Genomic DNA, 71,707 nt, shown 5'->3' on the forward strand with positions numbered 1-71,707 from the left:
TTGTCTCCAGAGCTTTAAGATCATTGCATGAAAATTATACACAGACACGTATATACACACACATACGCACACATGTGCACACATGGATCTAGTTTATATTATTGTAAATGAATTTTCAATTTCGGAACAGCTATAATAGCCTGAAGTTGGCAGTTAACAGCATATTATAGTGTGCAATTTTCGTGATGCCTAAGTAGGGTATTCTCAATGTTGGTCTGGTATTTTGTTCTCTTAGGGAAGTAGTTTCTTGATAAATATCTGAATTGTAGCTTGCCCAAACCTGCCGGGGAGGTTTTGGATATACCTTGAAAGGGAGTGTCCCATGCGGGGATAGGCGGGGTGGGTTGGGGCAGAGCTTGGCTTCTTTTCAGTCTGTAAAAGAAGGGGAAAACTAGAATTACTTGATTTGGTTCTTGTTATTCAGTAGACTTAATGCCACAGGAATATTTTTCTGCTGGAAGGGATATCAGATTCAAATCCCAATTCTCCCCACATTTGATGAAAAGTATCTTTAAAGCTTGTAGTGTTGCTGATTCTAGCAGTCTTTTACATGGCACGTTTCACCGTGACTTATATTAAGACACCAGTATGTTTGCTGTCTGATAATTTTACCATTCTAACTCCTCATCTATATAGCACAAGTGTATCCTTATAAAGAATTAATTCATCTAAGTGTGTCAAAATTTCTATCTAAACTACCTTAATCTATTGTCAGCTAATGTGGGATTGTCCGTTTCTTTGCTAGCTTCATCCATTCAGAGGAGAAGCCTGGGAATCATGAATTTCCAGGTGAAGAAGACAAATTGCAGATAAGAATTTGTGAATGGTATATGTTAAATTTCATTTTGATTTTAAAGTAATAGTAGCTGAGATTCAGGGAGTATTTGGTCAAAATGCCTCTTGGATTTTCAGACATGCTTATATGAAATGCTTTATTTTCCTATGCATAAAAAAATTATTGCTGGAATAGGGTCTCAGAATGCTTTATTTTATTTCTAGGAGATGAGAGCTAAAGCAGAAGCTCCAAGATTGGCATAAAACTGTGGAGGTAATCAGGAACGCGCTGTTAGTCAAACAGGGGAAGCTGGAGTGCTCTCTGCCACATATAATGTACTGCATGTGTGTGTGTGTGTTGGGGGGGAGATTTGAAAACTGGAAATGTGATTCCAATAATGCACAAAGTAAATTTTGTGCATAGAAAATATGGGAATTCCTGGTAGCTTAAAGCTTCAGGGGTTAACTGCAGTGTATGAACACCTAGTGTGTTAGAATTGCAGTGCATACTTGTTTAAATATAATATTCCTTGTAAGTGACAACCAAAATATGTTGTGGCTGGTGCCAATATTTTTTGTTAATGAAATGTTCAATGTTTCACTACAGTCTGATCAGAACTCTTGGTGTTATAAGCCAGGCCTAAAGCTATTTTATAGCTATTGGCCTAATTGTGTAACTTTTTTCTTTCAAAATGTTTTATTATAATACTTCTGTCATTTCTTTCACTTAATATATGTCAATTGTCATAATAAAAAATTTAAATAATTTGATGTAGTTAGCATCATGTGTTTGCAAACTTAGTTTATTTCAAACTTCATGGCACAGAGAAGGCTAAGAATTTTCAGCAATAGTTGATGAAGCCTGAAAATTTTGTCATCTAAGGGGAAAATGAATTGTTCTCTACTGTCTAGAAAGTAAATTTGTGGTGGCACCTGGGTGGCTCAGTGGGTTAAGCCTCTGCTTTCAACTCAGGTCATGATCTCAGGGTCCTGGGATCGAGCCCCGCATCAGGCTCCCTGCTGAGCAGAGAACCTGCTTCCCGCTCTCTCTGCCTGCCTCTCTGCCTACTTGTGATCTGTCAAATAAATGAAGTCTTTAAAAAAAAAAAAAAAAAAGTAAGTAAATTTGCAAGTGTATCGATTTGCCCAAAGTTACTTTTAAGGCTGTATGCCAGCTAGGTGAATTATAGGTATTAGAAGTCTATCTGTTGAAAGATTTCTTTTAAGCTTCTAGAGAACCGACTCATTAAAGAGGCCTTGGACTTGTTTGTTCGGTGTGGGCCTGTGGGAGCACAGAACTAGACCAGAGGGCACACAAGCTGTAAGGCAAAAGCTTTTATTTATTCTATAGGAAACTTTTTCACAGAGTTCTGTAATAACAACTTTGGAAGTGAATTCTCACCAATAGGGGTTGTTTAGGTTTAGGCTGAACCGCTACTTGGCAGGAATGTAACAGATCAATACATTCGAAAAGTGATTGGACCAGATGACATTAAGGGGCACTTGCAAAAATCCTGAGTATGATTCTCATCTACAAATGCTTATATATTCTGGGGTATAGTAAGATTGACAGTGAGCTCACTCTCTCTCTCTTTTTAATGAACAAATTAGTGGAATTCATCAGTATTTGCAATTCTGATTTAAAACACTGATTAACTGCAATGCCTGGGTGGCTCAGTTGGGTTGGGTGACCGACTCTTGTTTTTTGCCTCAGATGATTTCAGGGTCGTAAGAGCCAGCCCCGCAAGGGGCTTCGTGCTCAGTGGGGCGACTGCTTGAGATTCTCTCTCCCCGAATCCCTCTGCCCCTCCCCCTGCTCATGCTCGTGTGCTCTCTTTCTCTCTAAAATAAATAAATTGGAGCGCCTGGCTGGCCCAGCATCTGATTCTTGATTTCAGCTCAGGGCATGATCTCAGGGTCGTGAGATCGAGGTGAGGTTGAGCCCCACGTGTCAGGCATCTGCTTCTCTCCTTCTCCTACCTTGCCCCCCCCCCACCCCTCCCTCTCTTTCTCTCAAGTAAATAAATAAATAAAATATTTTAAGAAAATACTGATTAACTGGGGCATCTGGCTGGCTCAGCAGGTGGAGCATGCAACTCTTTGATCTCAGGGTCATGAATTTGAGACCCACATTGGGCACAGAGATTACTTATAAAAATACTGATTAACTATTTAGGCAAAGTACTTCTTAAAGCAGAATTTCACTTAATGGACTGAAAGCTGATCTGTGCTGGTAAGAAACGACCAGCTACATTTTCTCAGTGGTTTATTTATCTTAAACAGAATGAGTTAAGTGGAGGTGACATTGCTGTGGCAGCCTTGAGTTTAAAAGAGTCTTTTCTGGAACTGAGTGAGTCCACAGAATGGCTGTCGTCCACATCTCTTTCAGATTATGAGACCAGAGGATGTAGAAGAATTCTTTTAAAAACTGAATTGGTGTACTATATGGGACCATGAGAAGAGCACAATTATAAAATCGGTTGGCTCAGTCAGTTAAGCATCTGCCTTTGGCTCAGGTCATGATCTCAGTGTCCTGGGATTGAGCCACATGTCAGGCCCTCTGCTCAGGAGGGATTCTGCTTCTCCCTCTTCCTCTGCCCCTCCCCCGTCCCCCACTGCTTTTGCTTGCTCTCTCTCTCTCTCTCAGATAAAATAAAATCTTTTGGAAAAAACTAACGAAAATATTCTACTGAAACTAAATTAAATGTTGGGTGAAATGAATGACTGTATCATTTTGACCCTTCAATGACTTTGCATGAGTTCCTTAAGGTCCTAAAAGTCTTCTTGTCCATTTCAGAGCTACTTTATCCACACTGGAGCACTCATCCTTCTCTCCAGCCTGTCTCCAAGAATGAGGTATCTCCTGTGTTTGTCACATCCCTTCTGTGTCCCCAATCTGGCCCCTTCCCCCTTGCCTCCTATACGTCTTCACATCTCAGTGATCTCATTTCGCTCTCTACCCCTCTATACTCTACTCCTTTCTGTACAAACCTCTATCCTGGAAAACAAAGTGTCACCCTGTCCTCCATTCAATCTGTCTCTCACATATTTCTTTTTTTTTTTTTTTTTAAAGATTTTATTTGTTCATGAGAGACAGCGAGAGAGAGAGGGGCAGGCTCCCCATGGAATAGGGAGCCCAATGCGGGACTCGATCCCAGCACCCTGGGACCATAATCCAAGGTGAAGGCAGACACTTAACAACTGAGCCACCCAGGCGCCCCTAAACAAGGAGGAATTTTGATACTAACTAGGGCTTAAGAGAAGCAAGCTGGCTCAATTTTGGAAAACTGGAAAGTTGGCTTCAGATTCAGACTGATCCAGAAGGCAGGGCTGGAGTTTTAACTGGGAGATGTTGTACGAAGAATCAGGACAGTGCCAAAGAGGCAAAAACCCACAACCAGAAAAGGCATATGAAAGGGGAAGAGAGGGCTAGGAAGCAGTCTTTGTGATGATTTTCCTCTCTGAGACACAGCCACTTCTAATAATCTAGATGTGCTTGCACAGTGGTTTCCAAAACAAAAGTTCTGATAAATTTCATTTAAAAACCTTCCTTCTTGGTTTTTAAATTGAGATATAATTCAGGTACCATAAAAGTCACCATTTAAAGATGTACAATTTAAAGGTCCTTAGTATATTCACAAGGTTGTCATCATCCCCAAAAGAAACCCAATATTATTGGCAGTCACTCACCATTGTCCCCTTCCCCTCAGACCCTGGCAACCATTAATCTACTTTCTGTCTATAAGGACTTGCCCATTCTGGACATTTTACATAAATGGAATCATACAAAATGTGGCTTTTTGTGTCTGACTTCTTTCATTTAGCATGTTTTCATGACTTCATGTTTTAGCATGAATCAGTACTGCAGTCCTTTTTATGGATGAATAATATTCTACTATGTTGTTTATTCATTCATTGGTTGGTGGATATTTGGATTATTTCCACTGTGGGGCTATTATGAATAAACATTTGAGTACAGGTTTTGCGTGGAAATATTTTAACCCACTGAGCCACCCAGGCACCCGAAATATTTTAAATTTTCTTAGGTACAAACCTAGGAATGGAATCGCTAGATCACATGGTAACTCTTGTTGCACATTTTCAGGAACTGCTAAACTGGTTTACGCAGCATCTGCGTTATTTTTACATTCCAACTGGCAATGCACGAGGGTTCCAATTTCTCCACATCAGTAATCCTTACTATTGTTGGTCTCTTTTTATTATAGCCATCCTAGTGGATATGAAGTGGTTTCTCATTGTGGTTTGACTTGCATTTCCCTGGAGATTAATGATATTGAGCATCTTCTCATGTGCTTATTGGCCCATTGTTTAACTTATTTTCAGAAACACATGTTCAGATCCTTTGCCCACTTTTTAATAGGATTATCTGTATTTTTATTGTTGAGTTACAAGTCCTTTATTTATTATGGATGCCAATACTTAACAAATATATAACTTGACTTGCAAATATTTTCTCCAATTCTTCAGATTTTCTTTTCACTTTTTTTTTTAAGATTTTATTTATTTATTAGACAGAGATCACAAGTAGGCAGAGAGGCAGGCAGAGAGAGAGGAAGGGAAGCAGGCTCCCTGCTGAGCAGAGAGCCCGATGCGGGGCTCAATTCCAGGACCCCGGGATCATGACCTGAGCCGAAGGCAGAGGCTTTAACCCACTGAGCCACCCAGGTGCCCCTCTTTTCGCTTTCTTGATGATGTCCTTTGACACAAAGAAGTTTTTAATTTTGATGAAGTCCAATTTGTTTTTTTTTTTTTCTGTTTGCTCTTGCTTTAGATGTCATCCCTACGAAACTGTTGCCTAATGCAATGTCACAAAGATTTATGTTTTATGATTTTTTCTAGGAGTTTTATAGGTTTAGCTCTTAAGTTTAGGTGACTGATTCATGCTAAGCTATTTTTGTGTATGGTGCAGGGAGAGGTCCAAATTCATTCTTTTCTGTGTGGTTATCTGGTTATAACAGCACCATTTATTGAAAAACTGTTCTTTCCCTCACTGAATTATCTTGGCATCTTTGCCAAAAATCAGTATACCAGAAATGTATGGGTTTACTTCTGGACTCTTAATTTTATTCCACTGATCTATGTATCTATCCTTATGCCAGTACTACACAATCTTGATTACCGTAGCTCTGTATTAAGTTTTGAAATCAGGAAGTGAGCCCTCCAATCTCTTTTTCTTTCTTTACAACATTATTTTGACAATTCGGGGTACCTTGAATCTCATATCAATTTCAGGTTCAGTTTGTCAATTTCTGTAAAAAAGAATTGGAATTTTATTTAAAAATAAAATTAAAAATAAATAAATAAAGTTCAGGGCGCCTGCGTGGTTCAGTGGGTTAAATGTCTGCCTTCGGCTCAGGTCATGATCTCACAGTCTGGGAATCGAGCTTCCTGCTTACTGGGAGTCTGCTTCTCCCTCTCCCTCTGCCTCTCTCCCTGGCTTATGCTTTCTCTCTCAAATAAATAAGTAAATCTTAATAGATAAATAAATAAATAAATAAATAAAGGTCTAGAATAGACTAATCTACAGTGATAAAAAGATTAGTGGTTGATTCTGGGAGGAATAATTGCCCGGAAGAAAATGTGTTTTATGTATCAATAGGGTTGTATGTGTATTTGTCAAAACCGTACATTTAAGGACCATGCATCTCAGCATATAAAATAAACTTCATTAGCGATTTTTTTTTCAATGTGGGACTTGAATTCTCAATTCTGAGATCAAGACCTGAGCTGAAATCAAGAGTTGGACGCTTAACTGACTGAGAACCCAGACACCCCACTTCATCAGAAAATTCTTCAAAAAATCGAATCCTTATACAAATTTATGTTACAGCATTTCAGTTCATCATACACAACATACGCCTATTTCTTTTCACCTGGCTAATTCTAAATGATAATTATTTAAGATGCCACTCAGTTACCACCTCTTCCAAGAAGTCTGTCCTCACCCTTCAGATTGAATTAGGTGCTCCTGTATGATGCCGCATATTCTATGTTATACTGCTTAATGAACTATACTGTAATTGTTTTTCCAGCTACTCTTTCATAGGCAAGGGCTATCTGCTCTCAATCCTCAATCTCTAGCAAAATGCCTTACATTTAAGTCATTTAAAAATAATAACAAATCTCACTTGTCACTCACCTAATCACAGGAAGTAAGCATTATTGTTCCCATTTTACAGAGAGAAAACTGAGCCTCATAGATTAAGTATTTTTCTAAGACTCTAAGTCAGTATTCTTTCTACTACGCTTCTTTTAATTCAGAGGTAGAGGTAATAACCAAACTCAGTTTACATGCTAAGTAAGCACTCAGCCTCACTGTTTTGTGGGTCATTCCAATGAGCCATTTCAGGCTTCTGTCTGAACACCATAACAGCAGAGAAGGCCAATTCTCTTAAGTCCTAGAGTTTCTCCTATTATTAGTCCTTTTTTTTTTTTTTAAGATTTATTTATTTGAGAGAGAGAGAGCATGAGCAGGGGGAAGGGCAGAGGGAGAAGCAGGTTCCCTGCTGAGCAGAGAGTACGTGGGGCTTGATCTCAGGACCCCAGGATCATGAACTGAGTTGAAGGGGGACACTTAAACAACTGTTGCCCAGGTGCCCTATTATTAGCCTTTTTAAATAGAGTTTTTCTTTATTGATAAATTTATATATGCTTATTATAGTAAACAGACAGTAAGAAAAATTAGTCACATCCCCACCACTCAGAAATAACCAGTCAATATGTTAATGCATTTCCCTTTAGTACTTTTTATTTGCAGATTAAAAAACTAGATCTTTCTGAACAAAGATCCTTCATAATAAAATTGACAGTTTATATAACCAAACAACGCATTCCATTATCTGTAAAAACCAGATGACCCAGGCTGCAGGAAGCTTTGAGAGCGAAGAGCATATTCTTTGCTCCTGGGTCAGCAGCAGCCCTGAGGGGACTTGGGAGGTTTTCAACAGAGAAAGGCAGTGGCAGCTGAGGAGGCAGCAGGAGGAGAGTCAGTATTTTCCTGGCCCTAGACCCTGAGAGGTTAGGCTTTGAAACTTCTTATTTCCTAAATTTCTACTTCTGGTCACGGGATCTCTGCTGCCGTATGTTGTTACACAAGCTGCTTTCTTCAGTTTAGGTCACTTGCTCATTCAGACTCTGAAAGAATCAGTGTCTGCTGATGTGGTGACATTCTGCCCTCTGTGATTTCTACTAGTTATACATTTAAGAGGGACCTCAGTGGTTTGTTAAAATAAGGGTATTGCTGTCTGAACTCACCTTCTGGGCCTATTTCAAGATTCACCATCTTCCCTGATAATCCTTGCTCTGCAATTCAAGGACGAAGGAGGAACCTGAAATGACCCTCACAACCTTAATGTTAACCTTCTCCTGAAAACCTTGTACACAGTGGGGGACTATGCTGGCTGGCACCTGGTGTGCAAGCAGTAAGAGCTCTGAAACATCAAGTGGATTAATCTCTCAAATCCATATGCTTGAAAAATCAACAGGTTAGGAGCAATTCCTTTTAAAGTTAAAACCCAATGATAGGTGTCACATCAAATGTAAAGACCTAGACTAGCACAGAATACAAAATCACGATTTTATTTTCTCACTTCATGATTGTTATTTTTTCTGTATTCTTTCCTCCTGATTCATGCTTTTCCATCTATTTTATTTCACTTGTTTATTCATATGCATCACGCATTACCTTATAAAAGTTAACTTTTGCTCACACTGTCCAGGTATGTTAACAGAGACCTCAAATCCTTAAATTCAGGAACATCACCATAGCATACATGGTACCCACTCCTCCAACCACTCCCTCTCCACAAGAAAAGAAACAACACAGTCTAGTTTTTTGTGCCTTTTTTTTTTTTTTTTTTTTTGAGAGAAAGAGTGAGCACTTGCATGCAATGGGAGGGGTAGTTGGTGGGGAGAAGTGGAGAAAGATGGAGAGAATCTTAAGCAGGTTCCACATTCAGCATGGAGGCCAACATGGAATCATGACGTGAGCCAAAATCTAGAGTCAGACACTTAACCAACTGAACCACCAAGGTGCCCCTTGCGAACTATGGTTTCGTGACAGTGGAAATGTACCTCAAGTCATGGTAAGAGGCAGAAAAGCTGCTAAGTTGAGTTCAAGGGCAGGGCAGTTGGCCAGGCTTATTCATCACTGCACCATTATTTTAGCAAAATGCTACAGATTTGAGGGATAATTTGTGGCAAGTCATTCACCAAGGGCTTGCTATATACATGGCCCCTCCCAGACCATCTTGGCCTACTTTCCAGCCCCATCATGCTGTCATATGCCACAGATTCTTGCAATTCCTCAAACACTGTGTGGTCCTTCCTATCTCTGTGCAACAAAATGGAATTACCTCCACTTGTACTTTTATCTTTAAACTCCTCATCCTCAAGTCCCAGCTCAAATGTCACATTCTCCTAGTTCTCTAGGTTCTCATGCAGAGCAATCCCTTGGCACTTGGAGCGGCCTTCAATACAGCATTTACCAAATATTATAATTCTTGTACCTCTTCCCCAAAGACAATGAGGTCTCTGAGTTCAGTGAACCAAGACCGGTTTGGAGGCTCTTAGAGTGGTTTAATAGACAGAGGACCTGAGTGGGCAACAGTGGAGGAGTGAGGAGTCAGATTCATGAGACGGTAGTTAAGAAGTGATGGGACCTGGTTGACCGGAGGCAGTAGAATATAGTGGTTAAAGGGTGTAGGCTTTGCTGCCCAACAGCACAGATTCTACATCAAGCTCTGCCACTGAGTAGGTATGGACCTTGGGCAAGTTACTTCGTCCTGATTTTTTTTTTTTTTTTAATCTGTAAAACAGGAATCATGACAGCATTTATTTCCTAGGGTTGCTATGAAGATTGATACACATAAAATGCTTAGAACAGTGAGTGCCTAGCATATAGTAAGCCCTCCATAAATGTTAGTTGTTTTTTTAATTATTATTATTACTGAATATGAAGAGTGAGGGAGAAGAAGGAAATAATAAATTCCAGGTTTCTGACTTGAGCAACTAAACAGAGGTGGTATTTTTCCATAGAATGGGCACTGAAGAAATAGCAGAATTGAGTGAGAAGATGGCAAATTCAGATTTTTATTAAGACTATTTCTCAGAGTAGTTTTAAGTTCACAGCAAAACTGAGGGGATGATACACAGATCTCCCATATACTCCTGCCCCCAGTCATGCACAGCCTCCCTCGTTATCAACATTCCCCACCAGAGCTGTACATTTGTTGCAACCAATGAACCTACCTTGAGACACATCATTATCACCCAAAGTCCACGGTTTACAAGTTCAATTTTTGATAAGCTGAATGAGAAGTGTCTGTGGAACTGCCAAGTACAGAAGTCTAGCAGGCTGCTGGATGTAAAAGTCTGTAGTTCACAAGAGAGTTCTGGGATGGAGATACAAATCTGGGAGTCCCTGCACAGCATTATTGAAATTATGGGCATGGACAAACTTGCCAAGTCAAGCGTATAAGGAGAAGCACAATGACTCAACACTATTCAAGGCTCACTTCTCTTTAGCTAATTGGTTGTTGCTAGGTTTACCCCAAAACTTAGTGACTTAAAATAACAAATATTATCTCACAGTTTCTGTGGATCACAAATCTGGGCCATTTAGCTGGTACATCTGTCTCAAATTCTCTCCCAAACCTGTAGTGAGTCAAGGAGGCAGCCAGGGCTGTAGGCATTTCATTGCATATAATGCTACAAGGCTCATTAAAAAAGAAAAAGAAAAATCCAGGAGATCCTATTTGTGGCCACACTCTGTAACTTCCAAGGCGAGGTTAGAAGAGCAGCTTCTATCAGTCTCTCTTTTGGGATGCTCACCTTTAAAACCCAGCTGCCAGGGCGCCTGGGTGGCTGTTATTAAGCATCTTCTTTCCGCTCAGGTCATGATCCCAGGGTCATGTGGGATGTGGGACTGAGCCCCACATCAGGTTCCCTGATCAGTAGGAAACCTGATTCCCCCCTCTCCCACTCCCCCTGTTTGTGTTCCCTCTCTTGCTGTCTGTCAAATCAAGTCTTTAAAAAAAACACACATACATACATGCACACAAACAAAAAACACAGCTACTAAGCTGTGTGGAAGCTCAGGCTACAAAGAGAGGCCATGGAAAGGTATTCCAGCTAATAGCTCCCACTGAGGTCCTCGTTGTCAGCCACAGCGTATTAGATGTCAGTAAGGAAGACTGGGAATCTCAGGGTGTATCTAGTCCTGATACAAAGTTTTCACCAGTCTTCTTCTTTCAACTCTAATCACTCATCTTCAAGAGTCTTAAGAGGACTATTAAAAGTATGATCCTAGTAAGAACGGACGTACAGGAAGTTTAATTCTTACTATCACCAAAAGGCAGGAACATCCTTATACCTCTCTGCTAACTAGTTGTAAAGGTGGTGGTTTATAGTGAAAACACTGAACTTGACATAAAAAGGAAGGAATTTAATTTCTAAAGTACTAGTAATGTAGCCTGCAGGAAATCACCTACTTTCTCTGATCTTCAGTTTTCTTATCTGTACAGTGGGCATAATAACAGCCCCCATGCCTACCTTACAGAATTATTACAAAGATCAAAGGAGACAATGGATGAGAAAAATTCTTTTGAAAAGTAAAACACTATACATAAGTGAGACCTGTTAGGCCTAGTGCTTCTGTTACTCATTACGATATATACAGGAGGCAAAGGAACAAATCCTGCCCTGCTTTAAATTCTTACTGATACGCCTGTTTGCTTTGACATACATTTGCTTAAATGCCTCCTCTGAGCCTGTCACTGTAACAGGTGAAGAGCTCTTTGTCATAGCTATCTCTTTTCTTCAGTTATAAACTTGAATAAAATGTTTCACCATTAGACTAGCACTTTTTTTCAAAGACACTATGAAAACTATGTCAAATTGATATGAAATTATCATACAGGTCTTAGCCAATTTTCTCTCTGCATGATTTAGGGGATTCCATTTCTGAACAAAGCATTGACTGCTTTTCTAAATAGCCAACCACATGTAGCTGTCCCATGGAATCCTGAAACTCTCCATTTCCTGTATTAGATTGTTAGCTCCTCTCAAAGCTTACTCCTCCTCCTGAATTCTCCATCTTGGAGATATGAGCCAGCATCCACGCAATCACTTTGCCTGGGAATCATCCTTGACTTCTCTCTCTTCATCCATCCTCATGTGCATTTTCACTACTTTCTTTCTCTCAGTCTCTCTCCAGATTTTGAGGATTTTACCTTTGTAATAGCTCCAGACTCTTCTGTTTCCATTCTCACTGCCACTGTCTCACCTATACTGTGGCAACAACTTTCTAATACTCTCCCAGCTCAGCGTGCCCTTCCTCCAGTATCGCTACCAACAAACGAAGTCTAGTTAAAAAAACAAAAAACAAAACCAAACCACCTAAGACTCCTCTTTTCAGTAGATAGAAATGCAGCTATTCCACATGTCCAGTCATCAGCCTCAACAATGCTGGTATAGGCATGAGTATACTGATTTCACAGGCTAGAAAATTTGGCCTAGAAACTGACTGACTTGAATTCCACTAGGTCTCTCCCGGCTAAACCCTCGCTCTTCAGTTTAATGCCTCAGGCTTTCCATCTGTAAAACTGGATCAATAATAGCTTTCTCATATAATTGGCATAAAGAGGAAATGAGGGCCTGGAACAGTGCCTGACACAGAACACTCAGTTACCATTACCAATTATTTCCTGATGAAAGTTTTCATTGCTCATATTACTTCGTTCTTCAGTGCCCAACGAAGAAATAACGCAAGGGTTCCGAATCTGACGGAATAATTCTTTTCCTTTCAGGGCGCCATGTCCTCCCTGACATAGCCAACTCTTCACCCAGAGTTCATTACCTCTTTGGGCTTGTTTGCCCGCCTAAGACGAGGGGATACGCGGCTCCCGCACTGGGGCAGCGTCACAACCTAGACTGATGGCGGAAGCACGGCCGTTAAGCTGAGATGTGGACGGGCCAGGCTAAGGCCCGCGGAGGCGAAAAGAGCCGTGAACCCTTATTTAGACCTCCGATCTCTAGATGAGCGCGGACTTTGATTCCTGTCCAAGGCTCAGGCCTCTGTTTCCTCTTTTGTAGAAAAAAGAGTTTATCATTCCTTGTGCTTCCTCTCTCAGAGGGTTGCTGTGACGACGCAGGACTAGGACGTCAGACAGAAAGTTCAGCTTTTCAAGCGCAGAGCATTAGAAACCGCGACGGGGCAGAGGCCCGGAGAAGGGCGTCACGTGATCCACGCGGCCGGGTCCTCTCAAGCCTCCGGGAGCCCGCCCCCGAACGACTCGTCTCTATGGTGGATGGGGCTCAAATTCCGGGGCGGACTAAGTTGCTCTTCCGGGGTGATTGCCACTATTTCCGGGGCGGGGCGGGGCGGGGCGGGGCGGGGCGGGGCGAGGCTTGCCCCTAGAGCCGACGTGCTTCAGCTCCCTCCTGGTTCGTGTCTCCCTCCACGCTCCCTTCTGCAATGAGCTTCCTCAGTAGTTTCCCGCCGCCTGGCTCGGCTGAGGGGCTTCGGCAGCAGCAGCCAGAGACCGAGGCTGTGCTGAACGGCAAGGGCCTCGGCACCGGCACACTGTACATCGCTGAGAGGTAGGCAGGGTCCCTGTTCCCCTGTGCCGGTTTCCTGCGCGCCGCCTTCCTTCTGCTGGCGCGGGCTGAGTGGCGGGGCGGGGGCGAGACCGCGACCTCGCGGGTTGCTGAGAGGTGGAGCGCGCGAGCTCCGGGTCGCCTCAGGGGGGCCTCTGCCGGGGCGAAGACTCGATTGTTCCGGTGTCCCTTTCTCTCGAGTCTTCCTCTTTCTCACACGGAGTTCTCTCATTGATTATGCTTTTTACCTGTTTTCCAGACGTCTGCTGAGTGCGTCGCTCTTTTTTCAGGGTTTCGTTTTAAGGTTTTGAGTTTCCAGCCCCTGAGTTGAGAATCATCCTTGTGCCTGTCTTTCCTGTAAAAAGGTGCGGAAGGTGTTGCCCTGCGCAAAATATCTAAGTTTAGAGCAGATTGTGGAGGATTTTAAAAGTTTGGTTAAGAAGTACGGCTTTTCTTCTGTAGGTGTGGATGGGGAGAGGAACATCCTCAACCCCCCGCAAGCTGAGATCAGATCCAAGAGAGACTGAGACTCCCATTTCTCGTTTCCCATTTCTGACTCCCATTTCCATTCCTAGGAGGAATTACCTTTTTATTTGGCCTCCTGGAGCACTGTACTTTTGCCGTGAGACAGATGTGTTTCCAATATCGTAGTTGTAGGACTGAGGTCCCTATTTCCATGTTACGTGGTTTCAGTCATCCTCAAGCCAGCAGTGACACATTGAATCCTTCCCATCCTTGAAATTTGTCTGACTTCTACTGATGCATCACTTTTGTCTACAGCCAGGGAGATTTCTCTCCTTATTAAGAGCTCATGTGATTCCGGGGCGCCTGGGTTGCTCAGTGGGTTAAACCTCTGCCTTCGGCTCAGGTCATGGTCTCAAGGTCCTGGAATCGAGCCCCGCATCGATTCAGCGGGGAGCCTGCTTTCCCCCAGTCTCTCTGCCTGCTTGTGATCTAGGTCAAATAAATAAACAAAATCTTAAAAAAAAAAAAAAAAGCTCATGTGATTCCGTTGGACCCACACAGAATATCCAGGATGATCTCTCCATTCTGTTGTTAACTGATTAGTAACCTTAATTGCATATACAGGTTTTCTCTTGCCATGTGACAATATATTCATAGGCTTGACACTGGGGGATTGAAAGTCCTGGGGGAAACAAATTTTTGCCTACCACAGAGGACACAAGAAAATGTAAAGAACCGTTGGTTTGAGGGAAGTCTAAAGCATTGAGGATAGCTTAGGAATTTTGACCAATCATTGAGAGAGGAAATACAGATGGGAGGAAAAGCAAGTTGGGGGTGAGGTGCAAATAATGAGTTTGGTCTGGACATGTGTGATTAGTTGGACACAAGAGTGTGTGTGTTGGGAGAGTATTAACCATAGAGATTAGGAAATCATTAGTGTAAAGGTTAGCGTATACTCATGGGGGATAGGTTAGATACCCCAGAAGAGAAGAGGGCCAAGGCATATCTGTAGTAAGATAGGTATGGAAGAAGAGACTTGAGAACAGACAATAGGGAGAAGCAGTCAAAATCTGAAAAGCATCTGTTGGGTAATGACAAGGAGATCTTTAATGATCTTGGGAGAGCAATTCTAAACGGCAGAGAGTACAGCACAGATAGATTGTTAGTCCCTACACCATCCCTTTTTCTCCATGGCTTCTCTGTATATTGACTCTTTCTATGATACAACTACTGCTTGGGGGAAGGAAGACAAGGCCCTATGCTTGTCTTTTCATTTTGAAAAACTTCAAACCTAAAGAAAAATCTCAAGTGTTGTTTATTAATACACATAGACAAACATTCATCAGTTGTTAACATTTTACCACACTTATCTTTTTTCTGAGCTGCTTGAGAGTTGCAGGCATGTTGTCCATTCGTCTGTAAATACTTCAGCAAAAATCTCCTAAGAACAAGGACATTGTCCTGTATAATCACAATATAGTTATCACACTGAAGAAATAGAAACTTCTTTTAAGGTCATATGTTTAAAAAATTTTCATATCCGCTTTTCACTGAGAAATCTCTTACCTTCTTTAAGAAAATATTTTTGTAAAATATACAAAAAGGAATATACATTATATATGGGTGATTTAAAGAATTATAATTAAACCAACCCCTGTATGTCCACTATCTAGGTTAAGAATAGAATATTCTGGGGGCACCTGGGTGGCTCAGTGGGTTGAGCCTTTGCCTTTGGCTCAGGTCATGATCTCAGGGTCCTGGGATCGAGCCCTGCATGGGGCTCTCAGCTTAGCGGGGAGCCTGCTTCCCCTTCTCTCTCTCTGCCTGCCTCTCTGCTTACTTGTGATCGCTGCTTGTCAAATAAATAAATAAAATCTTTAAAAAAAGGAAAAGAAGAATAGAATATTCTGAGTACCATGGACAGCTATATTCATCACTCTTTACTCTTTGTTAGCATTACCTTCTTGGTCTCTTTCCACTTTTCTTCCCCCCAGGCATTTCCAGGTCTTGATAGAATCAAGGCCTCAACAAACAGAGATTTCCTAGAGGATATGACAAATGAGGATTAACAGCCAGGTGAATGAGGTGGGGCAAAGGGGTAACGTTCTATTTAGAAGAGACAGGATGCTCAGAGGCAAGGGTGAGAATATTTAGTGTGTGCCAGAGTATATAATACACTGAGGGAATGAAGGGAAAAGAGTGGACAAATAATAAAGCTGAAGAAGGAGCATGTTCTATGAGTTTGGCTTATTGCCCAAAAGCTTTGAGAAAATTATTTTAGGATTTTCGGTAAAGAGGGATAGGATCTGATTTAATTTTAGGTGGTTTCTCAGATGTATGTTGAGAGATACAGAACTCTTGGGCTTATTTTCAAAGTTGAGTTTTCATAGGAAATTGACTTTTTTACCCAGGTGGGGAACGGATCAGAGGCATGAATTATTCAAAATAGAGCATTTGAAATGGATAAATAAAGTAGGTAGTTAAAATATATCTTAAGCCAAAGTAAATTTTAAAACAAATAGTTAAGCCAACCCAAAATCAAAACCTCTTATCTCTTTCCTGTTTTTCACCTCATGCCAGGAATAAGGTATAATGATCATACTTGTTCAGAAGCATTAGAAATTAGCAAAATGTTCCTCTGTATTACTATCTAATTGTTTTTTCCCTTTTGTGACTCATGGCTTCTTTGGGTTGGGTGTAGTTAATTAGATATTTTGGTTTGGGAGGGCTTTTCTTCTAGAATATGTGGAAAAATGAAGAAGAACATGGCGATCTGAGTAAATGTTGCTTTTGAGTGGAATTTGCTTCTGTTCTGTAGAGTGCATATCCATGTCCATGTATAAGGAACTACAAAGCAGTTATGTGCTTTTTTTTTTTTTAAAGATTTTATTTATTTATTTGACAGAGATCACAAGTAGACAGAGAGGCAGGCAGAGAGAGAGAGACAGAGGAGGAAGCAGGCTCCCCACCGAGCACAGAGCCCGATGTGGGGCTCGATCACAGGACCCTGGGATCATGACCTGAGCTGAAGGCAGAGGCTTTAACCCACTGAGCCACCCAGGTGCCCCAGTTATGTGCTTTTTAAAGTAAAGACCATAGGGGCGCCTTGGTGGCTCAGTTGGTTAAGTGCCAGACTCTTGGTTTGACTTTGGCTTAGGTCATGATCTTGGGGTTGTAAGAGCAAGCCTGGTGGGGCTTAGTGGAGAGTCTGCTCGGGAGTCTCTTTCTGCCCACTTCCTCTCCTCTAGCTCTCTCAAATAAATAAATCTTTTTTTTTTTTTTTTTAAGATTTTATTTATTTATTTGACAGAGAACACAAGTAGGCAGAGAGGCAGGCAGAGAGGCAGGCAGAGAGAGAGGAGGAAGCAGGCTCCCCGCTGAGCAGAGAGCCCGATGCGGGGCTCGATCCCAGGACCCTGAGATCATGACCTGAGCCGAAGGCAGTGGCTTGAACCCACTGAGCCACCCAGGTGCCCCTCAAATAAATAAATCTTAAAAAAAAAATGAAGACCATAATTTGATAGGCAGTGAGTCCACTTTATATTTCAGTTTTTCCATCTTCTAATTGAGTTATTAAAGTTTTATGGCTCTGGATATTTGAAATGATTTTGGATACCCAAATTTGGACTATCACTTTTGAGTTGTGATGATACTGGGGCATTTTTGAGGTGAGAAAAGGCAGTTTATTTGCTTAAAATAATAGAGTTCTAGTAAAGGACTAGCATTACTTCTTTGATATGTGGGCACTATTTCATTTCCCCATTAAGAAGAAAGCAGTGGGGGGCGCCTGGGTGGCTCAGTGGGTTAAAGCCTCTGCCTTCGGCTCGGGTCATGGTCTCAGGGTCCTGGGATTGAGCCCCTCATTGGGCTCTCTGCTCGGCAGGGAGCCTGCTTCCTCCTCTCTCTGCCTGCCTCTCTGCCTACTTGTGATTTTTCTCTGTCAAATAAATAAATAAAATCTTTAAAAAAAAAAAAGAAGAAGAAAGCAGTGGACAGGAGAGATATGTATGTATACCACACACAATCCAATTGCAATAATAAAATGTATTTCTTTGAAACTAATGGAATGAATCATTCTGGAAAATCATTTCTTGAGCTTACCTCTTTAAGCTTCTTAAGATTTATCATTTTAAGCCTCCCAGGTTTTCTTTTTCTTTTTTTAATAAATATGTTGAATGGAAATCCTTGCAAATGACAGTGCATCTTTTCCTACTTTTGCTTTTTTTAGTGTACAAGTCATTGCATTTTCATCTGCTTACAGAGTTGTACACATTTTCACACCATCTAATTCTGTTTTTGCTTTTGATAAGTGAGGGTCATGTATTATATACACTTAATTGTGTTCTCAGACATGGATTTCCTTTAGGGGGACTAAGGTGTCAAGTTCATCCTCCCCTTACATGGAATGTGAGTGGTCTCAGACTGCTGGGCTGTCATTGTTCTTGCCCAAGGGAGTCCTAGGTTCATCACTGTATTTGTTTTTGCTTGATTAGAAATTAGACAACCAGGCTTGTTAAAATTATATAAAAAGTAGAATGATATGAGGGTGTTACTGTCTTAATTTCTTTTTTTAATAAAAGCTTTATTGAGATAATTCACATAGTATACAATTCAGTGGTTGTTAGTCTACTCACAGAGTTGTGCAACCATCACAATTGATTTTAGAATATTTTCATCACCCCAGAAGAAACTGGCACTTATTAGCAGTCAGTCTCCATTTGTCTCCATTCCTGTGCAGCCACTATATTTCATTAACTTTTACCCCATTAACATTTTTGTTGTGTGGTCTCTTAAGGATCTTTTTGCTACTTTTTTCCCTACTAAGGTAAAATATGGGAAGTATTGCCAAAAAATTAGCCAGCCTTTACTCAAAACTCAACATACTGATTTTGGTGATATACTTCCTTCATTATACCAATAAAATATTTGCATTTGGCCACTTTTGAGGGAAAACTAGACTTTTCTTATTTGTGGCTTTCTTTCAAAGCTGCAGAATAACTGAAAGGCTTCAAATCTTTCAATGGGATAAGTATTACCTAGCTTGTGGTAAGTATGATTACAGTCATTTCATGTATATGTCATTTAATGTCTTAGTTGTGGAGAAATTAAGTGACTCCCAAGAGTTTATTGCATACTTATATGCTGAGCACTAATGCTAGTGGTTTTGAAGAACATCAAATAAAGGAATATGACAGGTTCCGTCAAGTACCTCATATTCTGTCAGGGTACATCTGAGATTCGTTACCACAGAGTTAATTGTTAAATGCCTTATTACTGGGCATAAGTGCAATTCAGAAAAAGAAGACATCATTATGTACTGGAGTAATTGGAGGGAGGACTCAAGGAGGAGCTGGGACTTAACCAGTTGAGGAGGAATTGCAAAAGCAAGGCATCTGAAGACATTCCAGATAAGAACCAGGATGAAAGGCATAGAAACACATGTGACTTAAGAAATTGCATTTCAAGTTTGTTTTTTTAAATTTTTAGCTAGAGGAGAAGAGAACAGAATTTTTTTTTTAAAGATTTTATTTATTTATTTGACAGACAGAGATCACAAGTAGGCAGAGAGGCAGGCAGAGAGAGAGGAGGAAGCAGGCTCCCCGCTGAGCAGAAAGCCTGATGCTGGCTCGAACCCACGACCCTGGGATCACGACCTGAGCTGAAGACAGAGGCTTTAACCCACTGAGCCACCCAGGCGCCCCAACAGAATTGGTTTTAAAGAAAGTCAATTCCTGCTGCTGAATTTCATTATTTTAGAAATATTTCTAGGGGTGCCTGGGTGGCTCAGTTGTTGGGCATCTGCCTTCAGCTTGGGTTGTGGTCCCAGGGTCCTGGGAGGGGATGGAGCCCCGCATGAGGCTCCATGCTCAGCAGATAGCCTGCTTCACCCTTTTCCACTTCCTCTGCTTGTGTTCCCTCTCTTGCTGTGTCTCTCTGTTAAATAAATTTTTTAAAAAAATCTTTAGGGCGAAAAAAGGGAGTATTTCTAAACACTAAGCTTGAATTTATTCGCATGCATAAAACTGTCCAAGCTGAATCTTTATAAACTTTAGGGCTAAATTAGGATTTAATTTCTTAAAATAATCGACTTTACACCTGTTTTTCAGCCGCCTGTCTTGGTTAGATGGCTCTGGATTAGGATTCTCACTGGAATATCCTACCATTAGCTTGCATGCGGTGTCCAGGGACCTAAATGCCTATCCACGAGAGCATTTGTATGTTATGGTGAATGCCAAATTTGGAGGTATGTATGGTGTAATCTAATCTTGAGCTTCCTTTGGTGGAATATTAAATATCGTATATTAAAAAAAAGGTCTTGATCATTAATATTCAAGCCATTGACCCATTTTGGGTAATAGATTATTAAGCAAAATTTTAACTCAGTAAAATAATTTGGACAGTACTTTTTATTTTCTATGTATTTGCACTTAGAATTTTTCATTTATTGTGGATTTATATTTCTACTTTTTCCTCTTACATTGAATTGTTTATTCTTTCTCTTTGTAAAGGCATTTATATTTAGCACCCTTAGAAGCATAGATCAGTATACTTTGTGCTTCCAAGAATTTAGTGTAGAACCTGGTTTTTTGTTTCGTTTTATTAGAGAAGTGGTTCTCAGTGAGGGGACAGTGTTGTGCCCCCCCCCCTTTAGGCAATGACATTTGGATTGTCATGATTGGAAGGGGAGTAGAGTGCTACTGACATCTATTAGTTAGAGACCAGAGATGCTACTTAGCACCCACAAGGCACAGGATAGCCTCCCACAATCAGGAATTAACCCAGTCCAAATGTCAGTAGTGCCCAAGTTGAGAAACCCTATAGTACAAGATTCCCAAATTTTGCTATTGAAATAATTAGATTCATTAAAATCTAGTGAAAGTGATGAAAGAAGGGGTAAGAAAGAGAAAAAATCCATTTGTGGGATTGTTGACAATGGGTTGTAAGAATTCCAAATGAGAAACAAGTTAGGCACAAAATTAAAACTTGTGTTTAATTTTTTAAGTGTAACTAAGTGAGAAGTTATTGTTATGTTGTGTCAGTTTAGTATGCTCAACTTTTGTAGAAATGCAGAGCTTTGTGACTGAAAGGACAATTTGTTACACTTTTACTGAACTTGTGCTTTTAAAATAATGGGGTGTGGGGCACCTGGGTGGCTCATTTGGTTAAGGATCTGCCTTCAGCTCAGGTCATGCCCAGTGTCCTGGGATCAAGCCCCACTTTTTCGGCTTCTTCCTCTCCCTCCCTGCTCCCGCCCTTGCCTATGCTCTCTCTTTCTCTGTGTCAAATAAATAAATAAAACCTTAAAAAATAAATAAAATAATAAAACTAATAAAATGTTGCCTTTCTTTCGAAATAGTGTATAAGAGACAGTCCCGTGAGTTTGCCTGTTAAGCGATTTCTCCTTTAATTTAGGATTTTAATATCATTTCAGATATAAGATGGTGACTTATAATTAGTGTGACATTAAATTATCTAATAACTTTTAGGGCTTTTGGCAACCCTGTCTCGTCAGTCCTGCCTGATTCAGCTATCTGAAAATATTTTTGCTAAAAGATTTTGAACACTTGCCATTGGAAAAAGTGCAAAGATAGATAAAAATCTAGTGAAGTTTGAAAGAGAGGGTAAGGAAAAGAAAAAGTTGTTGACCTTGGGTTGCAGTAAGACTTCCAAATGAGGAGGTTTGGGGCAAAAAGTTCACTTTCCAAATAAGTACAACTATGATTTCATAAACAAGATTATTTCATACTTAGTGTAAGCCATTCATTCATAGAATTGCAAAACTTAGAGGTGACCTTGCTAGTCATTTCCAGATCGTGGTGTGAAATGCCCATAAATAGTGGAGAGTATTAGCTTTGGGCAAAGATGTATGTTAGAAAATTAGGTTAGAGAGGTAGAGTTCAAGGTTAGAGAGGTAGCTAAAGAGAAAAAAACACTGAATAAGACTGTCATTAACTTGGTAAGCAAGTTATTTTCGTCTCTCTGAGCCTAAGTTTCATCCAGAAAAATGAGGGGTTTGTAGTATTTAGTTCTTTTTTTTTTTTTAATTTTTTTTTTTAAAGATTTTATTTATTTATCTGACAGACAGAGATCACAGGTAGGCAGAGAGGCAGGCAGAGAGAGAGGAGGAAGCAGGCTCGGAGCAGAGAGCCCGATGCAGGGCTGGATCCCAGGACCATGGTATCATGACCTGAGCCGAACGCAGAGGCTTTAACCCACTGAGCCACCCAGGTGCCCCTGTAGTATTTAGTTCTTAAACCTGGCTGCACTGTAGAAACACCTGGGGAGCATTAAAAATCAAATACCAGGAGTCCCAGACTAGGCAGTAAGGATTCAGTAGGTTTGGGATAGGTATTTTAAATGTTTGCTCTATATGATTATATTCTTGAAATTGATGGGACTATGATTAATCTTTCTTACCAAACTAAGTTGGATTTCACTATTGTACTAAAAAGTAGAATCCTCCTGGGTCACATTTACGTAGTAGTTCTCCAGTTCCAGTTTTTTTGTTTTGTTTTGTTTTTAGATTTTGTTTATTTATTTGACAGAGATCACAATTAGGCAGAGAGGCAGGCAGAGAGAGAGGGGTGGAAGCAGGCTCCCCATTGAGCAAAGAGCCCAATGTGGGGCTCCATCCCAGAACCCTGAGATTCATGACCTGAGCCGAAGGCAGAGGCTTAACCCACTGAACCACCCAGGCACCCCTCCAGTTCCATTTATGTGGGATTCAACTCTTCTCATAAGTTCACGTGCTTGGATCCTGTTTTCCCAGCCTTTGTTCCTCTCCTAATTCTCCAGGCTCCAGATGTTTTTTTCTCTTTGGATTACCTCCATAAACCTTATTAAAGTAGACTTTCAACTTATAATTGAGGATACTAGATTATTTTTAAAATAACTGAAAACTTAATTGCACTGTTAAAAATTTAGAAAAGTTTAGAGACTGGAAATATGGCAGATACTGTGATCTAGCATGAGATGATGAGTGTTGGTCATAGTTGTGTATTTTTCTTAATTGCAAAGATACTGTATTTCATTTATATTTCTTGCCTCAAGGTAGATTCCTGAGGATATAAAAAAAAATTGTTATAAATGTTACTTCTAGGGAGAGGAACTAGGGTGGTAGGGACTTACTTTTTCCTTGGACTACATCACACTCTTTCAATTATTTTTATACCAGCATGTATTACTTTTATAATATAAAAGTGATGTTCATTCAGTTATAGAATAATAGTTATAATAGTTAAATACATTTTTTAATAAATGTTTTTTAATAAAAAAACACTGAAAAAGTTTGGTACTACCATAATGTATTAAATTCAACTGTTTACAGTTGTTTAGAATTCTCCAATTTTTTTTTTTATTATTTCACTTGTTTACAGAGGACAGTATAACAATATAACTATATAACAGCAATAGGACAGAAAAATGTCCTATGAAATCTGTTATTTAAAATTGTTAATAGTGGGCATTTAAAATTTTTTCCTTTTTTGCTCATATAAGCGAAGTATATATACATATATATAAGATATATGTATATATACTTTGCTTATAAGTATATATATAAAAATAAAGATTTTTTCATTCTACATTCAGCTTGCATGGCTTGGAAAAATAAAAGTAAAAAAAAAAAAATAAAAAAAGCATTTTGATACCCCCTATAGTTGATTCCTAGGAGTAGAATTGCTGCTTTTAAGGTACTATTTTTAAAGCTCTTAATATATATTGTCAGATTGCTTTCCAAAAATTGTGTATCAGTTTACACTTTTGGTAGTAGTATAAGAATCTTTCTATTTTGTTTTCATCTGCATAGAGAAATAAAATGTTTTTTAAATGGTAACTTTAATATGCTAAACAGCATTTAATTTACATTTTTATGTGTTATTTTTTATTTAAATTCAGTTTAGTTAACCTGTAGTATATTATTAGTTTCAGGGGTAGAATTTAGTGATTCATCAGTTGCATGTAACACCTTTAATTCGTATTAGTTTGAGCATGTTTTGAGAGTCTATTTAAGTATTTTGTTGACCTGGTTTTGTAAATTTTTTATATTATTTATTTTTTAAAGTTTTTTTTTCTTTAAGATTTTATTTTTAAGCAGTCAGTACACCCAAGAACTTGTACTTAGAACTCAGATAGCAGGAGTCTCATTCTCTACTGACTGAGCCAGCCAGGCACCCCTGAAGATTTTTTTTTTTAAGATTTTATTTATTTATTTGACAAACAGAGATTGCAAGTAGGCAGAGAGGCAGACAGAGAGAGAGTGGGAAAGCAAGCTCCCTGCCGAGCAGAGAGCCCGATGCGGGGCTTGATCCCAGGACCCTGGGACCATGACCTGAGCCGAAGGCAGAGGCTTTAACCCACTGAGCCACCCAGGCGCCCCTGAAGATTTTATTTTTAAGTAATCTCTGCATCCAGTGTGGGGCTCGAACTTAAAATCCTGAGATCAAGAGTCAATGTGCTCTACCAACTGAGTCAGCCAGAAAAAAGCCAACTCTGTAGATACCTTCAGAGTTTAATTTTATAATAAAAACTGTTCAATGCCCCGACCTGGTTTTTTTAAATTATGAAACAGTTCAAACATGGAAAAGTACAGAGAGTAATAAAAAGTTTTCATTATTCTTTATCTAAAATAAATTCTGACCTTTTTTTCATATTAGTCTTTTTTTTTTTTTTTAAGATTTTATTACTTATTTATTTGTCAGAGAGAGATCGAGTGTGCACAAGCAGGCAGAGTGGCAGGCAAAGGCAAAGAGAGAAGCAGACTCTCCGCTGAGCAAGGAGCCCGATGTGGGACTCGATCCCAGGACCCTGGGATCATGACCTGAGCCAAAGGCAGTGGCTTAACTGACTGAGCCACCCACTCGTCCCTCATATTAGTCTTTTAAAGAAATAAAACTGGGAGTGTCTGGGAGGCTCAGTCAGTTAAGTGTCTGACTCTTGATTTCTCTCAGGTCCTAAGATGGAACTGAGTGTCTGGCTTTATGCTTAGCGGGGAGTCTGCTTGAGATTTTTTCTGTCGCTATCCCTTTCCCCCTCTTCCCCAATTGCACTCTCTCTCTCTCTTTCTAAAATGAACAAATCTTTAGGCAGATCTGCATGGCTTAGTAAGTTAAGCATCTGTGATAAGCTTTTAACTAAGTTAAGCTTTCTGTGTGTATAAAATAAATAATTAAAAAATCCTTTAAAAAATAAAGTAAAATAAAATGAATAAATCTTTAAAAAAATATAAAGAGCTAAAACTGTATTGGTACCATTGAAATCCTTTTCATACCTTTTCCATTTTGTTCCATACTCTGTCTCCCAAATTAAACATTGTCCTAAAGGTGGTATGTGTCCTTCCCATCTAAGCTTTTAGATTTTTTACTGAATATTTATAAAATCCATAAGCAATATAATGGTTTTGTTTTGTGTTTAAACTTTTAATAAGTAAATGGTATTATTTATACCATTTATACCATTATTATATTCTGCAGTTGGTTTTTTCACTTGGTTACATTTTTTAATCTAGGAGTTTTGATACATAAAAATATTCATTCCTTTTTAACTGCTGTCTATAAAATATAACATGACCGGGTTACAATACATGTTTGTTTGTTTTTTTAAGTAGCATTTATTTTTAAAATTTTCACAAGTGCATACAGTACTTCAGTAAACATTTATGTATAAACTCCTTCTGTACATAATGTATACATAGATGAGGAATTGCTGGGTAATAGGCTATACATACCTCCAGAATAGTTGTAGCAGTTCCTGCTTCCATCAGCAGCCTGTGCTAGTTCTCTTTATTGAACATTTGTATTTTTTTCTTGCCTACAGACTTCAGTAATTTATCTGTTTGGTTTGCTAACTTTTATGGGCCTTAGTTTTCTCATCTGTAAATTATTGGTGATAAATCACATTAGTGGTTTACAAACTGCTACTGAATCCTTTGTTTCATGGTGAAAGGTAGGAGAGGCAGATGACAGTGGAACTATACTTGTTAGAGGCCTGTTTGGGTTTCCTCACCCCTACCATGACTTCAAAGGGAGCTTGGGATCCTTAGAATTCAGTAAGGCACAGTGTGACTAGACCAGGGAGGGTGCCTACGGTCTTTTTTAGCTCTAAAATAACCATGTTATGAAGTAAAAACTGTATTGCAGTGTTTAGATACATCAGTAAGCATCCTTTATGAAATTATTTTAGGGTTCTTTTTTTCCAAAACAAAAAACATCATTTAAAAAGTTATTTTTATTCCCTTCCTAGAAGAATCAAAGGAATCTGTTACTGAAGAAGAAGAAGACAGTGATGATGATGCTGAACCTATTGCTGAATTCAGATTTGTGCCTAGTGATAAATCAGCATGTGAGTATTCTATAGAATTGATTCTTTTCCCTTTACATACCAAGCATCCCACCCCTCATACACATACACTTTTACCCTTAGCCTCATTACCTCTGTTCCGTTGCTTTTTCTTCATCCTAACATCTAATGTATCATTGAGGACCAGATACCTATTGATATCAAAGATTGTCAGTGTAGTGAGGGTATAGGAGACACCATGTTATTTGGTGTGTTTTATAAATGGAGAGATCTGGTTATTTTTATTGACTTGATGCTATTGACTTTGAATCTTGCCAGATAGAGGGCAAGGGTCTTGGTAGTTCCAAAGTGGAAGATGCCAGGATAGCTGGAAAAGAGCCCTATGAACTGAAAGGGGCTTAACCCTGATACCAGCAGTCTGATCAAGACACTGCCTCTTTTTCTCAGAAAACCCAGCCAGGCATGAAGAAGTCTCAACATTATCTTAAAATGAACTATTATTTTGTGACTTGTCCATTTCCATCAGGTACTTTTCAAGATTGATTCTCCTTGGAATTTAGCAGGTTTTATAAATAGTGAGACTCTGGTATATTTCTTGTCTACCCATTGAATTAATTTACACTGTTGGTTATATTATTAAATTTTTACTCTACACTGGCCAGAAAAGAATGTTCATTACAATTTCCTTGTTCAGTGGAGGCAATGTTCACTGCAATGTGTGAATGCCAGGCTTTACATCCTGATCCTGAGGATGAAGACTCAGATGATTATGATGGAGAAGAATATGATGTGGAAGCACATGGTTAGTGAAACGGATTTTCTTAAATGTGTGTTTATTTCATTTTAACCAGTTATTTGTACTAAGGGTATGGGATTATAGTTTTTTATATTTCTATTAAATACTCATATAGTGTGGTTATTAATAAAAGTGAATGGTGCAGTTCATGTCTAAGCCAAACTGGAAAAATGGATGGATTTTGCAAGCTTGCGGGTAAAAAGTAGGTATGATTGGGAGCAGAAAATGAATAGAGATAAATGGAGGGGAAGAAAACAATAGATGAGAAAGCGGGTGGTTGGGAGAATCTTTTAAGTTGATGCACCTGCTCCCAGAGAACAAGCCTTCTCCCTCCACCACTTGAAAACTTTATCACCTACAGCTTTACTTAACATAATCCTTCAAACAACTCACTATCAAAGTCATTTTTCTCCCCCGAGAACCATACGTCATTTATCTAAGATTATTTCTCTTTTCCAGACCAGAATACCATCATAGTCTGGTAGTCTTATAACGTGAGGTGCCTGCTGTTCTCTTTTCTTTTTCCCACTGCTTTCATGTCCACTGATCTGGCTGTCCAAAGTCCTTTCTTCCATATGTACCTACTTCCTGGCCTGAGACAAATTCGGTTCTAGAGTTTTCCTTCTATGAGAAGGTGATACATTTAGAGAATACAGGAGGAGGTACAATTAGAGAATGTATCTAAACACATTCTCATTTTCAATGAGCTTTTTGAATGATTTTATTTTTTATCCTTTTTATATTTTCCAGAATTTCTCAGTTTTTAAAAGGAGCATGTGTTTTAATCCAAAAAACCTATCAGTACAAATTAGTATCATATTAATTTGCACTCACCTATAAAATTCCCTCTAGTTCATGGACATTTGATTTTTTGAGAATTGCTGTTTACTGGCTCATTATCTTTTGGAATCCCTTCTCCTTCTAGAGGGTAGAGACATTTTCTTTGTGTCTTTATTTTCAATAGATGACCTACATCTGTGTGTTAAATAAATATTGAAAAATATTTCCCTGGAAGCCTTTTTAAACTGTACTTTATCTTCAGTAAATGCATTATTGATTATCCATGTTTTTCTAATTTCTTTATAATAGCTTAAAAGCATTTTATTTATTTAGAACAAGGGCAGGGAGACATCCCTACATTTTATACCTATGAAGAAGGATTATCCCATTTAACAGCAGAAGGCCAAGCCACATTGGAGAGATTAGAAGGAATGCTTTCTCAGTCTGTGAGCAGCCAATATAACATGGCTGGAGTCCGGACAGAAGACTCAATAAGAGATTATGAAGGTGAGTATCCTTTCTTTCACTGTGAGCAGTTAGATGGTCCTTGGGCAGCAGGGGAAGGTACGGAGAGATATATATGTTTTTTTAGAAACTCTTTATCTATGTGTATATGTGTATATATATATATCTCTTACATATAAATATTTATTAATTTGACAGAGATCGCAAGTAGGCAGAGAGAGAGAGGGAAGCGGGCTCCCCGCTGAGCAGAGAGCCTGATGTGGGGCTTGATCCCAGGACCCTGGGATCATGACCTGAGCCGAAGGCAGAGGCTTTAATCCACTGAGCCACCCAGGCGCCCCTAGAAACTCAAGAGAGAGAAATCGCAGAATTAATCTTACCATGTAGGAAGCAAATGTAGAATTACATAGAATGGGAATTCTCATGAAACTTTGTTGGTTTTTTTTTTTTTTACTTTTCCCCTGAACTACAAAAATAGTCTTTTGACAGTCAAAAATCTTAAATGGACACAGGCAAAGAAGAAATGAAAAATCAAGTGTAATTATGATTGAAAGACCTCTATTAATTTTTCTTTTGCATATCTTTCCAGTCTTTTTGTTTGTTTGCTTATGTGTATGTGTATCTATGCTGCTGTTTTTATTTTTAAAACTAATTCCTACATGATTATATGCAAAACTAGGATAATCTATTGATTAAAAGGGCTAGATAGCATTCAAGAAACTTGGGTTCTTATTCTGTGACAAACTTCTGGACCTTAGACAAATGGCTTTCAAATTTGCTTCTGTTATCTCCACTTTGTAGATTTTTTGGTAAATATTTCCCCTATAAGACTGGTTTGCTTTTCTGAGTATCCTATTTCAGTCAGAATGTTGAAGTATTCTTCTGACTCAGCCTTTACTTCTTATTTCTTGCTCCAGTGCAATACTGGGGCCCATGGATTTTTTCATTTAAATGACTTTAACATTTCCTTGCTATTACTGCTGCTATCCTTCAACCCTAGGCCCTTGTCCGACTGGATTTACAATAGTAAAATTTTTTGTGTCGATCATTCCTGCCTCCAGCTCACTGTACCATCTTAATCTGAGAACACTCTGTGGTCACCCCTATATAGGGATATTCCCTCAGTGATTGCCTGATAATCACCATATAAAGTTCTAACTCTGAAGAGACAACCTCGCCTTTGCCCCACATATCTCTGATTTTGTTCCTGCTACTCTCAGTAGAACATTCAGATACTGCTCTTATGTGCCAGACCCTGATTTAAGCACATTGCACATACTCATTTAATCCTTCAAAGAATGTTCTGTGGTAAATGTTACTGTGATCCCTACTTTACAGATGAAGAAACTGAAGCACAGAAAGACCACATAACTTGCTTGAGGTCAAATAGCTAATAAGTGGTGAGAGGATTAAATGAGCTAATATGCAAAAAGAATACATTAGGACCTGTTATAAGCACTTCTTGCATCTTACATGTCTTACATGTATTTAATATGTACTAGTATTTTAATGTTGTTAAAGAGTCTTACCACTTTTAATTTTTAGAGATGCAGATACTCTTAAAGAGGGTTACTGTAGTTTTTCTTTTTTTAAATAAAGATTTAATTGATTAATTTATTTGAAAGAGAGCATCCAAGCATGGGGAAGGACAGAAGGAGAGACGGAGAAAATCTCAAGGAGATTCTGCAGAGTGTGGAGCTCAATATGGGGCTCAATCTCAGGACACTGAAATCATGACCTGAGCCAAAACCAAGAGTTGAACCCTTAACTGACTGAGCCACCCAGAAATCCCTCGTTTTTCTTTTATTGGGCAATACAAGTTTCTGTCATAATGCTGTAATCAATATCATCATTCACATATAGCATGTTGACCTGGGGGTTCTGAAGTCCTGGGTTTGTTTTTTTTTTTTTTTTTTAAGATTTTATTTATTTATTTGAGTGAGAGCATGTGTGTGCATGCACGCATGCACAAGTAAGAGGAGGGACAGAGGTAGAGGGAGAGATTTCAAGCAGATGCCCCGCTGAGCAGAGAGCCCAAGCAGGACTCAATTCCAGGACCCTGAGATCATGACCTGAGCCGAAGGCAGAGGCTTAACCAACTGAGCCACCCAGATGTCACAGTCCTGGGATATTTTAATTTGGAAACGTTTAGGCTTTGGTTCACACTGTTATTCCTTGTGTATTCTCTCCATTTTAAGTCCTAGTTGGTGAGCCTCTAACATAGGCTATGGGCTGAGATGGTTCAGATGATTTCTAGTGTACTACCAAACTCTTAGCTGAAAGAATTCAAGATGGTACCTTTTTTTTATTACAGTGATTAACAGGGGAGTGTCCTTGGACATTGAAAAGCTTTTCTTCACTGAAGGCTTTTTTTTTTTTAATTGTAAAATTCCTTGTTTAATGCTTTATAGTAAATGATTTTAAGATCACAAACACTTTTTGCTAAGTGATATTTTGGACTTTTATTCCTAAGCCTTATTAGGATATTGAGAGTTGCCTATATATGAAACTTTTTCAGCCTGTACCATTCCCCATCTCCTCAAGTCCTAAGTACCCATGTCACTCTTTTTGCCATTGATTTATTTATTTTGTTTGACCTTTGCAATTTTTAAAATTTGATTTATTTTTAAAAAAATTTAAATGGCTAAAAATTATATATGTTTTCGTATACATAGTGAAATAATTACAACAGTCAAGTTAATTAACATCCATTGCTTCACATAGTTACCCATTTTTTGTGGTGAGAACACCTAAGATCTGCTGCTTTGGTAAATTTCAACCTTTTTGCTGTTTAAATACAGCCTATCGCAGTTCTCTCTGCCTGAGTCCTGCTCCCCATGCTTTAATAAAACCATCTTTTTCACACTGAGAAACAAACACCCTGTCTCTTTGTGGTATTTCAGTACTTCGTGTGCTTATTTTCATAAGAAGTGTTTATTGAGCTACTATGCCAGGTACAGAGAATAAGCAGTGCCCAAGTAAAATGAGATTACTGTCTTCATGTCAATGGCATTCGTGTGTAGACAAAAATAATTTAACTCATTAGGCAGTTATAGTACATTGTGATACAGCATTGAGTTATAGGGGAAGCTTGAGAAGCTATGGAATCAAGAGGTTGGACTCTTCACTCAGCCTGGATAGTCAAGAGAGAGATTCAAGCTTCATGGAGTAAGTGACATCTAAACCAAGATCAGAAAGTGGAGTAAAGTGACCTGGGTGAAGGGGGATTGCGTACAGGTTGGGGAGAGATGCAAGTAACTGGATCAGCCATGTGCAGAAGTTCAAGAGACCATTCAACTTTGGGGGACTGTAAGTATTTCATTATGTCTGGAACTCTGTGTATGAAGGGTGGTTATTACAGCAACAGATAAAGGTGGGGTAGTGAACTGGGTTATACATTAATGGAATTTGAAAGCTTTTTTAAAGAATTTTAGTGTTCTGCCTAGGTCAATGAGAATGTGAAGTGAAGAACTTTTAGTTTGATTGTTGTTTCAGAAGATGACCCTGGCTGTGATATGGAACATTGATTGCAGAGGGAAATACTGGAGGATAGAAGAGAAACTCTGTTTTTTGTTTTGTTTTGTTTTTTTAAGATTTTATTTATTTGAGAGAGAGAGAACGCACATGAGTCAGGGGAGGGGCAAAGAAGCAGACTCCCTGCCAAGCAGGGAGCCTGTTGTGGGGATCAATCCCAGGACCCTGGGATCATGACCTGAGCCAAAGGCAGACGCTTAACTGACTGAGCCACCCAGGCATCCCAAAAAGAAACTGTTAAGTAAGTTATGATTTAAATTAGATGAGAGATCACGGCCTGCATTTGGTACTGGCAGTGAATGTCAAAGACTTAACAGATTTGAGAGATGTTTAAGAGAGTGAAGTTAGAGATGTGGGTAGAGGTCTCTGAATTGGACAGGCGAGAGTTATCCTTTTGTAAGAATGTTTGGGAAGAGAAACCTTTTTTTTTTTTTTTTTTTTAAAGTAGGCTCTGTTCCTAGTGTGGGGCTTGAACTCTCAACCCTGAGTGAGTCCCATGCTCTACCAACTGAACCAGTCAGGTGCCCCAAGAGAAGCATTTCTTTTCTTTTTTTAAAAATCATTTTTTTTAATTTATTTGACACAGAGAGATCTCAAGTAGGCAGAGGGTCAGGCACAGTGGGGGGGGAAGCAGGCTCCCCAGCGAGCAGGGAGCCCGATGCGGGGCTCAATCCCAGGGCCCTGAGACCATGACTCAAGCTGAAGGCAGAGGCTTAACCTCCGAGCCACTCAGGCTCCCGAGAAGCATTTCTTTTTTTTTTTTTTTTTAAGATTTTATTTATTTCACAGAGCGAGAGATCACAAGTAGGCAGAGAGGCAGGCAGAGAGAGGGGGAAGCAGGCTTACCGCTGAGCAGAGAGCCCGATGCGGGGCTTGATCCCAGGACCCTGAGATCATGACCTGAGCCGAAGGCAGAGGCCCAACCCACTGAGCCACCCAAGCACCCCCCGAGAAGCATTTCTGTGTGGAAAGATGATAACTTAGTTTTAGATATGTGTTACATTTGCATGCTCTGCTGCATGTCCAGGTGGAGTATGGGTTGGGACTCAGGCAGAAGCCTGTTGTGGGCTAAGAGTTGAAGGTGAATGGGAGGTGCCGAAGTGGAGAAAGCAGTTCTAAGCAGCTCTTTTCAGAGGGCTTTTTTCCCTTGTCTTTCCCTACACACACACACACACACTTTTTTTCCTCATGAAATGAGCAGAACAGATAAGCAAGAACCTCACTCTACTTATTTTGTCTTTTCTCAGAATTAGGTCATCAGTTTTGGGAGGATAGGACTTTTATACCTTTAAAAATAAAAATAATGGGGCACCTGGGTGGCTCAGTTGGTATAGCGTCTACCTTTGGCTCAAGGTGTGATCTCTGGGTCATGGGATCGAGCCCTGCAATGGGCTCCCCACTCAGCAGGAAGTCTGCTTCTCTCTCTCCCTCTACCCCTCCTCTCCACCCTCTTTCTTCTTTGCTCTCAAATAAAATCTCAATAATAATAATAATGATGATGATAATGTCACACAGTAAATACCCAGCACAGTTCTGTGAAGCGTGAACACTTGATGAGTAGTACATTCAAAACTTACCTAATGTCTTTTTAATGTTGAGGTTGAGAATTTATAAAGTAAGTGTTAAATGTACAGGTGGCATTTTTCTTTTTTGGTTTATTCCTTGTTACTTTTTCAGAAGAGAAAGAAATAGCAATTGTGACCAACAGAGGGCACTAGCTTCCTTCTGGTTGATGAATAGGTTGACCCTTTACCTATCTGAAGAGCTCAGTAGACTGTTGCTCAGCAGTTGATTTTTTTTGTGGTTTTTCTTTTTTGTTGTTCTTTTTTTTAGATGGGATGGAGGTTGACACTACACCAACGGTTGCTGGACAGTTTGAGGATGCAGATGTTGATCACTGAAAATGATTAATGCTGCTGTGGGGTGAGTAGTTTATATTTTCTTCTTCTCATTGAACTTGAAAATCATGTGAAATAATTAATTTTTATTTTCAGGAGAACTCTGTATAATTAGCAGTTTAGGAAAATGTTAGTTATCTGTTTCTGAAATTATTGAGACTTATGTGGTTTTTTTTCTCCTAAGGAATCGTGGTCTGCAAACAGTGATGTTCAGGTTAACATTTACACTTACCACATGTTAAGTGCTGTGCTAGACATTGGGCCGTACTAGGCATTGAGGCATGAAAGAATAAGACACACCCATCCTCGGTGAACTCAGGAGGAGGACATTAGCCTGTTATTCAGAAATAGGCTCCCTAGTTGGCTGGTGGGAGCTGCAGAACCTGAAATCACCTCCTGCTCTGCTCTTGAGTCACCTTTTCCCACTTGTGGTATTTGAAACCTTAACACATTCATCAGAAAACACAAAGCAGCTATTTGCTGTGACTCACTGCTATTCAATTTAGAGAGGAAGTAGTAGTAATTCCAACTGTATCTAAGCCTTTAATTTAATCATAGAGAGAAAAAGAGCAAGAACAGGAGAGGGGGGATAAAGGAAGAGGGAGAAGCAGACTTCCTGCTGAGCAGGGAGCCCGATGTGTGGCTCAGTTCTAGGGCACTAGGATCATGACCTGAGCTGAAGGCAATCGCTTAACCAACTGAGCCACCCCAGCATCCCTAATTTCATTATAATCTTATATTGGCTTCCCGCCTTTGTAAAATAATGGAGGACCAAGGTCCTGGGCACCTTAGTGTTCAAGACCAGTTTGCCAAACCGTAAGTCCATGAACATTTGTCCAAAAGCTATCATTTTCCGAAGTTGCTTCATTTCTGCTTTCTTATTTTACTTTTATTTATTTAGCTTTTTTTTTTTTAGATTTTTAAAAAAATTTATTTGTCAGAGAGAGAGAGCACAAGCAGGCAGAGTGGCAGGCAGAAGCAGAGGGAGACGTAGGCTCCCTGCTGAGCAAGGATCCCGATGTGGGACTCCATCTCGAGACCCTGAGATCATGACCCGAGCTGAAGGCAGTGGCTTAACCAACTGAGCCACCCAGGCACCCCTCATTTCTGCTTTCTTTTTTTTTTTTTTTTTTTAAAATTTTATTTATTTATTTGAGAGAGAGAGAGTGTGAGAATGGAGAGGTCATAGGAGGAGCAGACTCCCGGCTGAGCAGGGAGCCCGATGTGGGACTCAATCCCAGGACTCCAGGATCATGACCTGAGCCGAAGGCAGTTGCTCAACCAACTGAGCCACCCGGGCGCCCCTCATTTCTGCTTTCTTGACTGACATAAAAGCTCACAGCCAGTTTTCCCTGACACGTTCTTGTGAGTTTGCCTAAAGTTTATCCCTGACTTTGCTGCAAGTTACCCTAAGAAATAAATTGTCCTTTGCCAGCTTGAGTATCAACTGTATGTTTGATAATAACTGAAGGTCATGTTCATGTCATCTAGAGCTCTAGGACTAGTAATCCTAGTTGGCCTTCATGAGCTGTAAGATTTTTACTTTGTTAGAATTGTTGTCCATCTTTCCCCTCTATAGTGTTCTCCTCTTCTGACCTGGTAGCATTTTCTTGAGTACCGACTGTCTTCCAGTCTTTGAAATGTTACTTATGCCCAGATCCTTTAATTTAAAGCATATAGTAATAGTGTGGCAAGATTTATATATTTTGGCTTAACTCTTAACACTGCTGTGAGTCATCCAGTTGGGTTGTGAGATCCCTCCTTTTTCTAAGTTCCATTTTATCTTCCAAATTGTTGCCATTGTGAACGTAACATTTCTTCCTCTAACCATGAAAAATGATAATGAATCTCTGTTTTCCTCGCAGGTGCTGCCAGTGGAACTATCAGAAAATATCTCTTAGAGTTCTGTGATTTATATTTCTTCTTTAAATACTTAATTTTTATTTCCACAGCATTTATTTCTGTCAATGTAGCCATTTAGTCTAAAACCAGCATTGTCTCCTCTGCAGTTAGCTAAAATTATGTGTTCATACTGCTGCAGCTCTGTTAGCTCTAATTTTCAGATCTCACAGTTCCAGATATCAGTACTTCACTATTACACTGTATGGGAAATCTTTTGGTGCCAACTTAAGTCTTCTTCCCTTCTCACTTTCCTGCTTATCATGTTCTTTATAGCATGTTGACTTTTTCAGTTCGGTAATATGTAGTAACTTACATTGAAACTGGAAAAAGATTTTTTGATCTTTTGCCTTTCACATATTTCTTCTTGCAAAATAGATTATTCAGAGAATATGCACCACTGTATTAATAAGGATTCTGAGAAACTCATTTGTTGTGTCAGTAATGGTTATACAAATGAGATGTTACTGCATTTCACTGGTGAGAATTCTTAGGATTCCTTGTAATGTAATTTTGTAGTAAAATAATCATAAAATAACCACAGACTTCCTAATGAGCTGATGATTTGTTTTCCATTCATTTTATGCTACAGTTGGAGCAGAGAGCTATTTTATTCATAAAGTTTATACAAGTTCTTCCTTTGGATAATTGACCTGAATTCCAAACAGTGTCTTTAAATTTTTAATCATTTAAAATTGTTTTTGCCTTTAAGGAATGGAATAATTAGACTGTTTATGCAACCATTAATGATTTCAAGATAGTGGAACTAGGACCTCTCAGTGCATGAGATGGGGTGGAGTCAAGGCACAGGAGTGGTAGAATCACAGCTCTACCACATAATGGCTTCTGTGCCTTTGGACAATCCTCAGTTTCCTCCTTTGAGAATGGGGTTGATAAACTACCTGGCAGGATTGTTGCAAAGACTAACATATATATCTGTGTTCTCTGGCACTCTTGACTGGGCATCCAATAAATAATAGGTATTATTAAAAACACTGTAAATCTTATGTTTTTCAGATTCTGCTCATAACTAGGAAAGAACTTGGTGCCTCTTCTACTGTGGAGTGGGTGTTGATGGAAGTCTTTTTCCTTCTCCAAAATTTACCTGAACCAGTTCTTTTTTGAGACAGACTATATGAGACAAAAAGTTGTCACCAGCAGAAGAAACTATGACCTTTATTAACAAAGGTGAATTAACTTAACCAAGAAGGTATTTGTAGTTTATCATCTACCCCAAAATTCCTGTGTATAGGTACCCTCAAAGTAGACCTTTTGTTCCAGCCTTCACTATATGCATCTTCTGTAACCTGATAGGCCTGCCTGGTAAGAATGTGCAGGTGCTTGAAGATGTAGGTAGACTGGATAGGAAGGAGGGAGGCTGAATCTAAGATAAACCCTTTTAGAGCCTAAGGATCCCATTACCCCTTAAAAAGAAAGACAAAGAGATCTCAGAAATCTTGGCTTCTGCTCGTTCTTCACAGTGAGGGTCTCTTTACTAATTTGGGACCCAGATTAATTCGTTCGGGCATCTTTAGGGAGCTTCTTGGGAAATATCTTAGCCACATGAAATACCATAACATGGATGCTTCTGACTAGCTTTTTACTCCTTTCACCATGTTTCACCAGTCTGTTTTGTTATAACCTCTTAGGTTATATCCTTTTATTTCTAACTTCTTAGGTCAGTTTCCATAACAAGTGAAATTGGGATGAAGTCATCAGAGTGCTTCAATGATAATTGTTTTGTCTTTGTAATAGTTTAACAAATAAATCTAGGTTTTCTATATTACTGTGCTCTCATTCTTGACTGAAACCACTAATAAGAAAAAAAATTTTTTTTAAGTAAGACTGTCAAAAAACGAGAGTCTTGTTGGTTTATTTTTATTTGACTTTTGAGAATATGAACAAGAAGTGAGTAAGAAAATGCATAGTTAGAGTTTTTAGAGGCAAATTTTTAGTAGGGCAAGGATTTAATACATTTCAATGGATTTCTGCTTCTTTCACTTAGATCAGGAATAATTTCTTACAACTCTCAATTTTTAATTTTCATAGAGACCAGGGTATTTGTAAGGTTGATTTATAGTTGCAAATTTATACTTGGACTTTCTTTACCATTATATGACTTTAAAAATATGGTTAGAAAAGCTATTCAGAATCACTTGGCTAATAAGTGACTAAATTTCAGTTCATGACCACTAAAAGAACACATGTCCAGTGTCCTTTTCAGCACTTTCACTTGGTTTCTGTCATCCTTCATGGTAGACTGAAAAAAAGCTGATTGTCCTTTTTCTGACCAGACTCTCAGAAATACTGAATTTGTTACAGTAGGCAAGAAAAGGGCCACTTGGAAACTGAAGTTGACTGAGGCCTTCTCTGTATCATCCGTTGTGTTGGATTCTTTATATACATATACATATAACATTCTTTTTTATTTTTTATTTTTTTAAGATTTGATTTATTTATTTTATTTATTTATTTATTTGGCAGACAGAGATCACAAGTAGGCAGAGAGGCAGGCAGAGAGAGAGGAGTAAGCAGGCTCCCCACTGAGCAGAGAGCCCCATGTGGGGCTCGATCCCAGGACCCTGGGATCATGACCTGAGCTGAAGGCAGAGGCTTTAACCCACTGAGCCACCCAAGTGCCCCTCCATAGAACATTCTTTTTTTTTTTTTTTTTTTTTTAAGATTTTTTTTTTTTATTATTATTTGTCAGAGAGAGAGGGAGAGAAAGCGAGCACAGGCAGACAGAAAGGCAGGCAGAGGCAGAGGGAGAAGCAGGCTTCCCGCCGAGCAAGGAGCCCGATGTGGGACTCGATCCCAGGACGCTAGGATCATGACCTGAGCCGAAGGCAGCTGCTTAACCAACTGAGCCACCCAGGCGTCCCCCATAGAACATTCTTAATTGTCTTATGAGGTATAGGTGCTTTTATTATCCTGTTTTAAAGATGAGGAAACTATGGAGAGAGCTAAAATAACACTTAAGGTCATATACATAGTGAGCTGGGATTTTTAAGCCTGTGCTCCAAAATACCATATAGCCTTACCATCTATCAGCAGTAGCAAGGAAACAAATTCTCTCTTAACTGCAGGATTTTAAATGTTAAAATTTCAGCGAACAGCACAGGAAGTTCCCAAATTTATCTGCTCTCAGTCTCAGCAGCATTCATATTCTATCCTAGACATTTACTTCTTCTTCAGTAAAGTCAGGGTATTCTCATTGGCTAATCTTAGAAATTCCATTTAGGTCCTTTTTTAAAGTCATAGAAACTTGTCATCATGACTTTTGGTGAAGTAATAAAGTGCTCTGATAATATTGAAAAAATGTTGAAGAGATTCTGTGCACTGTTTCCTATAGGCACTGCTGTGGTCAGCTTGGTATTATGGGTAATGCAGTCATATAAGATGCAGGAGACCAAGCATCTAGTTCTGGCTTGTCAGACAGGGTATTTAAATCTCTCTGGACCTGTTTCCTCATCTGTAAAATGAGGCAACTAGACAAATGACTTTCAGAGATTCAGCTGTAACATTCTATAATATTAGTTGTACCTATAACTGAGAAAATAGGTGAAAAAGAAAGATCAGGTCAGACTTCATAAAAATGAAATTCATAATGCTCAGCCAAGCCAACATTTCTTGATTCTATCTGAGCTTAATTTTTTTTTATCTGAGCTTAATTTTAATGTTACTGTAATGATTTTCTTCCTATTTCTTGATGTAGAGGAAATTTAAAGAAAAGCCATGGAGATTTTCCCCCCATAATGTGAGCCATCTAAACTATCCATAAAAGCTTGTGTTAGTAGTCATCTGTTCTAAATTCTGTTGTTTAAAAAATGTGTTCATAGGAGCACTTGGCTGGCTTAGTTGGTAGAGCATAAAATCTTTACATAAAAAGATTACATAAAATCTTAAAAATACAAGAAAATAAAAAATATATTCATTAAAATGATCTCAGTGAGTTTTCTCCTCCCTCAGATCAGTTTGTCAGATATTAATACTTTTCAAATAAGCTTGTTTAAATCTTTGTACATTTGTGTATTTTGAAATCTTGTTAGGATCTTTGTCAGTACTGGTAAAGATGAGAGATGATGCATAGATGGTCATGGTATATAGCCTTTTACTTTTAGAAGAACACAAGTGTGATTACTCATTGTTCAGAGATGTACTAGATTTTTAAAGTTATTATTTATTTATTTCCAGAGAGAAAGCGTGAGAATATTGGTGGGTGGGTGGGGCAGAGTAGAGTGGGGAAAGAGTATCTCCAGCCGACTCCAAGCTGAGTATGGAGCCGTTTAATCCCATGATCCCAGTAAAGAGTTTCAGCTTACCCAACAGAGCCACCCAGGTGCTCCTTAAGATTTATTTATTAGAGAGAGAAAGAGTGCAAGAGCATGAGGAGGGAGAGGGGCAGAGGAAGAGAGAATCTCAAGCAGACTCACCACTGAGCGTGGAGCCTCTGGGTGGGTGGGTGGGGGTGGGGCCTTTATTTCATGACTCATGAGATCATGACCTGAACTGAAATCATAAGCTGGACCCTCAACTGACTAAGCTGCCCAGGCACCCTGATACTAGATACTTTAGATAGAATTTTATTTACCTGCAGGATTTCAGATAGTATCCTTACTATGTAGCTAATTCTTGTGGAAATCCTGTTTGAAAAGAAATTCTAGAATGGATGACTCTGTATCTAGTACCCATCCTCTGTGGCTAATAGGAAATAATTCCAAGCAAATCCCTTACAAGGATTCTAATAGAATTATTGCCATTCTTTGACAAAGGAGCTGAAACAAACATTTTCCCTAGCATCTCACTCTGCTTATATATACATAAGTAAAACCAGTATGTAATTTGGAGATCTTCATAATTTCAGATGAGAATTCAGAAAAACTTGGGAGAGCAGTGAACCTAGTCAGAATTTTTGTTATTAACATAATTTCAAGAAGATAAAGGGAATATGGCACCTGGCTGGCTCAGTCAGTGGAGTGTGCAATTCTTGATCTTAGGGTTGTGAGTTTGAGCCCCATGTTGGGTATAGAGATTAGTTAAAAATAAAATCTTAGGGGCGCCTGGGTGGCTCAGTGGGTTAAGCCACTGCCTTCGGCTCAGGTCATCATCTCAGGGTCCTGGGATCGAGCCCCGCATCGGGCTCTCTGCTCAGCAGGGAGCCTGCTTCCTCCTCTCTCTCTGCCTGCCTCTCTGCCTGCTTGTGATCTCTCTCTGTCAAATAAATAAATAAAATCTTAAAAAAAAAAAAATAAAATAAAATCTTAAAAAAGAGATAAAGAAAATAGAAGTATATAACCCAGGGATAAGAAGGCTAAATAGAAGTGTCTGGAGGCTAATTCTTAAGATTTAAATTACTACTTTTAAGATCGTATGAATCATGAATATAGTTAGAACAACAGTGCCTAGAAAATGGCTCAAAAATGTTAATTATTACACAATAATTATTACAGCAATAATTCTTTTTTTTTTTTAAGATTTTATTTATTTGACAGACATCACAAGTGGGCAGAGGGGCAGGCAGAGAGAGAGGGGGAAGTAGGCTCCCTGCTGACCAGAGAGCCCGATGTGGGGCTTGATCCCAGGACCCTGGGATCGTGACCTGAGCCGAAGGCAGAGGCTTTAACCCACTGAACCATCCAGGCACCCCTGCAGCAATAATTCTTAACAGAAAGAAGAAGCTGCAGATAGGTGTTAACTGACACTTAGAATATATCTGAGAAATCTGAAATTTAAAAATCTGCTGAGCAATTAAAATAGATGTGATGAAATGTATGCATTTTCCTCATAGGACCTTTTGGCCTTCCCTGCAAGTCTCTATTCCTACTTTACAGACAGGTCCAATATACTTGAGTATCTAGTTTTGAGGCTTGCAACAGGTTAGAAAAGGAGGAAGGGGTGGTTGCATCAGGCATATCAATAGCAGTGGTAAATAGTTGACAGGATTATGAAGAAAAGCAAATATTGGTTAACCAAAAATATAGCAGTGTGAGCCTTTATAGTATGTAGTGCAAATATGAGGATGGTGCAGCAATTTATCTTCACAAAAGTGTGACTACAATTATTAGTGGTTAGAGGTTTGAGATTATAGAAGAGTCTGAGTTACTGGTAATAACAAGCTTAAGGTTATGACCAAAAGTTGTAGCTGAGGCAGAACAGAAGAAAAAATATTGAAAAGCCTTTCAGGTTCAGCCAATGAACTGGGAAGCCAAGACACTGGAAGAATCATCTTTGTGGGTATTGGAATCCTCAAGAACTGTAACAGGAGTGGTGGTGTAGAGGCTGAGGTTGAACAGGAACGAAGTTCTTAAAGGACCTGGGGGAACTGAGGGCAATAGAGGGTAGAAAATTGCAGTTAGAAGTATCCAGGTGGTGGAGGGCATGGTCTGATGACAGGTTTTTAATGGAGGGAACAGAGGCAAGCAGCCATGAAGAAAGAGGAACCTGTTCCACCTCCAGGCCCAGTGGTATCAGAGGTGGTGTGGAGAAAAGAGCTACCATTTCAGAGGGCTGCAGGGTAGCACTGTCATCTATAGTCTCAAATTCTTTTTTTTTTTTTAAGATTTTATTTATGTATTTGACATACATAGATCACAAGTAGACAGAGAGGCAGGCAGAGGGAGAGAGAGGAGGAAGCAGGCTCCCTGCCGAGCAGAGAGCCCGATGCAGGGCTCGATCCCAGGACCCCGAGACCATGACCTGAGCCGAAGGCAAAGGTTTTAACCCACTGAGCCACCCAGGCGCCCCATAGTCTCAAATTCTGACACGTGTAGAGGGCTGGGTGTTTTCACAAATTAATACTCATTTTTCTTAAACCACAGAGTCTCATGAAATAGTAGTTGAAACACAGCTCCATGTTTGGAAGACATAGGGAGTGGCAGTGGGATCATTTTAAAGGGAACAACCTTTATTTTATGTTGCCATGACAGGATTCAGGCCTAGTATTGCCAGATCTTTGGGATTTCTTTTTGAGGATCCAGAACTGGATTTTTGTGTGAAAAAACTACAACACTAGCTTTTTATTTACTTATTTTAAAATATTGTGCAGACCAAATAAACTGTATTTATTCATCACAATTTTATGAACTGTGCTTTTTAAAATAAAGACTAGTATTTGTAAGTTCATGAGTCAAAGTCCATGATTCTCAACCTGGCTGCCTTGCTGGGTCATCTGCTACCGTTCAGTCCAATCTGCAGGTGTAAAGGGAGTGACTTTGACCAGCTGATCATCAAACAGCACTTAAATTACCTGACAGTTTATCAGTTGTTTGATTATTACTCAAACATATCTGATTTCACCCCACATTTTTTTACTTTCAATTCTAACCCTCATAATGGAATTTCCTTGGAAGAAAAACACACTTAACTTTATAGCCAGAATTTTTAATGAAAAGTAGACCTCATATGATAAAAGGAAGCTTCTAATGAAAGAAAACTTAGAGGCTCTTTAAGCCCAACAAAACAAAACAAAAAACTAGTTAATTCCTAAATAAATTTTAACATTATAAAATCTTTAATGTTGCTTAAAAACCTTCAATTTTACTTTAATCATAATGATAACTGAGAAGTTTTTTTGTATTGAAATAGAAGTCTAAGGATTGTATTTGGCTCTTTTTGACCTCAGGGCCGCAAAACCGTCTGGACTTAGTTTCCTTATCTGTAAAATGGAGATTAAAAATACATGCCCTACCTGCTACATAAGGCAGCTGTTAGAATCAAATGAGAATGTGAAAAGCTTACCTCTTGACTTTGTATGGGCAGTTTGTTTTATTCTGTTAAGGGATAACAACTTGCCTAAAGCTAGTGAGATTGTCTATTTAGAAAAAATATTTTAGATTAGAGTATATTTAAAATTTAAGAAACCACTCAAATATGAGTGGATATATAATCTATTTCCAAAAGGAACTTTCCTGTTGATAGATGACACTGCTGATGGTATCATTGTGTGACATAATGGCTGAAATCTATCCTCTCTAGGTCTGTAAGCATGACTGGTCCTACTTTGGCTAATAATCCTGTTCATTCAGGTCAGATTTGATACATACTCTTCTTTGGTCCTATTATCACCTCCCTTCCCTTCTCAACCTGTGCTTCTTTTTTTGTCAAAATTAATAATTATCACTTGAGATGTATATTTAACATAATGAGTCTTTTTTTAAAAAAGATTTATTTTTTTACTTAGAGAGAGACAGAGCTGGGGGAGGGGAGAGGGAGAGGAAGAATCCCAAGCAGACTCGTCGCTGAGCGTGGAGCCCAACGCAGGGCTTGATCTCATGACCCTGAGATCATGACCTGAGCCAAAACCAAGAGTCGGACACTCAACCAACTGAGGCATCCAGGTACCCCTAATGTTTTTTCTAGCAGCATTTAATACACAGTCACAAGAACAAGTCTTAACTGAGAAACACAGGATATCTCCTTTTCACAGTAATTGGGTTTTTTAAGTTCCAGTGATGACAACTACAAGGCACCTCCTCAGAGGAAGCTAAACATTGATGAGTCCAATGCAGCCAGTATGTTGAATATGAGGTGATAAAATCTTTATCACATCCAGCTTGACTGTCCTGTAACTTAGTTTGAGTCTTTTGGAATAGTTATTCCTTTTTATTAATTGTATGGTTGTTATACAGCCATGGGAGGAAAAAGCTGAACATCAAAATCATCAACAATATACCTGAAAGACAAAATAGAGTAAAATAAAAACAATCTAAGGAAGTTGATAATCACTCAGTGTCTATAATTTAAGATTATATACCTAGAGATTTGGAAATCTATGTTTAAAAGAATTAGCTGCATCAATTCTACATGAAACACATGGATATTTTTTAATATAACATTCTCACATTTTTCCTCAACCATGAGTCCTTAAAAACAGTATGTACCTGGTATAACCAGAAGGACCTAAACAGTGAATTGAAAGGACAAATAGATCTGGAGTTCTAGTTCTGGCTCCATTACTGACTTCTTGAGTGAGAAACCCTGGATTTAGTTCTAAAATAGCAACACTGTGTCCTTTCATGCCTCAGAGATGTATATACTGGGAGTATAAGGCAACTGAAAGCACTCTTGAGTTTTCATTTGGAATGCTCACACACTTCTTTCTTCCTTCTCTTTTTTTCCTCATCAGTCACAGTATTAATAGCTTTTAGAGCTATTCTAAGCAAAATGTCTAAAACAAAATTTCAGTGCTGAACTTTTATATCTTAAATAGAAAATATGAGGGGCACCTGCCTGTCTCAGTCAGTTGACCATCCGACTGGGATCAAGCCCCATGTTGGGCTCCATGCTTGGCATGGGGTCTGCTTGAGAGCCTCTCTCCCGGTCTCCCTCTGCCCCTTCCCCCACTCTTTCCCTCTCTCTTTCTCTCAAATGAATACATAAAATATTTTTTTCTAAAAAAAGAAAATTTGTAAAAAGTAAAGTGTCATATATTAGTAAATATTCATTTTTGAGGTCACACCAGATAAATCTAGCATGTGGCTATTGGTTAATTTTTTGGTGGGGAAATAGGGCTGGAGGAGACAGCCATAAGGCTCAAATCACTGTCCTGAAAGGAATGTCTGGGGGCACCTGGGTGGCTCAGTGGGTTAAGCCTCTGCCTTTGGCTCAGGTCATGATCTCAGGGTCCTGGGATTGAGTCCCACATCGGGCTCTCTGCTTGACAGAGAGCCTGCTTCCTCCTTTCTCTCTCTCTCTGTCTCTGCCTGCCTCTCTGACTACTTGTGATCTCTGTCAAATAAATAAATAAAATATTTAAAAAAAAAAAGGGATGTCTGCAATAATTAATATTTTTATCTCAACATATTTAGGCTTAAAGTTCTAAATTAGTTTAAACTCAGACTAAGAATGAGTTTTTGTCACATGCAGATTTGATATTTTTTTACTCCTCGTTTGACTAGGATTTGGATAGCTTAACACACCTTTGAAAGATGAGTCTGTTTTGCAACCACAGGCTTTAAATGAAAAAAAAAAAAAAAAAGAAACAACCTATATGTTAACTGACCCACAAAATTTGACATTTTCTTTATATAAAGTCAGAGCTAGAGCATAAGATAATTACATTGAAAATGTTTTCCAAAAAATTTTTCATTATATGAAATATGTAAACTAGAGAATTAATTTTTAAAAATTTTTTATTTATTTGAGATAGAGCACAAGCAGGGAGAGCAGCAGAGGGAGAGGGAGCAGCAGACTCCCCACTGAGCAGGGAGCCCAATGCAGGGCTCAGTCCCAGGACCCCAGGATCATGACCTGAGTCAAAGGCAGGTGCTTAACTTACTGAGTCACTAAGGCACCCCTACAGACTTAATTCTATATGCATTATTATTGTCACATTTCTACTATTTTATTTTTTTATTTTATTTTTTTTAAAGATTTTATTTATTCATTTGACAGAGATCACAAGTAGGCAGAGAGTCAGGCAGAGAGAGAGGAAGGGAAGCAGGTTCCCTGCTGAGCAGAGAGCCCGATGCGGGGCTCAATCCCAGGACCCTGAGATCATGACCTGAGCCAAAGGCAGAGGCTTTAACCCACTGAGCCACCCAGGCGCCGCATATTTCTACTATTTTAAATTAATTTTAGACGGCAAGAGCCATTAGAAAAATTATAATTATCTCTGCTATGAAGAGAAACAAGAAAAACAAGGAGTATGGCTTCTAAGAATAGTTTGCTCCCTGCTTGGTCAAGAAGGGAAAGATATCTTGGGATGACTCCTCTGTCTCACTCAGTGGCATCACCTAATGTAGCTTCAACAGGGTTTTGTTTATTTGACGCTCTTTTATTTGGCTGTTTGAAGGACTCTTGTAAAAATAAAATTTCTTTAAGATTTTATTTTCTTTATTAAGTAGGCTCCATGCCCAGTGTGGAGCACAATGTAGGACCTGATCTCAGGACCCTAAGATCAAGACCTGAGCTGAGATCAAGAGTTGGACACTTAACTGACTGAGCCACCCAGATGCTCCATAAGATTTTATTTCTAAGTAATCTCCAAACCCAACATGGGGCTTGAACTCACAACCACAAGATCAATCAAGAGTCGAATGCGCTACTGAGCCAGCCGGGTGCCCCTATAACTATAATTTCTTATTTTTCCCATCCTTCCTATAGTTTAGTGTTAGCTTCATTTGATGCCATTTTTTTTTTGTTTGTTTTGCCAATGGAAACGTAACTTCAATGAATGACAAAATCTAATGTCAAATTGGAATTCAGTATTCTAAAAAGTGCCATTTATTCACATATGTCTTTTATCTACATCTATTCTTGTATTGGATTCTTGTATTGCTTTTCATTCCTAAACCTCTTAAACAAGTGTAGGAACAAACCTCTTTAAACCAAGAGCTATAAGAAGTTTTAGTTAAGTCTATTTGGAAAAAGCTGGGAAATCCTTAGGCCAACAAAGAATTTTTGTATATTTTCAACAAGTCAATTAGGGCCAGAGATAATTGCTAAAAAGTTTAATCCCAATGCTATTTATAAAAGATTCCTTGAATATGAAGAAACAAATACATTTTTCTTTGGGTGTTCGGATTTTTGGGGGTAAGTGGTTCCATAAAATGTTTCAGTAATAGCTACAAGTAATGTTACCTTCCTATCTGGACTATACTAACATGAACAGAATGTAGTCTCTTTCCCCACCCTACTACTCTCTGGTCTGTACATTTTTAAAAGGAGCAGAAGTAATTTCTCCTCTTTTTTCTATCATGAGACTTTTTTCCAGTATGTTCTTCCAGGAAGAATTTATTAAATGATTTGGGCTAGAAAACAATTTTTTAAAGATTTAAAAAAAGTAATCTCTACAGGGGGCACCTGGGTAGCTCAGTGGGTTAAACCTCTGCCTTTGGCTCAGGTCATGATCTCAGGGTCCTGGGATCAAGCCTTGCACCGGGCTCTCTGTTCAGCAGAGAGCCTGCTTCCCCCTCTCTCTCTGCCTGCTTTTCTGCCTTCTTGTGATCTTTGTCAAATAAATAAATAAATAAAATCTAAAAAAAAAAAAAAGTAATCTCTACACCCACCATGGGGTTTGAACTTAAAACCCTGAAATCAAGAGTCACATGTTCCACTGAGACAGTCAGGCACCTGCATGACTTTTTGCTTTAAGCTGTGTTTTCTGGGGGTGCCTAGCTGGCTTGGTCCATACAGCATGTGCCTCAATCTTAGGGATGTGAGTTTGAGCCCCATGTTGGGTATAGAGATTACTTTTAAAAAAAGGAAGTGTCAGTCTGATTTTTTTTCCTTTTATTTATTTTTTTTTAAAGATTTTATTTATTTATTTGACAGAGAGAGATCACAAGTAGATGGAGAGGCAGGCAGAGAGAGAGAGAGAGGGAAGCAGGCTCCCTGCTGAGCAAAGAGCCCGACGCGGGACTCGATCCCAGGACCCTGAGATCATGACCTGAGCCAAAGGCAGCAGCTTAACCCACTGAGCCACCCAGGCACCCCGATATAATTCTTTTTTTAAAGGTTTGTTTTTTTTTTTAAGTAATCTCTATACCCAACATGGGGCTCAAACTTATGAACCCCAAGATCAAGAGTTACTCACTCCTCTGACCCACATTGGGCTCCTTGCTCAGCGGGGAGCCTGCTTCTCCCTCTGCCTGCTGCTCCCCCCTGCTTGTGTGCTCTCTCTCTCTCTGACAAACAAACAAATAAGTAAATATTTTTTAAAAATCAAGAGAAAATTTTAAAAAGTTATTAGAAAACACTAGCAATCTTTAGAACTGAAAAATAGCTGCCATTGTTAGCATTTTAAAATACAAACTTTTTCCGATATTTTTCATGTTTAGGTCCACTGATATTATTACGGAGCAAAATAGGTCTTAATTGTGAAATAAAGGCATGGAAGGTGAATGCGAGGAGTTAAGTGTGCTGGGTGTTCAAACATATTGTGCCAATGTTCCCTTGTATACGTACCCTAATTTTTAAAAATGTTTTTAAATTAACAATTTATTTTTTTTTAAGATTTTTTTATTATTTATTTAACAGATAGAGATCACAAGTAGGCAGAGAGGCAGACAGAGAGAAAGAGAGGAGGAAGCAGGCTCCCTGCTAAGCAGAGAGCCCGACGTGGGGCTCGATCCCAGAACCCTGGGAACATGACCTGAGCCGAAGGCAGAGGCTTCAACCCACTGAGCCACCCAGGTGCCCCCAAATTAACAGAATTTAAACAGAAATGAGCAACAAGAAACAAAATGCTAAAAGTGGATAAAAATAATGAACTAATAAAGGCCAGGCATCCTCACAATCATTTATAGTTACAATGTATAATCAGGCTTCTAAGAGGTATCTAAACAAAATCAAGAAATGCTGATAACTATAAAAAGAAATGCATATTATAAGTAAGAGAAGTTTCATATATCTGATCCAGATAGAAATAACAGGAATGCAACTGTAGATAATTTTTAAACTATACTTATTATAGTTATCCATTGTTTCATGAGATGCTCTTTTGCAAAATGAGTCAAATGAGCTAAACAGTATTTTATCTGGAACTCACAAATTTGAAAAAAGAAATTCCCTTTAGTAAGAAATTTTTTTTTAATGGAAGGAATCACTCCTCAGTTTTTTGGTCTATATATCTGAGAGTTTCTTAAAGTGGTATCATACCTGAAAATGACTACCCTTAACTAGATAACTCTATTTCTTTGAAGAAAAAAGTTTTAAAGGATACTGTTAAATAAAGTATTATTTCAGGTATGTTAACTACCTTTTTCATTTTCTTTTTTGTCCCTATTCTGGTTTTGGAAATTGACATGTTAAAGTGACATTGCATATCATTTTAAGATACCCTAATTTTGTAATCATATTAATAAAAATATGCTTACCTAAAGAAGGAGCGAGCCAATATACTATAAAAAACCGAAGGAACGCTTCATCAAAACACTTGAAATGCAGTGAAAGTGCCAAAGCTGGATTAAATACTGCTCCTGTTAGACTTCCTCCTGTAATACATTTTAAGCAGAGTGATACCAAACCATGTATTTTGCATTTTCTTGTAACTACTTTATTTTAGGTGTTTAAGTGTTCTCATGCTATAATCTTCCTTTGCAGAATCACCTGACATATTATAGAATATAAAAATAGATTATACATTATGATGTGCTAGGACATTGAGTTTTAATCCAGTGCTTTTCCTATATATTACAGAATGCATATTGAAAGTTAATCTGTTCTATTATTGGTCCTGCAAGTTTATGAAATAGGAGATTTGGCTGCCAAGCTTTTAACATTCATCAATGTAAGTGAAAAAATAATAAATAATGAAAACACATTTAAAATGGATACAATACCTTAGGATCCTCTTGGGCATAAGTATACCTTTGTGTTGAAAACAAAAAATGGACCAAAGTATTATCATTGGCTCCATTTTTACTTGTCAACAGAGAGAGCCCTGAAGAAGGGACTGTGAATGGCATGTGAATTATGTCAATAAAGTGGCTACAAAATTTTTTAAATAAAAAAAGTGATCGTGTATAGTTGTGAAAGGTAAGCACAAATTCTGTTGATTACTTTTCAGGATTCATGATCCAGCTCTGCACCCAGGTTCTCTTTCTGACGTGGAGCCTAGCAGTTTAGTTCTGGCCACACAAGCAAGTAAGGAAAAGCCGAGGAGGCTAGACTTCCTTTGAATGGACGAGATCTGTGGCTCAGCTTTTCAGAACATACCCTAAGAATATTCCTGAGATAGTAACATTTCTCTTACTTCTTCTGTATAGAAGCTTGGGCATACCCATTGGCCTCTGATTCAGCCACAGAGATATATCCTGATATCTTCACAAATTTTACCTTGACATATGCCACTAGCATGCTGTCTTCATAAAATGCAGTAAAATTGGAAATTAAGCAACCCTTTCATAAGATTTCACTAATGAGATATTATACTTGATAGGCTGCAAATATTGAAGCTGTGTCAAAATGAAGGTGTTGAGCAGTGAACTAAGATCACTCCATGGCTAAGAGTTTTTTCTAGCACACAGGCCTCACAGCATGATTCATACTCATGTCCCAGCAATTATAAAAGATACCATGTTCAGAATCACTCTTGAATAGTCAATCCTGGAATGTTAAACCTGCAACTGCCAAGGACCAACAGAATTGTTTGGTTGGTACATGGTCATTTCAGTTCAATAAAAAAATTGTTGAGTTCCTATATAATAGACATCATGGGCAAAAGATAAGGACTTATACAGGTCTTTACATTACAGTGTAATATGTGCTATGATAATGCAAGTGACCTGTGCTTTTTTGAGACATGCATAAGTAAAAATAGACTGACCCACTGCTCTCATAATTAGTTTATTTTGGTGTTCCCATTAGGCCTTTGCTATTTCCATTAGGTCTAAGAACACTATCCATCAGTCTTAGACCATCCTAAAATTCAAACTACTTCACTTGCCCTATCTTCTAGTTCTCACATCACCAATTCTGCTGAGTGTGATGTGGAAGCTGCTCACCCCCCTTCGCCTCTTGAATATGGACTGTCTTTGCAACTTGCATCGACAAAGAGAACGCAGCAGAAGTGATGCTATGTCAATTCTGAACATGACAAGTGACAGTGAATTCTAGGTTCAGGTCTCAAAAAAACCCATCAGCTTCCACTTTTTGCTCTCTTGGAACAGTGCCCTGACCACGTAAGTAAGCTGGTCTAGGCTGTTGGAAGATAAGAGGCCACACAGAGGAGAACTGACAGTTGCCACTGACTGCTGGACACATAAGTGAAGCTTTTCCAGCCCCACCAACTGTCCAGCTAAATGGTCTCAGAGGAATTTCCAATCTGACCCACAGAATCACGAAAAACTATGATTTTAAGCTATAGCTGATATACGGGGCATGTGGGTAGCTCAACTGGTTAAGTGTCTGCCTTCAGCTCAGGTCATGATCCCAGCCAAAGTCCTGGGATCAGGCCTTGTATTGGGCTTCCGGCTCAACAGGGAGTCTGCTACTCCCGCTACCCCTCTTCCTGCTTGTGCTTTCTCTTTTGCTCAAATAAATAAAATCTTTGGGAAAAAAATAGCTGATACAGAAGTTTATATCAGGAGTGGGTTCTGTGTCAACAGAAGTCCAAGGGGTTCCTGAGTGGCATAGTCGGTTAAGCATCAGACTCTTGGTTTTGGCTCAGATCTTGATCTCAGGGTCTTGAGATCAAGCCCCATGTCAGGCTCTGCACTCATTGTGGAGCCTGCTTGGGAATCTGTCTCCCTCTCCCTCTACCCATCCTGTTCATGTGTGTGCTCTCTCTCTCTCAAATAAATAAATCTTAAAAAAAAAAAAAAAAAAAAAGCCCAAACATGTGGCTTTGGCTTTGACATTTTTGATTATATAGATAGCTCTTTGTTGGGGGCTGCCCTGTGCATTGTGGGATATTTAGTAGCTTCCTTGGTCCTTACCCACTAGATTCCAGCACATCCATCTTCCCCAACACTCTAACAACCAAAAATGTCTCCACACATTCCTGAATGTTCCCTGCAACGGGGTGGCGGTGGGGTTCTTATTGAAAACCACTGTCGGGGCATTTGGGTGGCTCAGTGGGTTAAGCCTCTGCCTTCGGCTCAGGTCATGATCTCAGGGTCTGGGATCAAGCCCCGCATCCGGCTGTCTGCCTAGCGGGGAGCCTGCTTCCCCTCCCCCTCTCTGCCTCCCTCTGCCTACTTGTGATCTCTCTGTGTCAAATAAATAAATAAAATCTTAAAAAAAAAAACCCACTGTTGTACAGAACTATTGATACTTGTATACAAGTAGACATATCAAAGTTGTTTATAGTAGCAAAGAACTGGGAAAAACCTGACTGTCCATAAGAAGATAGCTAAATAAACAAGCTTATTAATTGGAATAACGTGCAGTATTTTGAAATAATGAGAGAAATCTCTTTACTGATTAACATTGGTAGGTCTCCAAGATACCACTAAACAACTACTATCATCAGGAAAAGCAAACTGCAAAAGTAAGGTATGATACCTTTTATGTTAATGTGAACATACCTAAATAATAGTTTCTATAGGGTCTTATTTATATAATAAATCACATAAAGAGTTTGGAAGGACACACACAAACACATCAACACACACACATGTGCAGAGGACTACCCTGGTGGGAAGATTAGGCAGAGAAGGAGAGAGGACAGGCATAGAGGATTGCAGTCAAAAGGCACTTTTGGTCTCATTGTTACTGTTTTAATTTTTAACAAAATATGTTCATGAATTGTGTAATTAAAAATGAATTATTTAAGGGACGCCTGGGTGGCTCAGTTGGTTAAGCAGTTGCCTTCGGCTCAGGTCATGATCCCAGCGTCCTGGGATCGAGTCCCACATCAGGCTCCTTGCTCATCGGGGAGCCTGCTTCTTCCTCTGCCTCTGCCTGCCATTCTGTCTGCCTGTGCTTGCTCTCTCTCCCTCTCTCTCTCTGACAAATAAATAAATAAAATCTTTAAAAAAAAATGAATTATTTAAAAAGAGTCATCAGGTACAGGACTAACAAACTATCTTTGAAAAATATTGTTTATTGACATCTGAAGGGGAGAAGACATAATAATATATGTCCAAGAGGAGATATCAATGGGAAGACCGAGCTGGCTGATTGTCAAGAGTCTTACAGGATAGCAGGAACTTGGTGAAATTACCACAGTTAAAGACTGTGTCAAAGTCCAGGTTTCAAATCTGGCAATTCTAGATGCTGATGTTACTCAAGGGAATTTAAAGGGAATTAAATTCACTGGGACAGAATGACACTAGTTAAAACCATAAGACTCATGTATAAGCCAGAATGTTAATTAATTAATTTAGAGTGGAGGCTAGCCCTTTCCAGTGACTAGGATATTTGTGCCAGGTACTAGGATAAGAACTTGAAATATGTTATTCTATTCGTCATAATAGTCTTACGAGATAGACAGTTATTATTCTCCATTTTAAAGATGAGGAAATGAGGCCTAAATTAAGTATCTCTTCTAAGAGTACAGCACAACTCCAAACCTGTGCACTTAGCCATTACATTAATAAATGTTCTGGACCTTTGAAACAATTTTTCATTTGTAAATGAGTATCTATTTCATATAGTTCTTATATTAAAAGCAAACATTTAAAGGACTTAGTTCCCTTCTTTGACAAAAAAATCTTACCTATATTCTTCATGATTCAGAAGGATACCAAAAATTCCTGAATGGAATAATGAAATGAAGTAAAAATACTACAATTTCTTCAGACAATTTATTAGGCTTATTTTGAAAGCCCTTAGACATGAAATATAAAACATCCAGATATATATTATTTTTTTCTACATGATTTTTTTAAGTGAATAGGAGTATTTGATTTATAACAGGTGACACAATGCTAAGACCTGGTTATATGTTATAATGAATAAAATAATTTTAGTTTCTGTATTCATAAAGCTTACTGTCTGTTGGAAGAAGACATCAGAAAACAATGTATAATTAAAAATTCTATAACGGTAATGAACAGGTGCAGTAATAAAGACAACTTACTTAGATGTATAAAAAAACAGATTTTTTTCAGTGCTTACCATTGACCCTTTAACAACATGGGTTTGAGATGCATGGGTACACTTATATGCAGATTTTTTTGATAAATACCATACAGTACTGTAAATATATTTTCTCATGATTTTCTTAACATTTTCCCCCCCTAACTTACTTTATTGGAAGAATACAGTATATAATATATACAACATACAAAATATGTGTTAATCAACTGTTAACGGTAAGACTTCCAGTCAACAATAGGCTAGTAGTTAAGATTTGGGGGAATCAAAAGTTATATATGGATTTTTGACTGTGCAAGGGCTTAGTGCCCCTAACACCTGCATTGTTCAAGGTATCAACTCTAATTAAAGTTCAAGGATCATCTCTAATTAAAAATGAATGCAGGGGCCCCTGGGTGGCGCAGTTGGTTGATCATCTGACTCTTGGTTTCTGTTCAGGTTGTGAACTCAGGGTCCTGAGATCGATCCCCTCATTGGCTCCATGCTCAGTGCAGAATTTGCTAAAGTTTTTTTCTCTCTCCCTCTGCCCCTCCCAACTCTCTCTCTAAAATAAATTAATTAATCTTAAAAAAGAATGAATGCGGTTCTCTTTTACCTTGTTAATTGAACCAAATTATCCAAAATCAAAATTAAGGAGATTTACTTAAAATCTGCATTAATAGTTTTATAGCTCTAACATGTTAATAAATCACATCCTAGGACACAACCATGTCAAACTACCACCAACAGTACCTTAGAAGTTAAAGAAGGGGCACCTGGGTGGCTCAGTGGGTTAAGCCTCTGCCTTCAGCTCAGGTCATGATCTCGGGGTCCTGGGATCAAGCCCTGCATCTGGCTGTCTGCTCAGCGGGAAGCCTGCTTCCCCCTCTCTCTCTCTGCCTGCCTCTCTGCCTACTTGTGATCTCTGTCTGTCAAATAAATAAATAAAATCTTAAAAAAAAAAGAAGTTAAAAAGAAGACATATCAAAGTAATTTTTAATGAGACTTGACTTAGCTGACCCTTCTCCTGTCTTTCCTCCCCTATCCATTCTTAAATCCTTCCTACAAAAGCCTTACCTATCTCTGATATGACAGAAACTTGACTAGTCCCAAGACAGTTCATTCTGTCTGGAACAATTCTGGTCTAAAGTTATGATGTATCCACAGAAGATAACTTGGAATTATGGCTTAGTGTAGTATTACCCAAAGTGTGTTCTCTTCTGCTACATAGTCCTAGACAAAAGGATTCCATAAGTTTGAAAAACTGTTCCACATCCTCCTTTTGGGGTTTCACAATATATAACAGCATAGAAAAGCCTCTGTTAAAGTCTTAATATTAGAAAATCTGTTTAGGGGCGCCTGGGTGGCTCAGTGGCTTCAGCCTCTGCCTTCGGCTCAGGTCATGATCTCAGGGTCCTGGAATTGAGCCCCGCATCGGGCTCTCTGCTCGGCGGGGAGCCTGCTTCCCCCTCTCTCTCTGCCTGCTGCTCTGCCTACTTGTGATCTCTCTCTCTGTCAAATAAGTAAATAAAATCTCAAAAAAAAAAAAATCTGTTTAATCCAGTTTGCCAGACTTATTCGGCAAAAGAATCCTTTAGCAACTTAAATTTTTTTTTAAGATTTTATTTATTTATTTGGCACACAGAGATCACAAGTAGGCAGAGAGGCAGGCAGAGGGAGAGGGGGAAGCAGGCTCCCCGCTGAGCAGAGAGCCCGATGCGGGGCTCGATCCCAGGACCCTGAGATCGTGACCTGAGCCGAAGGCAGAGGCTGAAGCCACTGAGCCACTCAGGCGCCCTGCAACTTAAAATTTTTAAAATTACATTAAGGTATATGACATAAAACATGCCATTTTAACCATTTTTAAAGGTATATTCAGTGTCATTAATTATATTCACAATGTTCAACTATCACCACAATTTCTAAAACTTTACCATCACCCCAAACAGAAACTCTGTACTCTGTATCCATTGAAGAGTAAGTCCCTACTCCTCTCTGCCCCCTAGTCCCTGGTAACCTCTATTATACTTTCTGACTATAAATTTGCCTATGCTGTGGGGTTTTTTTTTAATAAAGATTTTATTTATTTTTTATTTAACAGAAAGAAAGATAGTGAGAGAGGGAACACAAGCAAAGTGAGTGTGAGAGGGAGAAGCAGGCTTCCCGCTGAGCAGGGAGCACGATGCAGGGCTGGATCCCTGGGATCATGACCTGAGCCAAAGGCAGATGCTTAATGGCTGAGCCACCCACATGCCCCATATGCTGGTTTTTATATAAGTGGAGTCCTGCAACATTTGTTCCTTTGTGTCTGTCAAGGTTCATCCATGTTGTAGTATTTATCAGAACTTAATTCCTTTTCATGGTTGAATAATGTTCAATTGTATGTACATATTTTTGTTACTTTTGAGGACTGCAGTATAGAAATGCTGATAATGTAATGTGAATAAGCTTTAGTGTCAGTTTGAACCATGATTCTAGCACATTCTAGCTGTGTGAGCTTGGACAAGTCATTTCACTTTTGTGAGCCTCACTTTACTTAAAATCTATTCATTAGTGAGTTTTTCTAAGGATTGACTAATATAACTCATATAAATTTCCTATGTGCTTATTAGTATATTCAATGAATATGAATACTCAATGAATACTCTTATCTCCCTTACACTGACAGAAAAGGAAGATCATAATAGATTATTAATTTCTGTAACAGTAGTAATCCACAATTTTCTATTATGTTCTGCCCCAGCAAACAGTCTCTGGCACTGATACTGCACCTACTAGCCATGTGTGGCTACTGACTACTTGAAATAAAGCTATTGCAACTGAAGAATCAAGTATTTAATTTTAGTTAATTTTAATCTGAAAAATCACATGTATCTAGTGTCTTCCGAATTGGCCAGCACAAGTCTGGACAAGAGCAGTGGTTTCTCAGCTCTGGTTTCATACTGGGATGACCTGGAAAACTATAAAACATTAATTTTATAAGTATATTACTTTTTGTGAGGGATGATTATCTTCATATATGGGGCATTTTTCTACTTTAGCCCAAACCTAAAACTTTAATAAATAAGCGACTATTCATCAACCCCTGAAATATACAGAAATCTTTCCCTCTTTCTTCTACCCTTTATTTCCATCTGTGTCTACACACAAAGAATAGTAATATATCTAATGGATGGAAGATGGGTTGGAAAGTCTTTCATTTTTATCCTGGGAAGTCAACCAAATATTTAGAAGCCTTTCTTTCTTTTTTTTTTTTTTTTAAGATTTTATTTGTATATATGACAGACAGGGATCACAAGTAGGCAGAGAGGCAGGCAGAGAGAGAGAGGAGGAAGCAGGCTCCCCATGAGCAGAGAGCCCAACTCAGGCCTTGATCCCAGGACCCTGAGATCATGACCTGAGGTGAAGGCAGAGGCTTTAACCCACTGAGCCACCCAGGTGCCCCTTTAGAAGCCTTTCTTTTGAGGTTTGCTTCTACTTATAGTTTTTCAGTGGGCAGAAGATACACCTTTACTATTAATTTCCTTTTATTAGATTCCTGCCTCTAAAACATTTTATATAGTCCCAATGAAGCTACTTCATTGCAATCATTTAAAATGACACATTTCATCATTAAACTTTCAGGGGTTTTTGGATTTCCTTGTCGTCTTTAGGATATCCAGGGTATCCACTGCATCTGAGATCTGTCAAAGTAAACCAATGGATTGCAAGAAATCATCAGATTTCTCGAGTTACTTTTTTAAAAATCATCTTTCATTTCAATCAAGTTTTAATTTTGTAGAAAAAGAACTAAGAAACAGAACTACAAAATTTCTACTCCTCACTCTTATTATTAACCAATCATGTTGCCTGTGCTTTAAATTGAAAGGCAACTTCTTAAGGTGCCTTTAAATTGAAAGGTACCCATGATCATTTTTCAGTCTGAGTGTCAGGTTAGCATGAAGAAAGAGGTAGCTGATAAGTTATCTTTCCTTTCTACCATTAAAACAATCCCTTTGTAGGATATTTGAACCCTTGGCAGTATTTCACAAGATCTCAGTTTCAGCACAGAAATGGCTCCTGTTGCTGGGGGTTCAAAAAAGCACTGAATGGAGGATCTATATGTCTGCACTACTGGTAAAGAATAGGCTGCAAAATGTTTAGAATAACGGGGATACCAATATTGGCATCGCAGAGGTGTAGGGGTTTCAAATGTATCTTGGTAAAGAACTTCGCGCCTCAGGTCATAGAGGCTCCGGAGGTGCCAAGTGTTTTGTGGGAATAACAAACCTGCGTAGACCAAAAAGGTGATGAGTGCTGCCAGCAGGTGGATACGAAGCTTGGTTCTGATCTCCTGGAAGTGCAGCAAAGCGCTGTGGAAGATAAAGGAGCAGATGGCCTCTGTGATGACCGCTTTGGGTAAGTCGACTTGAATAGGATTCCTGCAAACGAAGGTCCTCTCGTTGAGGTGATACTTGGTCAGTCCCAGGCTCCACAAGGCGCTTACGCAGTACCTGCTGCACAGGGCACCAATCAGCTGAGCCAACAGCCTAATCGCACCCGTCTCAGGGGACATTCCCCCCAGCAACATCTGCATCAACACGCCGCACGGGTTGCTGGAGGTGCCCACCAGAGTCAGGCCATGCACCAACGAGAAGAAGTAGATTAGCGTCAGCGGCCAGGTGGGGTGCGCGGGTTCCTGCTCGCTCAGCAGTTGCAGCTCATGGGTGCAGCAGCAGAGCTGAAAGGTGGCCAGAAACTCCAAGACGAAGGTGTGGGTCATCATGAACCTGTGCAGCTGCAGCCGGGTGACCACGCGGGCCAGCCCCATGAACAGCACGAGCAACAGCATCAGCCCCAGTGAGGTGCAGGTGTCCTGCACCTCCGGCCAGAGGCCCCGCAGCGCCGTCATGGCTCGCTCCTGACCAGACTAGACTGCCTGCTTGGCTCTAGCAGAGGCAGCGTCGGGGCTGGAGTCCCAAGTCCTAAGTCTGCAGCCCCGCCCCCTCCTCACGCCCCGGGGGCGGACCAACTCAGGGCGAGCTGGAAGCCCCTGGGCGTCACGCTGGAGAACGCCTCCCCGTCCTCCTCCCCTCCCCGGCTCGAAGCTAGGGTGTTGGGAGCCGGGGAAGAGAGGAGGGGAAGGGCGGCAAAGGAAGCTTTGCTAGGGCACTGGCTAAAGGGTCAACCGTCAGTCCAACACGCACACGCCTCCGCCACCTCCCTGAGGGACTGGAAGCCGGCGTCGGTCTGAGAAGGTGCCGAGGGACACTGCGCGCCGAGGCCATTGCGCATGCGCGCGGGGACCCGTGAGCCCTTGCGAGAACCTCGACCAGGGCTCCCAGGACGCCGGCCCCGGTGCCTAACGGGAAGGTTCGCGTCCGCTGCGACTTGACACTTGCTTTGAAGGGAAGACCTTGAAGGTTTTTCTTCCCTGCTCCTAAAACGGTAAAACTGTCCGGCTGGAAACACTCCTAGAGATAATCTCGTCCAACCGCCTCGTTTTTATTAATGGGGCGACTGAGAAGATGGGAGGTGACGGAGGTGGGGCGCAGAGGCCAGGGGTGGTGAAAGGGAGTAGACTTTGGAGTCAAACGAAGCCGTGGGTAGACTTTGGAGTTGAACGAACCGGGGTTTGACTTGTGTGAATAAGGGCATGCAACTGAGTTTCCCTGTGCTTAGTTTTCTTCACCTGCCTCATACAGTTGTGGGTCGTACGCCCCACCTCATCGATTTGTTTTAAAAAGCATGAAAACACTAGCACAGAGAGCCACTCGTAAAAAGCGTTCAGTAAGTGCTAGCTCTAAGTCTGATGATGCCAGAGTCCATGGCTTTTGCCACCGCAGCCCACTCCCCAGCAGCTCGCCTATCTGGGGCTGCCCACTGTGGAGGGGCTGGGAGAGAATGTCAGGGATTCCTCAGACCTTGCAGCCAGCCTGCTTTTGTGCTAATGCCAAAGGTGTTGGGGTTTAGTGTTGGGGTGTGGGGAGGGCTTAGATGCCTCAGTCCTCTTCCACCTCTGTTTTGCCTCCACCAGACTGTGTTGACCAAGAGTTCACATTTCTTAGGGCTGGCGAGAAGGGAGAGAGAACAAAAATGAGGGGAATCGTTAGCCCAAGCTTCAAGCGATAGAGCATTTGGCAGGTGTTCTTGTTGATTCTCTTCAGCTTTCCTCCCCAATCTTTTTTTTTTTTTTTAAGATTTTATTTATTTATTTGACAGAGAGATCACAAGTAGGCAGAGAGGCAGGCAGAGAGAGAGGAGGAAGCAGGCTCCCCGCCGAGCAGAAAGCCCGACGTGGGGCTCGAACCCAGGACCTGGGATCATGACCCGAGCCGAAGGCAGCGGCCCAACCCACTGAGCCACCCAGGCACCCCTTTCCTCCCCAGTCTTAATTGTCCTTTTATAACTAATGAAAGTTCTCTTTATAACTCCACATTTTTTTGTGGTGCCAATAGACATTCTCTGAATTAAAAAATAAATACTTGTACAAAACTCACAAACTATGTACAGAAATGAAGCCCTTTCCTCTTTCCTGTATTGGTGCCTGACCAGAAATTTAGAGTAAATTAAAACTACATTTTAGTCACTGCTGTCTAAAGAGGCTGCTTTTAAATCAATTCTGTGAGTGTAACCCTTTCATTTTTCCCCTTTGCTAAAAGTCACTTGAGAATTAATGTGAATATATTTCATTTACTGCTCTGCTGAGAATTCGCTTTAACTAACAAGAGCTATATAGAAAACAGTCTTTTGGACTTTGATCAGAAATTTTATTTTATTTTACTTTTTTTAGAGCATGATTAGAGATTTTAATATATATTGTCATTAAAAAGACTTTGGACGTTTTCGCCATTAGAGAACAAGAGCAGAATACACCCAGTTAATTACTTTTAATTAATATGTCACATCACATAAATCAATCTCGATTTTTCAGAAACAAGAAATCACTAATTAATCTCTTAATTACTTCAGCAAAAATGTTTGTTGATATGGGTGACAGAGCTGCATTTTGCAAACCCAGATCTCAAAATTCCAGTTCTCAAGACCAGTGTCTTCATGAGAAAGAAAGACTCTTACACAGGTTGAGAAGATAAGAGTCTGGCTTCCCCTGCAACTTTGGTCCAGTTTTAACCACTTTGCTTCTAGGCATTACAGAGGTATTCGGGCCAGGAAAAAAAACAAACTTATTTTAGAGTGACCAAATAATTACCAAGGGAAAATTCTTCTTTACAGAGGAAATTCAGTTGATAAAGGCAGAAGAATGATGGATTTAGAAAATCACTAATTTGCAACCCCTAATGAATTTTAATAAATAATTAATGGATATAAAAATGTGGAAGACCGATGGTAAATTTATAAGCCAGCCGATGGTAAATTTATAAGCCTACCAATCGACCAATTTTAACATCACCCAAAGTGGAGCAGCTATACATTATATGCCTCAAGTACAGAGCAACACTCATGCAGTATTTTGCCTAAGGAAAAAAAAAAAAAAGCTAAATCTAATCATTTATTTTTTTAAAAAATATTTTATTTGAGAGAGAGAGCACGAGTGGGGGAGGGGCAGAGGGAGAATCAGACTCCCTACTGAGCAGGGAGTCATACATGGGGTTGGATCCCAGGAATCTGGGATCATGACCTGTGCCAAAGGCAGATGCTAAAGCAACTAAGCCACCCAAGTACCCCTCTAATCAAACATTTAAACATAACTATTAGTTTATAGGAAATGCAGGGAATAGAGGAACAAGTTGAATGACACCATATAAAAGCAACCAGCCAAATTCAGAATTTGGGACATTCTACAGAACAAATGACTTGGCTTTTCCAACAAATCAATGACTCTGTCAGCTAGGAGGGCCTAGAAGGTAGGACACTCAGTAGCAATGAGCACACCTAGTGTCCAGATCTTGGTTTCTTTTTTGTTTGTTTGTTTTTAATTCAGTCTTTTCAGTGTTCCAAGATTCATTGTTTATGCACCACACCCAGTACTCCATGCAATAGTTGCCCTCCTTAATACCCACCGCCAGGCTCACCCAACCCCCACTCCTCTCCCTTCCAAAACCCTCAGTTTGTTTTTCAGAGTCCACAGTCTCTCATGCTTTGTCTCCCCCTCTGATTTCCCCTAATTCACTTTTCCTTTCCTTCTCCTAATGTCCTCCATGTTATTCCTAATGCTCCAGAAGTAAGTGAAACCATATGATAATTGACTTTCTCTGCTTGACTTATTTCACTCAGCATATGCTCCTCCAGTCCCGTCCATTTTGAACAAAAGTTGGGTATTCATCCTTTCTGATGGAGGCATAATACTCCATTGTATATATGGACCATGTCTTCTTTATCCATTCATCTGTTGAAGGGCATCTTGGCTCTTTCCCCAGTTTGGTGATTGTGGCCATTGCTGCTATGAACATTGGGGTACGTATGGCCCTTCTTTTCACTACATCTGTGTCTTTGGGGCAAACTCCCAGTAGTGTAATTGCAAGGTCATAGGGTAGCTCTATTTTTAATTTCTTAAGGAATCTCCACACTGTTTTCCAAAGTGGCTGCACCAATTTGCATTCCCTCCACTAGTGTGAGAGGGTTCCCCTTTCTCCACATCCTATCCAACAATTGTTTCCTGTCTTGTTAATTTTGGCCATTCTAACTGGTGTAAGGTGGTATCTCAATGTGGTTTTTTTTTTTTTTAAGATTTTATTTATTTATTTGACAGACGGAGATCACAAGTAGGCAGAGAGGCAGGCAGAGAGAGAGGAGGAAGCAGGCTCCCTGCCGAGCAGACAGCTCGATGCGGGGCTTGATCCCAGGACCCTGAGATCATGACCCGAGCCGAAGGCAGAGGCTTAACCCACTGAGCCACCCAGGCGCCCCTCAATGTGGTTTTGATTTGAATCTCCCTGATGGCTATTGATGATGAACATTTTTTCATGTGTCTGTTAGCCATGTGTATGTCTTCTTTGGACAAGTGTCTGCTCATGTCTTCTGCCCATTTTTTTACACGATTATCTGTTTTTTGGGTATTGAGTTTGAGGAGTTTTTTATAGATCTTGGATATCAACCCTTTGTAGTGTCATTGGCAAGTATCTTCTCCCATTCCGTGGGTTGCCTCTTTGTTTTGTTGACTGTTACCTTTGCTGTGCAGAAGCTTTTTATCTTGATGAAGTCCCAAAAGTTCATTTTTACTTTTGTTTCCTTTGCCTTTGGAGACATGTCTTGAAAGAAGTTGCTGTGGCCGATGTTGAAGAGGTTACTGCCTATGTTCTCCTCTAGGATTTTGATAGATTCCTGCCTCACAATGAGGTCTTTTATCCATTTTGCGTTTATCTTTGTGTATGGTGTAAGAGAGTGGTCGAGTTTCATTCTTCTATACATAGCTATCCAATTTTCCTAGCACCTTTAAGATCTTGGTTTCTAATTACATTCTTTAATAAAAGGAACCAGGGCTCCTTGGAGAAAAGGCCGATTCAAGGACTAGGGCAGGAAACAGAGAATGAGCCTGGAACATCTTGCAATGCCAGGAAGTAAAGTCCTAAAATTTAAAAAATGATAATAATAAAAGATGGAGGTATGTCAAAGGGACACAGGAGACAACTGAAAGCTGGCCAAAACTAGACAATTTGAACAAAAAGATAGAGTAGCATTGGATTATAACTCAAAATATAAAGTAAATATCCTCGAAGCCATACTTCTATACATAGATAATTGAATAAGGAGGCTGAGCACAGCTCTTTGTTAAGTGTGGACTATGCATATTGATCTCTTTCAAAGAAAGAGTGTGGTAGTGGGAAGATGAGAAAGAGAAATTTTGCAGTGCAGAATCCTGACAAACACTACCTTAGCTAGATGATCAAAGTTAATAACAACAGTGATGTCATGTTGACAGTGTGTATACCCTCAATAGGGTGTAATGTTAATGGCACTTCTGTGGTTTTTCCTTTCCAAAACAGCCCCAATATAATCATGAGAAAAACATCAGAGAAATCCCAACTTAAGGACATTCTACAAAATGTTGTTATTGATACTCCTCAAAACTGCCAAAGTCATAAAAGAGAAGTCTGAGACACTTATAGCCAAGAGGAGCCTAAGGAGATATGATGACTAAATGTAATGTAGCGTTTTGTGGTACCTGGCTGGCTCAGTTGGAGAAGCATGTGACTCTTGATCTAGGGGTTGTAAGTTAAGAGATTACTTAAATAAGTGCACTTAAAAAATAATAAATGTAGTGTCTTGGATGGGATCTTTGGACAGCTAGAGGACCTTAGATAAAAATTAGGGAAATCTGAATAAAATAGTAACATACTAATATTGGTTCACTAATTATGACATGTTTCATAGTAATGTAAGATGTTAATAGGGAAAACTGTGGGTCATGTAGGAACTCTCTGAACTATGTTTGCAACTTTTCAGTAAATCTGTAACTTAAAAAAAAAGATTTTATTTGTTTATTTGAGAGATAGAGAGAGAGAGAGCATGAGAGTAGTGGGGAGGGACAGAGGCAGAGGAAGAAGCAGACTTCCTGCTGAGCAGGAAGCCCAGTGCAGGGCTCCGTCCCAGGACCCTGGGATCATGACCTGAGCCAAAGGCAGATGCTTAATTGACTGAGCCTGCCAGGACCTCCTATATTTGGATATTAATCTATAAGTAAAATAAAAAATTTACTAAAAATAATATCACACACATAGGATAGGAGTTGCTGTTATTTTTTAATTTAATTTTTTTTTACTTAAATTGAAACACCAGTAAACACCAGATTTCAGTAAAGCCTGAGTTGGCACTGGTGATTCTAGCAATGACAATGATGTAGGAAAGACTTTAGGGTTCGAAGCCAAGGGCTAAGAAAGAATTCTTGAGATGTCTTTGGTGCAGAATGGTGATTTTATTAAAGCATGGGGACAGGGGGCACCTGGGTGGCTCAGTGGGTTAAAGCCTCTGCCTTCAGCTCGGGTCATGGTCCTGGTGTCCTGGGATCGAGCCCCACATCGGGCTCTGTACTCTGCGGGGAGCCTGCTTCCACCTCTCTCTATCTGTCTGCTTCTCTGCCTACTTGTGATCTCTGTCTGTCAAATAAATAAATAAAATCTTAAAAAAAAAAAAAAAAAAAAAAAAAAAAAGCATGGGGACAGGACCCGTGGGCAGAAAGAGCAGCACCGGGGTCATGAGGAGTAGCCAATTATATATATACTTTCAAATTGGGAGGGGGTTAGGGGTAGTGTAAGTCTCTAAGGAATTTTGGAAGCAAGGTTTCCAGAACCTTGAGGGGGCTAGCTATTGTTGGGAAAAGGTCATTTATGACCATCTAATAAAACATTAGTCATAAGATCCTTCAGATGTATATCAGTGGGCCATATACCTGCGGGATGATTACCAACACTTATCTTTGTGGGGGTGAGTTAGAGAAAAAGGAAATTTCCAAAGGAATTTTTATATGTTAAAGTAGATTTACAGGATCCTGGCGGGGGCTGGTGGGGGAAGGTTAGGCTAGGATTATCTTTCGCCCTTAACAAAGTATTACCATTGAGGCATTTGAGTCCCTAGAGGAATGTCACTCTCCCCGTTTCAAGGACTTGTCAATGGGCTGTAGGTAGTAAGGAAATTTAATAATTTTTCTTCTGCCTTTCTTTCCCACATCAACAAGAACTGGTGAAAATCACAACCATTTAGGAAGAAAACCATCAGCACAGGACCTCTGTAGCAGTGGGGTAGGCACCTGTGGGCACCAGCAACTGCTGAGTGCTTTGGGCAGCTATCAGAAGCCTTTCTATGTGGAATATAAGGAATAGTGCAGAGAACCATAGGGGAAGGGAGAGAAAACTGAATGGGAAGAAATCAGAGAGGGAGACAAACCATGAGAGATTCTGGACTCTGGGGAAACAAACAGGGTTACAGAAGGGAGAGAGGTGGGAGGATGGAGTAACAGCGTGATGGGTATTAAGGAGGGCATGTGTTGTGATGAACAGTGGGTGTTATATGCAACTAATGAATCGTTGAACACTACATCAAAAACTAATGATGTACTGTATTTTGGCTAATGGAACATAATTAAAAAAGAAGAAGGAGCCTATCTGCCCTTTAAGCCCCAACAGAACAGAGGGGTTTCTACTGAGAGGTAGAGCTGGAGCAGGCAGGAAGAAAATGGTGGTGAAGACAACTCTTTTGCAAGTATACTTGGGGGTTCACAAAACCGTTTAGGAAAAAATAAGGAAGTTTGGCTTTCCTGCAGAATGAATGGAAGCAGAGTCAAAAAATTACTATTTCGCATATTATCGCAGTCTTTTAGTATGAAGGATACTGTTGCCTAAAAATCAGGAGGTCTACAGCACAAGAGGATTTATTGCTAAGGTATCTATGAACCTCTTTAAAATCTGTTAAATGTAAAATGTAAAATATAAAAATACATAAAATATGCACACACATACTCACCCCAAGTGTAATTTAATGACCTGAGTCAAAGAGTGTATTTTTTTTAAATATAAAGGTTAAAACTAAGCTAGTACACAGGTGCCAGAAATCCCTTTCATTATATCTAATCTGTTAGAAATATAAACCTCAACCAACTGGTTTTTCAGCTTCCTTTTGTCTTTAATGATGGGACTGGTGGTTTGAACATATGCCTAAATTTCTGCTTTTGAATTTAACTGTACAAACCTGATTCTTATCAGGATTATCAACTCTTTGAATTCTAGTTATGTAGTACCTCTTTCTGAATTTCACTCCACCTAACTTCCTATTTACTCTTCCCTTTTTGGGGCTCAACTGGCTCTTTCATCTTTACTCAGCTTCTCTTACAGTGTGTATTATGCCTGGCTCTTATATGTTTAAAAAAAAAAGCGAGATTTGCATTTTTTTAGTAAGATAATTCATCCTTTATCTCTAGATGTGAACAAAATCCAACTGAATCAATCAAGACAGACCTTAACCCCAGAACAAGACTTGTTCAATGAAGATTATAGACAGAATGACTAATAGGCTTTTATCACCATGGAGTCTCCATACCTCCAACAAGTATTTATTGAGAATTAGTTAAGTGCCAGCTGATACACTAGACACCGTAACGTAGCAATGAATAAATACTATCCATTTATTCTTGGTGCTTAAGCTATTGAGAAAGACAGGATGATATAAAAAATGTTTAAACATTACGCATATTAAGATAGGGGAGAATGAGCTGTCATCCCCAACACTGTGGTTTTTAATCTTTTAGGTGGGGAAGTCATAGACTCCTTGCATTTGATCGATATCATAGACCCTTGCCCCAGAAAACAAACATACCCCCCAAATCTTGCCAATAATTTCAAGTTGTTCCTGGGCCATTTGAAGACTTTCCATGAACTCTGGGTTCAGAATTCCTATCCTAAATGATAAACACCAAAATTAGATGAAACCAGAAGAAGCAAAAATCCCAAGGTATATGAAGGTGAAGATAGACTAAGTGCTGAGGAGTAAGAGCAGCAAGAGTGAAAAATAAGTTTCCACAGCTTTATGTTAATGTGTTATCTCTAGCTAACATACTTAATGTTTCCTGGAACAATCCACTGTGGAGGACCCAGTGCCCAAACAAGTGAACCTTGCCTTCCTACACAAGAACGCTTTGAGAAACTACCAACTCCTTCACCTTTGCTCTAGTGCAACATGATGGGTGGAAAGAGGCTTTACAAATTAAAACTAAGCAGGGTAAAGGGGATGAACAGTTACTGGGGTTTTGTGTGTTTGTGCTATTTTATATAGTTATAAAGAATGTCAAGGAAGCCTTTTCTAAAAAGTGATACTTGAGAAAATTGTAGAAGTAGGGGAGCAAACCGTGTGGTTTCCTGGGAGAGCCTTTCAGACAAAAGGAGCAGCAAAAGGAAGAAGACCAGAGGGCAGGGCAGAGTGAGTAAGGGGGAGGGGGGGAATGGGGTCAGAGACAGAGTTGCACCATGTGTGTCAGGTCCCCAGGGTAGGTGTAAAAGGATCAGGCGTGAGGGATAAGCAGAATATGAGGGGACCAGACTCTGACAGGATCATAGAATGAATGCTGTTAGTAATGGGAAAACTGCTCAGTGAAACCCAATAGGAGATGTTTTGCACTGCTATACCCACAACAGCATAAATGCCCAAGTAAAGGAGTGGTTAGCCATATAGGATAATGTAGAGAGGCTTACCAAGGCTTGCCTTACCAACGTAAGTGTCCAGGTGTGTAAATGCGGACACCCCCTTTCTGTGTGTGTGAGGGGGCGGGGAGAGGATGAAGTCAGGAAACAGAAAGAACAATGGGGAAGATATGCAGGGAAGTGGGTGGAAAACAGAAGGCTAGGATATCTTTAGTGAGAAGAGGCCAGAAATAGAGGAAAGGAAAAGGATCAGGAAAGAAGGGAAGGGAATAAGGAGCCAATACTTATCAAATGCCCAGAATTTGCCGGAGTCTTTACATACATATTTTAACTTGATTTTAGAGCAACAATATGAGATGGATGTCATTGTCCCCATCTTATAGATAAGAAAATTTAAGGCCCAGAAATTTAGTTGACAAGGTGTCATACTGCTAGTAAATAGTTAGAGGGGCAACTTTCTTATTTTATCTTCAGTTTTACCTATTTTCTTATGTTACTGTATTGATTAACTCCTAATATTATATTTGGAGAAACAAACTGATGTTACAGTTAGGAAGACAACAGAAGTGCAAAGTGGCAGGCAGGGTTAGAATTTTGTTTATTGGGTTCTCCTCACTCTTGGATTACAAACCCGGCCTTACAGAAAAATGCCACAAGATGGCAGCATCTTACTTGTTGGTTTGGGGACCACTTATGTTCCATAGACAACCGTTTCAGTATAAAAATATTGAATAAAATGTAATATATCAGTTATAACCCGTATTAAGAAACTGACCCATCTTGCCCAGAAATACTTGTCGAGAAATAGAGTAAAAGCCCCTAAGTTCACAGAAATACATCTGTTCATAAGCATTAGGATCTTACATTTGCCTCCAGGTAAGCCTGGATAAAAAGAAATGATTTCCAATGCTGTGTGGGAGTTATGGGCAATAGTAGAGTGTAGTGGTCAAGTTTCCATTCAGGACATCAGAGAGATATGTTTTAAAATTCTAGCTTTAACACTTAGCCACATGGTATTGGGCAAATAAAAATCTTTCTGAACTTCTTTCTTTCTTTCTTTTTTTAAGATTTTATTTATTTGACGGACAGAGATCTCAAATAAGTGGAGAGGTAGACAGGGAGAGGAGAAAGCAGGCTCCCCACTGAGCAGAGAGCCTGACTTGGGGCTCAATCCCAGGACCCTGGGATCATGACCTGAGCAGAAGGCAGAGGCTTTAACCCACTGAGCCACCCAGGTGCCCCTGAACTTATTTCTTCATCTGTAAAATTTCTACCCCTTAGGTTTATTGTAAATATTAAATAGCTCACAAAAAGCTCTTAGTGAATGCTTGACATTTACCACTTAATACATAGTATCCATTGATGAAATTGATGTGACTTGAAGTTGGGCTCTTGAGCAAATGGCTAAGAAAGAATTCTTGAGACATTTTTGGTGCAAAAAGGTGGTTTTATTATAGCACAGGGATAGGACCTATGGGCAGAAAGAGCTGTAAATGTAAAAGTGAGGGGTGACTGATTATATATTTTAATTTTTTTTTAAGATTTTATTTATTTATTTGATGGACAGAGATCACAAGTAGGCAGAGAGGCAGACAGAGAGAGAGGAGAAAGCAGGCTCCCCGCTGAGCAGAGAACCCGATGCGGGTCTTGGTCCCAAGACCCTGAGATCACAACCTGAGCTGAAGGAATAGGCTTTAACCCACTGAGCCATCCAGGTACCCCTATATTTTAAGTTATGTGGAGAGAGGAGAGGTGGAGATGATGCAGGTTTCTAAGGAATTTTTGTATGCCGAAAGCAGGGTCTTACAGGACCTTGAAAATGTAGCTATTGTCAAGGTAAGGTTACTTTTAGGCTTTAATGAAATATAAACATTATGGGGCGCCTGGGTGGCTCAGTGGGTTAAAGCCTCTGCCTTCGGCTCAGGTCATGATCCCAGGGTCCTGGGATCGAGCCCCGCATCGGGCTCTCTGCTCGGCAGAGAGCCTGCTTCCTCCTCTCTCTCTCTGTCTGCCTCTCCGCTTACTTGTTATATCTCTCTAAAAAAAAAAAAAAAAAAAAAAAAAAAATAAAAAAAAAAAAAAAAAAAAAGAAATATAAACATTAAAGGCAGCCGTGAACTCCTTGAGAAATGTCACATTCTTCATGTCTCGGGTATCAGTGGGCTGCATGCTGTAAGGAGATTTAATTTAAACTAAATTTTTCTTGCCTTTGTTCTCCTCATCATTGCCCCCTGCTGAAACATTTGATCCTTAAATCTTTTTTTTTTTTTAAGATTTTTATTTATTTATTTGACAGAGAGAGATCACAAGTAGACGGAGAGACAGGCAGAGAGAGAGAGAGAGGGAAGCAGGCTCCCCGCTGAGCAGAGAGCCCGACGCGGGACTCGATCCCAGGACCCTGAGATCATGACCTGAGCCGAAGGCAGCGGCTTAACGCACTGAGCCACCCAGGCGCCCCATGATCCTTAAATCTTTAAGGTTGCTGAGGATGGAAGGTTTTATCTTCTGTAACTTCTTCCTTCTAAATAGAGTTGTCCTTACCTATGAGTCAACATTGGTCAGTTAGAGATTTAAGAGTTACAAAAGGCAGAGGTAGGCGAATCTAAGGTAGACAATATCTGTGACTCTCCTTGAGTAGAAAGGATCATCTGTCGATGTGCAGTTATTGTAGTGGTGGAGTCTTGGCACCAAGCAAAAAAATCATTGAAGAACACAGCATATTGGAATTAAAATGGCTGCAAGAATGAAAGAGACCCTCAATAGTTGACCATCATCCTCCCCCAAGCCAGTAACCTAACCAGCCATATCATTATAAAGCCTAATTTGAGTATTCATATCTTTTGGTAGCCCTGTGACATTTTTATGGTAATCTGGGATGTAGACACAGCATTCTGTTTTGATAATGGCACATTTACCTCCTTGTACTGCTGTTAGAACATCTGAAGCCATTCTCTTTTATAGAACTGCTTTGTGCATTTGTGTGACTTCAGTATTGAGTAAAGAGATGCTGGTTTGTGAATCATTGAGTGCATTTATGGTGTATTTATTAAGGGCTTCCACATGCCAAATGATGCTTTCTAACCCTACGGACAGAACAAAAATGGATGCTAAATGATCATACCAATAAAGACAGATGGTGCCCGTCTTTGTTTTAAATTAGGAAGATTAGCTGGGGTAGTGATAGTAGTGCACCCATGAATCTAGGCAAAACCTAAGTCTCAACGACCTGTCCACCCTGGAAGAAACCAGGGCCATAGATTAGTTCCACATAACCAGTGGTTCTGTTGGAGGTAGCCATCTGATTTTAGGTCGCCCTATGCAATCAGTAGCAAACCAGTCAGTAGCCTTGAGTACAGGGGTTTGAGAACCTGTTTCTCATGATAGCCATCCTAGAGGTCGTGTGCTGTTTGCCTGGGTATCATGTGTATGATTTCTTTGTTCCCAGCATAAAAGTGCCTTTTGACTGATCTGTCCAGGGGTGGGTGTGAGCCATAAATATGTATCCCAAATGTGATATATACCCTCCTCATTATAACGATAATTAGGGTTTCAGAACTTAGGCACACATTATTGGGCATCAATTTATAGGTTTATAAAGTCAATTAATATTTTAATAGTTTGAGGGTATGAAAAAGTCTAATTATGTCCTGGTA

The 71,707-nt window shown here is 39.6% G+C and overlaps 2 protein-coding genes across 4 annotated transcripts; one reads left to right on the forward strand and one right to left on the reverse strand.

Annotated features, from left to right (window-relative positions):
* The first annotated feature begins 13,195 nt into the window (after positions 1 to 13,195).
* LOC111154524 (chloride nucleotide-sensitive channel 1A) lies at positions 13,196 to 37,308 on the forward strand. Of its 3 annotated transcripts, none has more exons than XM_022514179.1 (7): positions 13,196 to 13,395; positions 19,965 to 20,101; positions 26,098 to 26,196; positions 26,849 to 26,956; positions 28,064 to 28,237; positions 33,563 to 33,652; positions 36,544 to 37,308. In XM_022514179.1, exons 1-6 carry the CDS (start codon positions 13,271 to 13,273, stop codon positions 33,628 to 33,630), a joined length of 711 nt encoding a protein of 236 aa, XP_022369887.1. In that variant the 5' UTR covers positions 13,196 to 13,270; the 3' UTR covers positions 33,631 to 33,652; positions 36,544 to 37,308. The 3 variants fall into 3 exon arrangements, with proteins under 3 accessions (XP_022369887.1, XP_022369889.1, XP_022369888.1); XM_022514181.1 differs by having other exon boundaries at positions 13,202 to 13,395; positions 28,127 to 28,237; positions 36,544 to 37,302; XM_022514180.1 differs by having other exon boundaries at positions 13,202 to 13,395; positions 26,101 to 26,196; positions 36,544 to 37,302.
* A 6,534-nt stretch (positions 37,309 to 43,842) lies between these two features.
* On the reverse strand, positions 43,843 to 59,065 carry LOC111154492 (aquaporin 11). The gene is made up of 3 exons (XM_022514105.1): positions 58,258 to 59,065; positions 49,344 to 49,460; positions 43,843 to 44,197 (listed from the first exon to the last, which is right to left on the reverse strand). The coding sequence occupies exons 1-3, from the start codon at positions 58,877 to 58,879 to the stop codon at positions 44,118 to 44,120; spliced, it is 819 nt and encodes a 272-aa protein (XP_022369813.1). The 5' UTR covers positions 58,880 to 59,065; the 3' UTR covers positions 43,843 to 44,117.
* Between the last annotated feature and the right edge of the window lie 12,642 nt (positions 59,066 to 71,707).

The sequence above is a fragment of the Enhydra lutris genome, unplaced genomic scaffold (genome assembly GCF_002288905.1).
Source record: "Enhydra lutris kenyoni isolate GAN:26980312 unplaced genomic scaffold, ASM228890v2 scaffoldscaffold37, whole genome shotgun sequence".
Classification (NCBI taxonomy): Eukaryota; Metazoa; Chordata; class Mammalia; order Carnivora; family Mustelidae; genus Enhydra; species Enhydra lutris.

What these genes read in the sequence shown, in the direction of transcription:
- LOC111154524 (XM_022514179.1), top strand. Translation starts at nt 13,271, where the DNA reads ATGAGCTTCCTCAGTAGTTTCCCGCCGCCTGGCTCGGCTGAGGGGCTT. An exon ending in GGTGAATGCCAAATTTGGAG is followed by an intron (nt 20,102 to 26,097) that starts GTATGTATGGTG and finishes TTCCCTTCCTAG; the next exon opens with AAGAATCAAAGGAATCTGTT. An exon ending in GCCTAGTGATAAATCAGCAT is followed by an intron (nt 26,197 to 26,848) that starts GTGAGTATTCTA and finishes TTCCTTGTTCAG; the next exon opens with TGGAGGCAATGTTCACTGCA.
- LOC111154492 (XM_022514105.1), bottom strand. Translation starts at nt 58,879, where the DNA reads ATGACGGCGCTGCGGGGCCTCTGGCCGGAGGTGCAGGACACCTGCACC. An exon ending in CACCTTTTTGGTCTACGCAG is followed by an intron (nt 49,461 to 58,257) that starts GTTTGTTATTCC and finishes AATGTATTACAG; the next exon opens with GAGGAAGTCTAACAGGAGCA. An exon ending in TTGGCTCGCTCCTTCTTTAG is followed by an intron (nt 44,198 to 49,343) that starts GTAAGCATATTT and finishes TTTGTCTTTCAG; the next exon opens with GTATATTGTTGATGATTTTG.